The following is a 72,089-nucleotide window of genomic DNA, read 5'->3' as shown; positions in this document are numbered from 1 at the left end:
GACGGTTGTTTCCGTTCCCTCCCAACACACATAATGGGACAGGTTTTCCCTTTTGAGTTCTATCCTCATTAGGACGAGTCTTGATTCAAGTTCGCCTTTTTGGTTTGATCCTAAATTGGCCTTTTTTCAACTGTCTCTCGTGCTTCCCTGTGGTATAAATGAATAGTTGCTTACTAATCGGCACTCATTCATCTTATCCTCAGTGGAACTTTTGGCTTTCTGCCTACAAACCGGCAGTCGTAAGTCCTATCTGTGTGGTTTATTACCTACTAACCGGTAGTTATAAACCCTATTTTCTCTTCTAGTAGAGTTAACTTTGTTGTTCATCCCAATCGATGACAGTTACTCTTCTGTGGTTTTCTACCCAGTATTTGGTAGATGTAATCCCCTCTTTGTGGTTATCTTCATCCAGTATTCGATGTTGATTTTCCCTCTCTCTTCTGGGTAATTGCTCTGAGTAAGCAATTTTATCCCCAACGGGTCCTTTCACAGTTTTCCAGTGATTGTGTTCCTTGGATCATTGATTTTCATCAATGTATTCCCAGTGAGTCTTCTTTCATTTACCTCTTTGTTGGTAATGTCTATTGCTCCTTTGATCGGTCATCATTATATACCTAGTTTGGTATCCCGATGCCTTTCTTTTCGGATGATTTATCCTTTAACAACCTACAACCCGGGTATGGATAATCTTCCATGCGAGGTTATTATCTACGTTTTGACGACTATAGATAATATATCTCATGCACTCTTCGGTCGAAGCCTTTCGTGTTTCCCCAGTCGAGTAAGATTCGTTGTCCCTTTGTGGAACCGAATATTCACCCCTTCCTCCTGGATAACTGCCTTGTTCGCTTGCAATTTATCCTCATTCAGTCATCTTTCGTCTACCCTGTTGTTGTTGGTAACGATTGTTTCTCTTTTCGGATGATTTATCCTTTAACAACCTACAACCCGGTTATGGATAATCTTCCATGCGAGGTTATTATCTACGTTTTGACGGCTATAGATAATATATCTCATGCACTCTTTGGTCAACCTTTCGATTGTTTTCTCCAGCAGAGTAAGATTCGTATTCCTTGTGGAATCGAATGTCCATCCTATAAACAAGTCTGCTTTTCTAGCTTTCTTCAGGATGATGAGTGTTTTGGAACACAAACCAATTCACGATTTCAGTCGATTTTATCCTTTAACAACCTACAACCCGGTTATGGATAATCTTCCATGCGAGTATATTATCTACGTTTTGACGGCTATAGATGATATATCTCATGCACTCTTTGGTTGAATCTTTTGTTTGTTTCCCCAAATGAGTAAGATTCGCATTCTTTACAGAATCGAATATCCATCCTATAAACAAGTCTGCTTTTCTAGCTTTCTTCAGGATGATGAGTGTTTTGGAACACACACCAATTCACGCCTTGGTCGGTCACCTGTTATATGCCTACAACCCGGTATCCTTGGTGTTCCTTCCTGTCTGCTCCCTATTGCGACCTTGGTCCCCTGCGGAGTCAGATTTCCCTGAGTTGAGGTATACCTTTTTCAGGTTCTCCTCAGATGATTTGGTCGATTGATATCTCTCACCCGTACACAGGTCTTAGATATTCATTCTTCCCGAGCATGTTACTCACTAACCGGTAACATCCCATCCTTTGGCTTCCCCTGGAAAGTCTTTGTTAGATTTCCCCAGCGGAGTTGTGGTTATATTCGTGTTGCTGTATTGGCGTTTTCCCCAATACACGCATTCTTTGAGTCAGCTTGAGTCTTTCCAATGGGTGTGTCTTCCTTTGGAACTCTTTTCCCCCCAGTTTGAGTCCTTTACTCCCCGGTATGGTCTCCAGTTTCGAGTCGTGCCCTGCTCACGCAGTGTCAAATTCTTTTCCCTAATTCAGAGTCGTGTCCTGCTCACGCTTTTTTTTCTTATCCTCATGAGAGTCCTGTTAGAGTCTCTGTTCCTGGTGGGTGTATTACTCCGATGGATCGTCTTTTCTTCTTTGTGGACTCATATTCCCCACAGAGATAGTTTATTTTGCATTCATACATTTGCATCATGAGGTCTCTTAGGGACCAAAATTTGTCTCATTATTGTTATTTAAGCCCATTCTACCGCGTCGAGATGAAGATTTTAACCTTCACTTCTCCGGCTAGAATGACCTTAAATAGGGGCATCTGTAAGACCCCAATTTTGTCCCTAAGATCCCTCATGGCATCATATCATATCATTGCATTGCCTCAAGGATCATTGTGCACCTTGCTTCCTTCCCTGTGGGTGGGTTACTCTTTTGAGAGTGGTTCTTGATCACCAAGCATTCCTTGCATTTATATGTCATTGCTTTTCTTTTAATCACTAACCAAAAGTACAAAAATATGTCATCTAACCTTTGTCTTGCAGATGAAGCAATAACAGGTCAAGGCAATTAAAGGCATTCATTGAGCAATAGATGGTGGCCATTCTTGAGATTTGGACCCCACAATCATTCACAAGAGTTCATATGAGTTATGATGTCATTTTGAAACAAAATCCCAAGTGGTAGAGGCTTGAATCTCATCAGAACATTCTCAGGTCATCTGAAGACCTAGAAAGTCAACTGCAAAGTCAACTGTGGATTTGGAGGTGGGAAGTGATTGGAAATACTTCATTCATGTTCAAACAAGTCTCATTTGACATTTCAAACACTCACATTGAAGAATTTGAGGTCCAGTCAAAAATTTCCCAAAATAGAAAGTGACCCATAATTTGAACTTTCCAAAAATGGAAAGATTTTGGACCAACTTCAACTTAATCTAACATCATCAAGAAAACTTCAAATGAAATTTTGTCCAACATGAAAGTTTAATATCTTTCTCTCCAATTTCCAAAAAGTCCAAGATCATGGATTTATGATGTGTGGTTGAGGAGATATGATCAAATCATGGCAAAGTGTGCTTGAAAATTCAAATGGCCATATCTTTTGATCCAAGGCTCCAATTTTGGTGGTTCTTTCTTCATTTTGTTCATCATAACATGCACTTTCCAAACATCTCATTACATGGCATGAATTTCCTTTGCATAATCATATGCTCATTCATGAAGTTTTTGGAAGGAAAATTTCTAAAATCAATTTGGTTAATCATATGCATAAAATATCAATTCCAAAACTTGCATGGGCCTTGTTTAAGTGGTTTTGGATCAGCATTGTGCACTATTCACGCATGCATTTCATGCATGGGGGTGGACATCCATTTTGTACATACACCTCATAACTTGTTAATCCTAATTGGTTTTGGCTTAAACAGGTTTTTAGCATCATTAGCAAGTGATATATAAGGATAATCATAACTGCATTCATCATTAACCACAGTTTTCAGATCTAGATTCAAAATCAACCAAATTTTTCTCTCAAAATATTTTCCAAATTCTTCACACAAAAGCCATTTCTATTGATGGATTCATGATTAGGAAGTGTTCTTGAAGCAAATTGGACGCGGAATTGGAAGAAATCGTGCCAGTTTGGACCATACTCGAAGCTTGAAGGTTCAATGGAGATTTCAAAATCAACTGGATTCGTGCTTGTTTGAGCTGCAATCTCACCATCAATCATCTTCACAAGCATCATAGAGGAGCTTTGGACCATTACAAGCCTTGGATAGCACGATTTCAGATTGCTGTTCTTCAAGAGGTCATGATTCGAGCCTTTTAATTCTTGAATTCATCATGATATTTGTATAGATCTTTGATTGGTGATCATTCTGGTATAAAATTTGAGTGAAATGGTGCATTATTCATGAAGATACATGTGTTTGAAGTTTTGTGCACAAATCTTATTTCCTTCGATCTGAGCTTGTTATGATGATTCATGTTTAATTGTTGTTTGATCTTGCATGAGCATGAAATGATGAATCGTTTGGTGTTAATTTTTTTGATTTCTGGACAATTTTCTGGAAAAATCTGGAAATCGTATGAAGGTTCTTCAATCTTCATCTTCTTCCTCATGAAGTAGATGAAGTTCATCATTAGCTACGAACTGGCCACGAATTTGCTACGAAATGCATGATTAGCTACGAAATTCTGGATTTCCATGCGCGCTAGGGTTTTACAGCCAAAACGCTGTCGTTTTGAAACGCGCGCCACTTTTGAACTCATACCGGATTCGATTCCCAGCGAGAGACTTATTTCAAATGCTTCATCATTTTCTTGTTTTCCCTCCTATTTTCACATGCAATGTCCATTTCCATTTTTTATTTTTTCCTCAACTTAGAAAAATCATAACAAATTGAAAAATCATCCAATTTCATCCCAATTTTTTGCAAAATGCTCCTCATTCTGTCTAGTATTTTATGATCATGAATTTGCAAGTTGTGCCTGGCTGGAAAATTAATTTGTCCTAGGTTGATTGATCATATGTCTAATTGTGACCTTGCCTTGCTTATCTCATTGTGAAATGCTTGTTTTTAATCCAATGAACTTGAAATTTTGCATGCTGTCATACGGTGAACTGGACTTTTTGTGTTTTTTATCGCAATGTCGCGGTTAGCAAGAGTCGCCACCGACTTTTCTTTTATCCAATAAGGAAAGGTGGAAAAGAACAGGAAAGACCTTAATTTAGATTTTGGGTTCGGGAGGTACATTATACAAAGGGAAGGTGTTAGCACCCTTTGTATCCATGGTTATCCATGGGCTCTTAATTGCTCGATCACTTATATTATTTTTGTCTAAAAAAGTGTTTGTGAATTGTTTGGAAAATTGTTTTGAAAAGAGAATTTAACTTTGTAATGATTCTTGTATGAATGTATACAAAGTGGTTATCCCGTTTTAGTTTTGAAAATTGTTTAGAAAAATATAACTCGGTAATGATTCTAGTATGAATGTATACCAAGTGGTGATTTTCTAAAGGCATTTTGAAAGGTGTGAGGTGCAAAAAAAATGTTTTAAGTTGTGAGCCAGCAATTAAGAGTTATACCGACCCAAGGTCTTTACGGGCATTTCCTATCCTTATGAGGGTAAAACTGTCCTTATTATTGAGAAATAAGTAGTTTTATCCTTTGGATGTAAAAGGGTCATCGTAGGGTCATCGATTGGTCATTGAAGGCAACAGTTACGAGGATACCTTAGCATTCGAAGGGACTATCATCTTTTAACCGTAGGCAACATCGGAGGGTCATCGAGGGACAAAGTTGTATATTCGAAGGCAACATCCGAGGGACTATAATTTATTTTATGATGATTTAACCGAAGGGTCTTTGCTAAGGGTATCCCCACGTTCGCGGGACATGACCGTAATATCGTAATCGTAAGGCAACAAAGAGAGGTCCAAGATCACTTATTCAAAGGCAAAGTTTTACAATTAATTATATAATTAGGATGAAACTCCACATTAAAATTATTAAAAATAATATATTAAAAAATTAATACATTAGAAATTAATACATTAAAAAATTAATTTAGGGTGAAACTCCACAAGGGTATCCCACAAATAAAGTGGAATACCTAGCCAATAACCTTTTCCTGGGATATGTGAACCTTTACGAAACTCAAAAAAGAAACATGTCAGAACACCAAATCAGGGTGCAATCGAAGATTACACCGGAGAAATATCACAACAATAAATAGGATAGGATAAATAATGCATGGCTATGATAAAAACATAAAAAAAACAGACTAGAAGAATCAGGTACTGTCTCGTTCGCCTCTGCCTCGCCTAGCGAAGGCCACGGATTTTGAATTTGAAAACAGCCCCATGTTAGGAACTTTGAATTTTATGGCATTTTATCACAGGAATAACATGGTCAAACATTCAGGGTATTCAGGCATATTTAAATTCCCATACGAAAGCAAATTATATATCAACATTTAATCATGATGCATTATATATGTAGATATGGCCAATTAAAAGTATAAACAATAGAGATACGCAAACCTGTTTGCCAATTCAAGGTTGAAGGGATTGACCACTTGTAGTATCGGAATAAGTTAGGCAGCGGGAATTGGACGGCGATGGCTTCGGTGCAGATGGGCTGCCTTCAGGGTTTCTTTACTCTGAATTCTCCGGGTAGGCAGGGTTCCTATGCCAAAGTTTCTATCCGTCCTTCTCTGTTCTCTCTCTTTCTTTTTCCTCAAGGTTTTGTTCCAAGGAAACCTCAGAGTGTTTTGCTTCTCTTCCTTCTTTCTCCAGTAAATCTCCCAGTGTAAACTCCAAGTCTAACTCCCCTACTAAAACTTCAGTATTTATAGACTAATTTCGTGGGTAATGGGCTTGGAATGAGGGAGACCCAAGTCCAAAATAATTTGTTATATTTTATTTATTTATTTATTTTAATTATTTAATTAATTAATTAATTAATTAATTAATTAAATTTTTTTTCTTTTTTTTTTCGTTTTTTTTCGTTCGTTTTTTTTTTAGGAAAAATGATGGGTAATTTTTGGGGTATGACACATGCTGATTCTAGACACATTGCTTGACATTTTGGTTTTGATTTGACATTTTTCTCAATTACCATTTCTGTTTTATGCTTGTGTTAACTTGGTGTGACAATTTGTGTCACACCTTTGATTGTCCAACTTGTGCAACTTGATTTCTATGCCAAATGATCTCTGATTCTTCTGATTTTTTGTATGTTGATCATGTTAGATGTCTTGAATGTGCATGATATTTTCCAGATTTATTTGAATCATTTCTGTTTTGATTTGAATTTTTCATTCATGATGATCACATATGAGCTTTTAAATTGTCTTGAACTTCACTTGATCATGAAATGCTTTTGATGGATGATTTTGATGTGAGCCTTTTTAGGATATGTCAATATGTGTTTGAAGTTACTTTGTGTTAAATTTCAGCCCCTGTTTTGAATTTTTTCTCCATCTTTGACCCTAGGCTTTGACCTAGTGGTTTGTTGCTTACATTTGAGTTTTGATTTCAGGTTTAAGCATCCAAGTTCCATAGTTGATGATGCTTCATCATGTGAATATTAATGTTTACTTTTGATTGCTAACACTTGTGTGTTTTGTAGGTTGATGCTAAATCATTTGAGTTTGCCTTATGGCTTACACATTTTGTACATTGGGATTGTCTGTTGCTTATTGACTGTTGTCTGTTTGTCTGAGCATTGTACTGATTTGTTTAGTGTTTCCACAGGTACCTAAGTTGCTTTAAGTTCATTTGAACTTTGCTTTTTCTTGGTTGCTTAACCACTTAGGTATGATCCCTAATCTTCATGTAGTCTGGAAGACCTACTGTTATTGGTAGGCACCTGTCTGAAGCCCTCCTTAAGAGGCAATGCTTGTGGTTGTTTAATTTTGTGCCAAACAGGTAAAGTCCTCTTATGAGGCAATTGGCAGATAAAAGAGATGTGTAATCCATCTCCTTCTACTCAGTGTGTCATTCACTTTGCTCACACCATGTGTTGATGCATCGTGAATAAGAACCCAAGATCTTATAGAGTCAATCATTTGTGGAGAAGAGTTCCTACTTTCTGAACTCCCACACTTTCCATTGATCAAAGCTCTCCCTGACCAGGGATAAGAGCTATGAGGCACACCCCTCATCTCCTTTTCATCTGCTTCACCCTAACTCTCAATGTTAGGGTTAAGAGCTCAAAATACCCCATTCCAGTTGGCTGTAAAGCCTAACCTTGCTTGAGCCTAATTGATTGTGTATAGTGTGTGCTAATTGACTTGTTTGTTTGCTTACTTGATTCATCTGTGCATATTTGCTTGAGTGTGCCTTTGTGCATTTATCATCATTACTCGTATATCATTTCATAAATATTGTTCATCACTTTGTAATATTTTGTTTTGTCCATGGAGGAGGCAAGCATAAGTCCATTGATTGGCAGTTTGTTTCCTGTGATATGGTAGGAGACTAGTATAAGTCCATTGATTGGCATCTGGTATCCTTGTTTCTTTGCTTTGTGAGACTAGTATAAGTCCATTGATTGGCATCTGGTATCATTGTTTCTTTGTTTTGTGAGACTAGTATAAGTCCATTGATTGGCATCTGGTATCCATGTTTCTCTTTGTTTTAGGAGATTGGTATAAGTCCATTGATTGGCATCTGGTATCCATGTTTCTCTTTGTTTTAGGAGATTGGTATAAGTCCATTGATTGGCGTCCGGTATCCATTTTGTTTTGTGAGATTGGAATAAGTCCATTGATTGGCATCCGGTATCCATTTACCTTGTTCTATTTGCTTATTGCTTTGTGTTGCCTTTTCCAAAGGAATCACTTGAATCATCTACATATGATCTCAAGAGGTGAACATCTGAGAAGTTTTACTTCCTCACCCTCCCACTTTTTGTTGCTTTAAACCTCCATTTGCATGTTAACCCAAAACCTGAAAACTATTGTGCAAACATTTTCATCTGTTTTTTTTTAAATTAGAAACCTAGGCCTTAAGCCTATGATTTTCAAACTCCATCTTCACAATACTTCTTCTGAATTGAATTCTAATCATACTTTGACTTCATTTTTGTGAATACTCATAACCAGTTAATTTCACTCACTCAATTGCTTTTGTGGCCCAAGTCCACTTCTTAATCAAGTTTTCATACATTAGCCATAGATCTCAATTATCTTAGTGGTTGATGTTAATCTCGCCTCTTGTCCTTAGTGATCGAACTGTAAGACTTCCATACTGAAAACAGGGTTAACCCCTCTAGTATGTCGAAGCTATTCTCACATGGTGGACTTGTTGTTGATATAGGTTGAGTTTTCTCCCGCGGATAATGAAAGACCTTAGGGCTTTTGTTCAAAATCAATCAATTCACCTTTTGGAAATCTTTTAGCCGAACTACGGCGTTTTGATCCTTACCTTCCATGGAAAGGTACGTAGGCAATGGGTTCATCCGTTCAAACACAAAAACAATAAAAATTGCATATTCTTTCTCTCATCCCTTCAATCCATGTTTGCACAATAATTATTTCATAAACAAATAACATTTCATACAACAAGTTGTGAAAAGGGCTCCCTAGGAGTACCTAGGACGTTTTGGGTGCCTAACACCTCCCCATTGCGTAATTAACCCCTTACCCAGATCTCTGATCTTTTCATTAGTTTTCTATGTGTAAAACTTCTTAGGCTTTTGTTCGCTTTTTAGCCATTCTTTTGGATAAATAAAAGTGCGGTGGCGACTCGATTCTTTGTATGCTTTGCTTTTGATTTAGTCAATAAATCATAAAGTGATGAATACACCGCTACAACTGCCTCTGATTTATTGGATCTTGAAGCAGTTTTGTCTTCCTACTCCACATAGTCTTTAGAATTATGTCGTGGTGTGATCAAGATAAGTAACTTGCCCCTGCTCAACATAGGTCTCAGGAATTCTTCACTTTTGAGTCATTAAGTTCCTCAATTCATGTTCATTATGGAAGATTTCTGGATGTCAGATGCTTACTCACGAGTAAAACAAGTTCATTTTGGAAATGATAATGCGAATGTGATGTTTATGCTAGTTTTGAAATTCCATTTTGTTCACTGGGATTATGACATATAGGGAATGAATCACTAATGAGAATGTCATGTCGATACCAACACAAATGATAAGCAAATCGTTGAGGATTCAATTTTAACACAATTGTACTAACTATAGTATGCTTTCGAACTAAACCCTGCTTCAATTATGTCTTTTGAGGGTTGTAACGTGATCTGGTTCACGGTTTTTAGAAAAAAAGGATTTGTGGATCGAAACCTATTCTAACCCACCCACTCTTCGTGAAGTTCTCCATTCCTATGTTCATCTAGTTAGATACAAGCACTCATTTTCCAAAAGGGATTTGGGAGTGAAAATGAACCCACAAGGTTTTCAGAGTGGCAGTCATGCACCTTCTGTTTGGTATGTAGCCACGTGGTTTTATTATTATTGAGGATTTTCTTTTGACTCCTCTTTGTTGCTTTGTTCTTTCATTTCCCTATTTTTTCTGGATTAGTTCTGACTTGCAATCCACAGGGATTCACTAATTTTTGCCTAAGTCACTTGTTTTCAAGTTTTCGGCTTAGCGGGCTTTCATTTCTTTTAATTATATTTTGATGGAACAAATCGTGTGACATTTGTTCAATTGATTGGAAGGGGTGTGACTGCCTCGTGCCTTTATGGGTGAGGGATAACCAATGTGGACTTATTGTTGCCGACCTCTTGCGAGGGATAAGATATGGTTGGTCCTCGGATATGATACTCCTCTTTTGAAATTTGAACGCTTGGTCGAACTAACTGACGACTACCCTACCCCAGGTTAAGATTGAGGGTTTTTTATTCAAAAAGAAACTCCTACTCCTTGGCTCGAAGGGGTTAACTAGGGATTATCCTCTTTATAACTTTGGTGTTTAGGATTCGAAACAATGCCTTACATCATCAGCAAGGTTCTATTCAAAAGCGTACGCGCAGTGATATCGTGTTTTCAATTTCATCATTCTCCTTTTGATTTTGCTTAGCGAAAGTTTGATACCGATGAGAAATATGAGTGGACACAAATGGATTTATTCAAAACAATTCATATTCATTTCAATGTCATTATTATTAAAAAACAAGCGAGTTTATTATTGTCGCATCTCGGAAAATACGACTCCTCGCGATAGTCACGTAAAAAATTATGTTTGAACAGAGTCGCCATCAAACTTTATTTATCCCAATGAAGGAATAGGAAAATATCGATAAAACCTTTAAAACATAGAATAATGATCGTCGCAACCATATTCGGGTTCGGGAGTCGATTACGCAAGGGGAAGGTATTAGCACCCCTCACGTCCGTTGTACTCAACGAGAACCTTTTAGTTTAATTTGCGATTTGAATGTTAACTTATGTTGTTTGTTTTCTTTGAGTGATAAAAGGTTTGAAAAATAGAGATGGATGGAAACCTCAGAAGGGGGAAAAGGGAGGTTTTCTTATTAGTGTGCTCGCCAAGATCTCACAATCTCGTGCCTACGTATCCTTATGGTGCAATAAGGAAATCAAAGCATTTGTAGTTCGGGGAACTATGACTGGTTGGTGTCTTTTAGTGAACGACTGTTTAGATCGTGTTCTAAAGGCAAAATATTGGCTTGTCTACTCTCGGGGAGGCTTAAGCACTTAGTTTGTTGTGCGCATTAGAAGGGATTAAACAGTGTTCTTTTTGAAAAGAGTTTTGGTCACACGGGGTGACAAGTAGAGTTAATGTGTTTGATGTTTTGTTGGATTGGTTTCGATCGCACGGGGCAAGGACAGATATATTTGATGTGTTGAGATATTTTTGGTTGGATGACGATTACTCGGATAGTCGAGTAAGACAACTCGTATCCTAATAGTCGAGGAGAGGAATCAAATGCTCTAGACCATCTCCCTTTTCATCCTTAATTGTAAAAGGAGTTTGATAATAGTTAAGGTATTTTAAATGGATGATGATTACTTGGACAGTCGAGTAAGACAACTCGTATCCTAATAAACGGAAAAGGGAATAGAAGACTCTAGACCACTTTCTTTTTCATATGAGTGTTTATGAAAATAGGTTTATGTATGGTTGATATGTTTTAAGATAAACGACAAATATTCGAATGACTGAGTAAGAGAACTCATATCCAAATGTTTGAGGAGAAGAATCGAAAACTCTAGACCATCTCCCTTTCCGTATAGTTTATTATGAGAATGCTTGATTGAGTTATAAGTTTGTGGAAAAACGACAATTGTTCGGCTAACTGAGTAAGAGAACTCGTATTCAAACAATTGAGGAGAGAAGTTGAAGGCTCAAAGTCATCTCCCTTTTCATTTAACTTACTATAAGAATGTTTTGATTTAAGCTGGTTAGAGGTTTGTAAAGAAATAACGAGTGTCTAACTGACCGAGTAAGAAAACTCGTATTCAAACAATCGAGGAGAGGAGTTAAAGGCCTAAAACCATCCCCTTTTTCATTTTGTTATTATGAAAATAATTTGATTGTGTTTAGGCGGATAGAAATGACAATTATTTGACTCATCGAGTAAGAGAACTCGTATTCAAATAATCGAGGAGAGGAGTTGAAAACTCAAAACCATCCCCCTTTTCATTTCCAAATGAAATGGTATTTGATTGTGAATGGGTATTTTAATTATTTTGAATAAAAATACTCGATATGGGATCGAGGTTTTAAATTTGTGTTTTGTGAATAAGTTGGATTATTTTAGTGTATTGTTCATCTACTCGATTAATTAAAATCGAATAGGTCTCATTGTAAGAAAGCCCAAGAGTAAGCTATGTGAGGTTGATGGCGATGCTTAAAAAGCGATCGACTTACAAAGGTGTTTGAAAATAGGCTCGACTTTAAATCGAGAGTTATGTGGTTTTTTTTAAATGGTTTAATCATGGTTTTGTATTAATGATGAAATGGAATGAAAGAAGTCGATCAACATTTAATTATCAAAATTAATTAATTAAAGTTTGATTAAATTGATCAACTAAAATAATTAGGATTAATTATCAAAATTATTCAATTAAATCAAATAATAAAGTTAATTAAAATTAATTAATAGTAATTAACTAATTGGTCAAAATTTAATTAATTAGTTTATTATAATTAAAGAAAAATAATTAAGTGACGGTATCGATTTATTTAATTGAATCGGTGGGCTCAAACCGGTTTGTGCGAAATGACAACATGATTAATGTCATTCGCAAAATCATAACACGGTGAATTGTTCTATTGATGTATTGAAGACTTGGGTGGCATAACGACATAAAATTATCGGATCCACGGATCAAAGTCTAACTCACACAACACAAAGAAATGCACGAAAATATTACATTATTAGATTACATCGAAACCGAATAAAAATCATCCACAAGTTCACCATATGTATAAAATATAAAAGGTTAGCAACTCCAGGGGAGTGAAATAGAAAAACATGGGGGTATAGCTAAATGGGTTTTTTGATTGCCTTGAACCAAGCCCAAAAAACATTAATCCTGAATCCAATTTACTACTCATGAAAAAGGTAATAAATAACTTAATCAAATCTATATTTGAAAATTTAGAAAAAAAACATTAATATAAATGCTTATAATGTCTCTTTGTTTCTTGTTTAACCTTTATTAAAAAAGAAACAGTAAAACTTCCGTTGCTGACCTCCTCAAACATTACCAAACCAAAAGAATTTTTGCGAAAACCACCTGAGGTAAATGAATGATTTTGTGGTTATCATCATGGTGTTACCGGGTGCGTCCATGGAGAGAATATAAACCACGGCGGAGGCTCACGGAGGAGGTAAGGAAAGACAATAGGTGACTGTTGATGGACGCGGAGACGATGGTGAATGGAGGTCGAAGAAGATGGAACGTTCGTTGGAATTATAGAGGAAGGACGACGGTGGAGGGGTTTTCGCGGTGATTGGTTTGTGGTGAAGAGGAAGACGCGGATGGAAGTCGATGGGTGTGAATGTGGTGTCGTTTTGGGGGATGAGGTCCGACGGTTTTGTGGTGTAGTTCCGATAGAGTTGTTGTTTTAAACGTCGACGACGTAAGTGCATCGTCGTCAGAAAATTAAAGGAGATGGGGAGGTGGACGGTGAATGAGGAAAAGCGGAAGAGGAAGAGAGGCGCGGTAGTGGTGGGGAAGAAGGATGTTTCTAGCGGTGACAGTTGTTTGTCGTTCGCCGACGAAGACGAGGTTGTGGATTTTCGGTGTATGCGGAGAGGAAGGTTGAGTGAAGGAATGGAAGGAGTAAGGGAGTCACAGATCGAAAGTTTTTTCGGGTTGCTGGGGTTGTAAGAGTGGTGATGGATTTTCGGTAATAATGGAGGTTGTCTGATTGTCGGTGAAGATTTGTGGAGGAAGAGAAAGGATGTGGGTGGTGGTGTTTGAGAGATTCACGGCGGTGATTTTTAGATCCGGTGGTGGGTCTGTTATTATGTTTGGTTATTTTCTCCGACGGGTGATTTTAACGGTTCGAACGGAGTATCGAAGGTGACTGTAAGGATAATTTAAATAGAGGTAGGCGGTGATTGAGTGAGGACGTTGTCATACCCCGATTTTGGTCCTGAATTTTTTTTTTTTTATTTGGCATTTGGCCTAAAATTCATTTGCATACATTCATTCCCAAATCCATTTTTTTTATTAACAGACATTGGTCATTATCTAGCTTCTTGATCATGGTGTTTTTTTATTATAAAATGGATTTTAATTATTTGACTTTTTTTAATTTTCAATTTGATTTTAATTTCGAATTAAGTTTAATACCAAATTTCAATTTAATCTTAATTGTTTATTTTACTAATGATTCAAACTCTAATTGATTTTAATTTCCAAATGAATGTTAGAGTTGATATCAAAGTAATTTTAACGAATTATAGATTAATTTGATTTTTATTTGGTTTTTGCTGATTTGTTATTATTATTTAAATTGATATTTAGATCAGTCTTGGATTATTCCTAAAAATCCATATCCATTTTTTAACTCTATTTTTAAATCCATATCCAAAATCCATATCCATTTTCATTATCCATTTGGAACCAATTTAAACCATTTCACATCCAAATCCATTCAATCATAACAATTAACCAATTAACCCAAAGTTCATTAATCCAAAACAATTATTCAACAAAAAAAAACAAATCCCAATTCCAAAGAATTCCATAACAACAACCTGCATCCTTGTTAATTTCCCCAATTACAATTCGTAATCATACTCATTACAAATATGGATTTACAAAGTTTCAATAACTATTACAACAATCAAAACTTGGTAATTTTCTTCCGTGATTCTGGTCGAAACCCTTTGCAAGCAGCTTCAGTTGTTGAAGAATTAATCACTAAAGAAAAGTTGAAGTGATTATCGGTATGGCAAGAAGCAGCTCTTGTTGCTGAACTTGGAGCCAAGTTCCAAGTACCAATAATTTCATTTTTCTTCTCCACCGCCAGTCCCATCATCATTAGTGCAACTTCGTTGGCCTTTCTTGATTCAAATGTCACAAAATCTTTCTGCACAGTGAACAACTGCAGTTCAATATTAGAGCGCTCCAAAAAAACAAGGGATCGGATACCGTCACAAATGGAAGACAAATTGACTCAACCGGACAATACCACAGTCAATCTTCTTTGAATTTCATTTTACCGGTACAACACATCAAATCGTTTCTCCTCAGGATGTTTACTTGATTGCTTGAAAACATCTTCTGAACGTATCGCACTCGAGGTCGCCAGCCACGTTGAGACTGCATTTCGTGTATGGCGTACAAAATGTGCCTTGGAATGTCGCGAAACGTAAGGCGATGCCCTGTTGCAATGCAGTGGACCAATTAGATCATGAGCCCATACTAACAGTCAACATATGCTATGTGCATTGATTATAAACCTAAGGCTGCGGACAGTTGCAGAATGACAGAATTTTTTACCTGCTGCAGACATGTGCTGGACTTCACATCCATAAACACCAAGCAAACATCGAAAGGCCTGATGCAAGATAGCATGTTAGCAAATAGCAAGCCAAGGTGAGCCACAAACCAGGATTCAAGACAAGTGATACCAAGTAAGGTAGGACAGTCATGAGTTTCTATCAAGAGCATGAACAAGCTTACATACCATGAAGTACTAGAGCATAAGTTGTCGGTTTCGACCAAGTCTAGGTCGTGAAGCGTGATACTTGCTGCAAAGAAGCTGCAGCATGCTTGCAATCCTGCAATAACGTATGGAAAAATCAGCCTTCACAGTTTTGGTACTACAATAAACTTAACAGTGGGATAATAAACCAGGATATCAAAGAGTAAAAATATAGGATCTTGGATTTTGCCCATAGTGCAAGACAGCCCAACTGAGTCACTTTACAAGAACTCTTCATTTTTCAACCGCAACGCCATGGCAGCAACACCCGTTAGAGCACATGCCGATTACGATTACCTCATCAAGTTTCTTCTTATCGGCGGTAGTGGTGTGGGGAAGAGTTGTTTTGCTTTTGAGATTTTCTGATGGTTCCTTCACAACCAATTTTATCACCACCATGGGTATTGATTTCAAGATAATAACCATTGAACTTGATGGCAAGCGCATTAAGTTGCAAATCTGGGATACAGCTGGCCAGGAGAGATTCAGAACTATTACTACAACTTATTACCGTGGAGCCATGGGTATCTTGCTGGTTTGTGATGCTACTGATAAAGCATCTTTCAATATTATTAGGAATCGGATTCGCAATATTGAACAACATGCTTCTGACAATGTAAACGAGTTACTTGTGGGAAACAAGGTTGATATGGATGAAAGTAAAAGGGTTGTACCTACCTCCAAAGTTCAAGCTCTTGCTGATGAGTATGGTATCAAGTTCTTTAAAACTAGTACAAAAACAAACATGAATGGAGAGCTATGGTATCCATCCGAGAATGCTGGAAAACTCCCTGCAATAAAACATACCCAGAAAAAAAAAGCCATTCAGGTTTGATTAAAGAAAGGATACAAAGGTTTGATATCATGATTAGCAAGTATGAATTGGTACCAAACTCAGAGCATTACGCGATAACGGTTGATCTTCTTGGTCGAATGGGAGAGTTGAATACGGCTTTGGACGTAATTAACAACATGCCAATGCAAGCTGGGCCTGATATATGGGGAGCCTCACTCAGCGCTTGTCGCCAACATCGGAATATGAAGATGTAATATGCCTTAACCACTTCTTTAAGGAGTCCTGTGAAAATCAAACCATAACAGTCAGTACCCAAAGCAAAAAAACAAAATGCAGTGTAACTCAAGTCCTTGAAAGCAAGAAGAGAAAGGGCCCTGAGTTACAAGCATCCAGCCAAGTTGTACAGTCGGTTCTCAGGCCAGGTTCCTCTATATGCAATGTTGATGCTGAATATCACCAGGAGACTTTGGAAAATTTGAAGACTGCTATCAAATCTACTAAGAAGCTCTATGCTGTTATGTTGGACACAGTAGGTGCTGAAATGCAGGTTGTTAACAAAAAGGAGACGGCGATTTCGCTTCAGGCTGATAGTCAGGTTGTTCTAACTCCTGATCAGGGACAAGAAGTTTTCTTCAGAGATACTGCCTATCAATTTTGATGGACTGGCCAAGTCAGTCAAGGCGGGAGACACCATTTTCGTTGGTCAATACTTGTTCACAGGAAGTGAAACTACTTCTGTTTGGCTAGAGGCATGCTGAAGATGTTCGCCAGGCACGTGAGTTCCTTTCTACATTAGGTGATCTCAGCCAAACTCAAATTTTTGCAAAGATTGAAAATGTTGAGGGATTGACCCATTTTGATGAGATTCTACAAGAAGCAGATGGTATTATCCTTTCCCGTGGGAATTTGGGCATTTGATCTTCCACTAGAGAAGGTATTTTACTTCCAAAAGTCCGCCCTTTACAAGTGTAATATGGCTGGGAAGCCTGCTGTGCTCACAACATGTTAAGATGGCAACCTGAAAGAAGTTACAAGCAGATGAGCTTTGTTTCACGGACAAACGTGTTGTTTTCTACAAACCCTTCACTTTACAAATCAAGAAAAAACAGAAGATGACTATAGCAGTCAAGTGGGAAAAACCAGAAGTTATAAATGCAACTAGAAAATCAGAGGCTGAACACAATTTGAATGGTGATGGCAATGCTACCTCTTAAGTTCTATGTTAGCAAGAAATAAAGAAATGGAGTCAAGTTACTTAAGGATGCTTGGTAACATTGGTAGTGGACAACGCGACATTGCAATACAGACCGGTTGAAGCTCGATTGCTGATACCATTCAGAGAGAAAGTCTCACCCCTCATCCGCTACCTCAAGGTTACAGGAATCTCACTGCAGTAAACAAAATAATTACCAAGTTGTTAAATTTCAAAAATTCCCAAATTGGAATAGAGACGAAATTCAAGAAGAAAGTCAGATGCTCAGATTACCTGTTAACAAATTCTAGCATCAAAAAGGCAACTCCAATTTCCGAGCACAAAAGGAACTTCGCAGAGTAACTTCTTGTAACACCAAAGATACCTATTCAAACCCTAATCTGTGAGGATAAAAGGAAGAAAGCGATTCAGAGAGAGAGGACGAAAAAACCTAGAGAGGCGAAAAAATCTCAGAAAAGGAACCCTAACTTTCAAGGGACGGCGAGGAGAATACGAAGCGAAGGAAGGACAAGGAAATCGTACCTGTTCTTGGAAATTCGGTGAGTCATTTCTCGTTTCGATCTGAGGCTCGCCTCGGTTTTACGAACTTCCATGAATGATGTCGAAATAAATCCAAGAACACGAATCCATGAGCTAGTGATGAGCGCGATGCTCTGATATGAAGCGTGATGTTGTTATTGTAAACGCGAACCCATGATTTGTTTTCGCAGCTTATTTGCATAAGCGCTTTTCACCTTGATCTGTTTTCGTAGCTTATTTGCATAAGCGTTTTTCACCTTGATCTGTTTTCGTAGCTTATTTGCATAAGCGTTTTCGTAGCTTATTTGCATAAGCGTTTTTGGCATCGTACTATGAATACTAACTCATGGGGTTTAGGCTTGGTTTGGACTAAAGCCCAAACAGACTACTCCCTGCACCCTTGCAGATATGAGCCAGTACCCCCCTCCATTGCAAAAGCCCATGTTCTTTTTTTTTCTTTTGTCATTTAGCTTTTAATTGAAAATTTAGATTTTTTCTTAAGTATATAATAGGTTAATTAGGAATATTAGGTAATTAGTTTAGAATATTAATTAGGGATTTGGGTTAATTGGATGAGTTTTAGGATATAATTAGAAATTTAAAATTAGATTAGGTTTAGAGTAGAATAATATTAGTTTAGAATATTAGATTTTTTTTAGGATCATAATTAGGAGTTAATCTGATTAATTAGGATCTTTAATTTTGATTAGCTTGATTAGGTTTAATTAGGGTAGTCCAACAGTTTCCTTTTTATTAGTTTTTTATTCTAATTTTTTTTTATTTATCTTGGTTTATATATTTAAATTAGTATTAAAATAACAACTAATCATAAGTGGTCTAGTGGAGCGAGGGTATTTTCTATGGTCATTAGTGGAGTGGGTTCGATACCAATGTGTAGTTTTTTTTTAACGTTTTTTTATGTTTATGCTTTATTATATTTATAGTTTCATTATCATAACATAGATTCGTTTTCTTTTAATTGCATCATCCATTCAAAACCATTTTAAACTGTTAAAATCATACTTTTCTCTGTTTGTTCAAGACTATTCAGGTCATATCTGAACCTGCTGTTTGAGCTTTTATTCCGGTGTCAGGTCATACTTGAACCTGCTCTGAAGAGTTTTTCCAACTTTTGTTCAATACTATTCAGGTCATATCTGAACCTGCTGTTGAGCTTTTATTCCGGTGTCAGGTCATGCTTGAACCTGCTCTGAAGGGTTTTTCCAACTTTTGTTCAATACTATTCAGGTCATATCTGAACCTGCTGTTGAGCTTTTATTCCGGTGTCAGGTCATACTTGAACCTGCTCTGAAGGGTTTTTTCCAACTTTTGTTCAATACTATTCAGGTCATGTATGAACCTGTTGTTGAGCTTTATTCCGGTGTCAGGTCATACTTGAACCTGCTCTGAAGATTTTTTCTCTGTATGTTCAATATTATTCAGGTCATATATGAACCTGTTGTTGAGCTTTATTCCGGTGTCAGGTCATACTTGAACCTGTTCTGAAGATTCTTTGTTCAATACTATTCAGGTCATGTATGAACCTGTTGTTGAGCTTTATTCCGGTGTCAGGTCATATATGAACCTGTTCTGAAGAGTTTTCCCCATGATTATTCCCCAGCATTTGTCAGGTCATATATGAACCTGTTTGTTGTGTCTGAACCTGTTATGCATTTTCTTTCTTATTCGGGTCTAGTAAGTCATATGTGAACTTACTACCGAAATCTCTTGTACTCTGAATGTTATTTATCAACTTTCACTTTGAGTACTCCCCAGTGTGTGTCTGATGCTCCAGCAGGACTGTTTCCCCAGCAAGTTGTTTTTTTACCCCATTTGCCTGTCTCCCTGTGGATCATCAGTATTCCCCACATGTTGGTATGTCTAGTAGCATCTCCTGTCAAGGGTCCCCCATATCCTTAGCAGATAAAAAAAAATCATGCATCCATGCGTATCATATCATATCATATCATATCACATCATGTCATAGGGATTCAGGATCAAAACCCGGGTCTTCTTAGTATAAAACCATCTCCCACTATGATCATATGAAGAGTGTCCTGCTTCATATTCTCTAGTTGAAGATACTTAAATAGGGGCAACTGTCATACCCCGATTTTGATCCTGAAATTTTTCCATTTTTCTTTTATTTTGCACTTGGCCTAAAAATTCATTTGCATACATTCATTCCCAAATCCATATTTTTGTTACACATTGGTCATTGTCTATGCCTTTTTGATCATGGTGCTTTTGATTATAAAATGGATTTTAATATCTTATTTTTTTATTTTATTTTTATTTTTCAATTTGATTTTAATTTCGAATTAAGTTTAATTCCAATTGTCAATTTAATCTTAATTGTTTATTTTACTAATGATTCAAACTCTAATCGATTTTAATTTCCAAATGAATGTTAGAGTTGGTATCCAAGTAATTTTAAATGAATTATAGATTAATTTGTTTTTAATTTGGTTTTTGCTGATTTGTTATTATTAATTAAATTGATATTCAAACTAATATTGGATTATTCCTAAAAAATCCACATCCATTTTTATAATCAAATATCCAATAACCCAACTCTATTTTTAAATCCATTTTTGTTTCAAACTATACCCAAAATCCACATCCATTTTCATTATCCATTTGGAAACAAAATCCATTTCATATCCATTTCACATCCAAATCCATTCAATCATAAAAATTAACCAATTAACCCAAAATTCATTAACCCAAAACAATTATTCAAAAAAAAAACAAATCCCAATTCCAAAAGAGTTCCATAACAACAACCTGCATCCCTGTTAATTTTCACAATTACAATTCGTACTCATACTCATTACAAACATGGATTTACAAAGTTTCAATAAGGAAATCCCTAAAAAAGAGAAATGCAGAAGAGAGACCAAAGCAAAGTCGGTGGGGCCACCGGCGGTGGATCATCAACACAGCAGAGTGGCACAACAAAACCTCGCTTTTCAGAGTTGCGGTTTGATGAAGAGGGTCTATTTAACTTAGATGATGAAGGGCGAGCAGAAAAACAACAATGTGCTGTTGCTGCTTCAAATATCATTAGGAACTTCTCTTTCATGCCAGATAATGAAGTTATAATGGCCCAAAATCGTCATTGTATGGAAACAGCTTTCCAATGCATTGAAGATCATACAATAGAGAGAAACGTGCAGTTCAGGCCATCATGGGGATATTGAATTCTCCTGTCAAAGCCTGGCATTGCGCTGCAGCCTCAAGGAAGCTACGGATTTTCAAGGTTTTTGAATCCAATGGAGTCTTACATGAATCCGCGACAACAACCGCTACAGCATCAACACTGCTGATTGCCGATAACCTGCAATATCACAGCAGTCCCGGTTTCATTTACAAAAGCCACAACAGCAAATTGGAAAGAACATGACAGCATCGAAAAAACTCACCGTAACTGCCGATAATTGTTTGGTTCCCCACAGCAGAAGCTATAATGGAGTGTTAATTGTTATGCTTCGGTTGACGACAATGATGCATTGTTAGACAAACACATAGCCGATAATGCTTTCAGTGATCTAAAGCAACAAGGTCTGTGAAGTTCCTACAATGGTCTTCGTTGTTATCATCACGGAAGGGTGCTGCATTTATTATTGTTTCAATCATTGTCGTATATCTCTGGAAAACCAACAAGGTGGCGACTGTTAAACCGTAGGCTACCGGATTAAGTGGACAGCTTCAGAAGGCATTTGTGACAGGGGTGCCGAAGCTAAAGAGATCAGAGCTTGAAGCAGCGTGCGAAGATTTTGGTAATGTAATCGGTACTTCACCCGTTGGAAGCATTTACACAGTGTACAAAAGGACTCTATCTAGCGGTGTCGAAATAGCCGTGGTTTCTGTTACAGTGACATCGTTGAAAGATTGGTCAAAGACTTGCGAAGTCCAATTTCGTAAGAAGATAGATACATTACCAAAGATGAACCACGAGAATTCCGTAAATCTTCTTGGATTTTGCGAAGAAGACGAGCCATTCACCAGAATGGTGGTTTTCGAATACGCGCCAAATGGAACACTCTTCGAGCATTTACACGTAAAAGAAGCCGAACACTTGGATTGGGGAACAAGACTTAGAGTTGCAATTGGCACGGTTTACTGCCTTCAACATATGCACCAGCTAAACCCTCCGCTCGCCCATAGCAGCCTAAACACTTCATCTGTTCAACTCACTGACGACTACGCCGCCAAAATCTCGGACTTAAGTTTCTTGAAAGAAATAGCTTCACTCCTTCTCCTGGATTTCAAGTCAATTAAGCCAATTGGAATCACTCAAATTACCGTAAGTGACTGTCGGCATTGTCATTACAGCAAACATAACCATAACCTGCAAGGAACACACCAAACCATAACAGTCAATTTAGAACCTTCTGGTTACAACTTGACGGCATTGATATTTTCAATAAAAGGAAAGCTTGAAGATTGTTTCCTTCATCTCACAGTTATGATGTTTCCCATGTGATCCGCACCAGCTATCAGTTGATCGATACATCTGAAGTTGATTTTGAAGACAAAATCCAAATTATGCTGCTGACAAGATGGAGACCAAGAAAATATTAGCCCATTCTGTGGAGGCAGAGATAAACAAATTTCAGAAAGAACAAAGGGAAGAAAAGAAAAATAACTGAATGCAACAACATATGCACAAGCTACCCAAAACCGAGTACAAAACCGAAACTGATGTTCAAATTTTCACTGCAGTAAAAAGAACAAATTAATTAGTAAAAGATGCAGAAATCCAGAAAATCCCCAATTTGGAATTAAGACAAAATTCAAGGAGAAAGTTCATGCTCAGATTACCGTTCCGATTCTAGCATCAAAAAAGGCCACTCCAATTTCTGAGCACAAAAGGAGCTTCGCAGAGTAACTTTCTGTAACACCAAAGACAAAATTGTAAACCCTAATCAGGAGATATAAATAGGAAGAGAAGAAATCAAAGCAGGGGACGAAAATTAGCGGCGAAAACTGCAAAGCGAAAAAACCTAAACTAGTCCAAACAAAGAATCCGAACCACAAAAAACCCTAACCTTCAGGGAGCGGCGTGAAAAGCTTAGCGAAAGGAGGAGGATACGAACTCTTCATAGCTGTCGAATCACCGTTGTAGGTGAGCCTTCTTGTTTGATTCCCTTTGAAACCTTGGCTTTCGTGTTTAGAGTGAGGTTGAGGGTAGCGCATTGTAAGGCTAGTATGATTCGTTTAGAAAGGTGGGTGAAGGTTGAGGATGATTCGTTGAGAGCATTGTGAGATTGAGAGAGATTGAGAGAAGTGAGTGAAGCGCGAGATGGAGAGAGGAGGACGATTGAGTTCGTCTGCGTCCTCATTCCTTTTTCTTTTCTTTATTTTTTTATTCAATGCTTTATTCCCTTTTTTTTAAAAAACAGACTGTTAAATTCCATTAAGTGAATGTTTAGAGAGTTTTAAGTAGTCATTAAATGTGGTTTATTGTGATTTATTGGTTTAGGTTTTAGTTAAATGTTTTTTATATTCCCAATTCCTAACCTCTAAAATCCAACAGTCAGGCGGCTGGATTTTTTTTTGGGTAATCCAACAGTCTATTTTTATTATTATTATTATTTTGGTTTTATTTTCTTTAATTTTTTGATCCAATCTTTTCTTGATTTATAAAGCCTATTTGACATTGTAAATGATAACTAATGATAAATGGCCTGGTGGAGAGGGGTGGTTTCCATAGTCTTAAGTGGAGTGGGTTCGATACTCATATGTAGCCTTTTTTTTAGCATTTTATTTTCTTTTAGCATTTTATTTCTTTTAGTATTTGTATTTCTTTTAGTATTTCATTTCTTTTAGCATTTCATTTTATGTTTATGTTTTTACTATACTCATGGTTGATCTGTTTTTTTTATTAAGTTCATCATGCATGCAAAACCATTTTAAAACTGTAAAAATCATTTCTTTTCTCGATTTAATATCGAGCCCATTTCCACACCCTTGTAAGTCGATTGCTTTTTTAAGCATCGCCATCAACCTCACATGGCTTACTCTTGGGCCTTCTTACAATGAACTTAACTTTCAATAATTTCAAACCTCGGTACTTTATTTGTTTTAATTTAATATTCAAATCGTTTTCTAAATAAAACGTGAAGAAAAAGGTTACCTGGATGGAATGTCCAGTCGTAATCCCGAATATTAGGCTCAAGCTGTAAGAGCTTGTAAGTCGTTAATATTCGTCTTCTCTTTAATATTCAAATCATTTTCTAATTAAAACGTGAAGAAAAAGGTTACCTGGATGGAATGTCCAGTCGTAATCCCGAATATTAGGCTCAAGCTGTAAGAGCTTGCAAGTCGTTAATATTCGTCTTCTCTTTAATATTCAAATCATTTTCTAAATAAAGAGTGAAGAAAAAGATTACCTGGATGGAATGTCCAGTCGTAATCTCGGATATTAGGCTCAAGCTGTAAGAGCTTGCAAGCCGTTAATATTCGTCTTCTCTTTAACACTCAAATATTCAAATCATTTTCTTAATAAGGTTGGAAGAAAAAGATTACCTGGATGGAATGTCCAGTCGTAATCCCGAATATTAGGCTCAAGCTGTAAGAGCTTGCAAGCCATAAATATTCGTCTTCTCTCCAAAATAGTTATGAACATCTAAACCTCTTCTTAATAAAGTTGGAAGAAAAAGATTACCTGGAGGGAATATCCAGTCGTAATCCCGAATATTAGGCTCAAGCTGTAAGAGCTTGCAAGCCATAAATATTCGTCTTCCCTCCAAAATATTCATAAATATTCGAATCATTTTCTTAGCAATATTGAAAAGAAACAGACTGCCTGGGTGGAATGTCCAGACGTAGTCCCGAGTATTAGACCCAAGCTGTAAGAGCTTGTAGGTCACAAGTACTCGTCTTTCAAATTTCAAAATACCTAATTCCTACCTTAGTACTTTTTTTAATAAGATGGAAATGGAACATGGTGTATACCATGCACTCCTGAGGCTAGGATTCGAGATGTATATCTCGCTCATCCAAGTTCTCGCCATCATCCAAAATACATCCAACCAATCAAACTCTTTTTCGCCGCCGTGCGACTAATCAAAGAACCTTTTTCATAAACAAAAGATATATTGTCTTAAGTGATACAAAACAATGTTTCGGCCACGATTGTTGAGTAGAGATAAGTGACGCTTTTCCGAATGTAGATTTATAAATCTGTTCGATGTGTGGTATGCGTCCACTCCTCATCTGTTTTGGGTAAAACAATGTTTCCGTCGATTAATACAATATAGCTTTCGCTAAAATCGACCAACAAACAAACATTTTCTACCCAGAACTACGTAAGCCTTGATTTCTCTTTTGAGATACGTAGGAGCAGGATTTGTAAATCTTGTCAGGCCCACTAATAAAAAACTTAGGTTTAATCCTTCGTTAAAAATCCAAAAACATTCTCTTCTCATTCTTTCTTTCTTTCCCACCTAATAATTCGAAAAGCCTAACATTTCAAACTAACATTAACGCACACAACTGGCTTAATGGTTCCCGTTGAGTACAACGGACGTGAGGGGTGCTAATACCTTCCCCTTGCGTAATCGACTCCCGAACCCTGATATTGGTTGCGACGACCATAATCATTGTCGTTTTTGTATTGGGTTTTATCGATATTTCCCCTTTCCTTTTTAGGAATAAATAAAGTTCGGTGGCGACTCTGTTCAGTCCATCATTGCGAGCGTGCGATCGCGCTTCGCTTTGAAGTCGTATCCCCATTTTTTTTCGAGGTGCGACAGATGGCGACTCTGCTGGGGACAACACCCAATCCCTAAGCGAGTCAAGCCTAGTTAGGTCGTTTGTGTGCCTTTGTTTGTTTACCTATGTGGCTTTTCTTTATTGTTTTTACTATCTCTATTGTCATATTGATATGAATCTGTTGTATTGGTTCGATTGTGGTTTGGTACTTGGATATTCTGATTGCAAACCTTGTGGGAAAGACTTTTTACCCGAGTCTTGAGTAAAAACATAAGATAGGACGAGGTTGAGTAGTGCGGGTCCGCGAGATGTATTTCTCGTTGGGTCGGTACGAGAACCTCACTTAGAGTAGATTCTTGAGAGGATGTTGTCGCTCGGCAAGTAAGTTGCCGTAAGCTTCGATGTTTTCTTTAGGATCCATGACTCTGAGAACCATTTGTAGAACCTTAGTTCTTTACCCCACTAGGAAAGATGGTTGCGTAGTGTGGGTCTGCGAGATGTATTTCTCGTTAGATCGATGCGAGAACCTCACTTAGAGTAGATTCTTTAGATGGAGTTGATGCCCGGCAAGTAAGTTGCCGCAGGTAGCAAACAGTCTAATGGATCCATGACTCTAGGAACTTTTTCAAAAAAAAAACCTTAGACCATACATGGTGAGAACCATGTTCCATACAAAGCAATCAGACTTATCCATGCCTTAAGCCTATTGAACCTATACAAAAAAAATGCATTACATTCATTGCATCAACATCATAAAAAGCAAACTCTTAGTTACCTCTTATTTGTTTCAGGAATTGAGAACTTGAAAATGACAACTTCAGTGAGACACACTTTCACGCTTAAGTACAAGGAACCCAAGTTGGACAGTCTGAAGGGTTTGATCTCTGATTTGTCTCTCAGCAGACGTGATGAGTTTGGAAAAAGCTATGGGAAAATTTTGAGCCTTCTAAATAAGAAAGTTGACTATGGAATTATCGGCTCTCTGGCACAATATTATGATCCCCCTCTGCGTTGTTTCACATTCGCTGATTTCCAGCTAGCTCCTACTTTGGAAGAAGTTGAGAGGATTGTGGGACTCAAGTTGAAAGATTTTAATCCGTTTCCAAAGCTCAAAGAAGATATGGGCCCAAAGAAGATAGCTTCGGCCCTAAGCATCAATGTCCCGACTGTTCGAGACAATTGGGCTGAAAAAGGGGGTTGCAAAGGTTTTGCCGCGATGTTTTTGGAGGATTTAGCTCTAAAGTTCAAGAAAAGTGGAAATTGGAATGCATTCTATGCTGTGGTGGCTTTATTGATCCATGGGATTGTGTTATTCCCAAATGTTGAAAAATTTGTGGATCAAGTGGCCATAGAAGTTTTTCTCTCTGGCAATCCAGTACCATTTCTCTTAGCTGATATTTACTATGCCCTTCACTCTCGACATGAAAAGAGGGGTGGAATGTTATTGTGTTGTGCTCCTTTGCTTTACACTTGGTTCATGCAACACATGCCTGAAGAAGGTCCTTTTGTGGCAAAAGAACTTAAGTCTCCTCAGAAATTAGCTTCTCTCACCGCGAGTTCCATCAGATGGTATATCCGAGAGTGGGAAACCCCAGACATTATAGTCAGCTGTGGGGAATTTCCTAATGTACCGTTGTTGGGTACCAAGGGTTGCATCAACTATAACCCTATGTTATCTCGATTACAACACGGTTACTCCATGGATGGTCCTCCTGACGCAAAGGACTTACAGCCATTTGTGCTCTCCGACATCCAAGCAAGCAATCCTGATGTAAGAGCAGTACGAAAGGCTTGGTTAAAGGTTGTAAGAATGGGTAAAGAGTTTGGAAAGAGAAACATTCTTGCCAAAGAACCTTACACGCAATGGATGAAAGAAAGAGTTGAGAAAATCCAGTTGCCATATATCTTAAAGGCTCCAGCTCTTCCTAAAACTCCTGAGCCCGAGCCCATACTCCCTGAGGACATGGAGAAACTCGTTACTAAGGTTAAGGAGCTCGAAGTGGAGAATGCCGAATTACGAATTCAGATGAACCGAGTTATCTTGGAAAATCAGAATTTGAAAGAGGAACGTAAGGGAAAAGCCCAAGAACTTGAGGATAGCAACAAGAGAGCTAGGCTTTTAGAAGACCAGAAAGATGATCTTGATCATATCCTATTGGGTTCCACATCAGTGATCCGAACCAGGAAGGAGGAGCTCAAGAAAGCTGAGTATAGGATTTGTGAGTTAGGGAGGCTGTTGGATAAATCTCTCATGGATAAAAAAGAAATTAAGCTTGACTTTGAGGCACAAATCCGTGACTTGAGGGAAGCTCTGAAGAAATGCGAGGAAAAGTTGTCTCGCGAGATCCTCCAAAAGGAAGAAGCTGAAAGAAACTGTCACCATCTCAGGTACCAGTTGGAAGAAGCTACTAGGAGGTTTGCAGTTTTGGAGAGCCAAGAAGGTGATGCAGCCTACTTACTCCTAAAAAATGATTGCGTGTACTGGAAAAGGTTGTACAGAGAAGCTAGAGCAACCTTAGATGAAGATCAAAAGGTCATCAAGGAACTCCAAGAGCTCTATGTTGAATGGAATGGCAAGTTCCGCAACTTGGCTAGGTTTGTGAACCTCAACATGTTGGAACTCCCAGAAAAACTCCAGGAAGCGGACTGGTGTATGTGTCCAGAAAACACGCCTCCTCAAGTTTTCAACTTCGTCAAGTTTATCAAGAAGATGATGAATGAGCTCACCACAGATCTGGCTACGATCTTAAGAGCTGAGACAGAACTCAAGTTTACTTGTACTTGAATTTGAATTGTTGGTGTTTAAATTTTTTGTATTCGAATCGTGTGTACTTGAAGTTAAATCTCTTTGTATTCGAATCTGATTTTAATTAATGGAAGGTGTCATTTTAGTTCTCAATTATTACGTGTTATTCTCTAACGTTGCTTGAATAAATAATAAAGATAACTAAGAGTTTTGCAAACAAGATGCATCCATACATGCATTCATACATTTTCAAAGAAAAAAAACAGAGTCTTATTCTGTCCTTTCTTCCTCCAGTTTCACGCTGAATTTTCAACACCAGTATAATACTCGTGCCAGAGCTCGTCAAAGAATGGCAGATCAAGAGCATGAATTGGAGCGAGTGAGCTCAGAGCTCGAAGACCTACGTGGAAACATGGGTCAGGTCATGGAAATATTACAGGTCATCAGGGCAAAGTTGGACGCCCAAACAACAGTTGTTTCAGAAATCGCCGGTCCAACGATTGAGCCCCAACCTGCAAGGACGGTACCAACAACCTGGCCAACCTATGGTTTACCTCCCGGTTTCACGCCTACAGTTGAAGGTGCACCTGGTTTTGCACCATCCGCTCAGCAAACGGCCCCTCTACCGACCATCAATGAAAATCATCCTGTGGTTCACACGTTCGCACCTCCTCTCGTTCGTGCACATGTACAACCCTACTTTGAGGATCAACAACATGCTCCAGACTTTTCAGATGAAGATGAGGAAAGGCAGGAAGACCTAAGAGGGATGAAGGAGAATTACCAGCTGCTTGAGAAGAGATTGAGGGCTATGGAAGGCGACCAAGTTTTTGGTGCTACCGCTAAGGAGATGTGCTTAGTGTCCGGTCTCGTGATTCCTGCGAAGTTCAAGACCCCAGATTTCGATAAGTATGAGGGCCACTCGTGTCCTAAGAGTCACCTTATTATGTACTATCGAAAAATGGCTGCACATGTAGAGGATGACAAGCTTATGATACATTGCTTCCAGGACAGCTTGAGGGGTGCTCCCTCCAAGTGGTATTTAAGCCTTGATCAAAGTAGGATCCGTTGTTTCCAAGACTTATCTGATGCCTTCATCCAACATTACAAGTATAACATGGATATGGCCCCAGATAGGAGGCAGCTGCTCAGCATGTCCCAGAAAGACAAGGAGTCTTTTAAGGAATACGCGCAAAGATGGAGGGAAGTGGCCTCGCAAGTCGAACCACCTCTGGCTGAGAAGGAATTAGCGGATTGGTTCATGGATACAGTTAAACCTGTGTTTTATGAAAGAATGGTAAGTAGTGTATCTGCAAGTTTCTCTGACCTGGTCGCTGTAGGCATAAAGGTCGAACTTGGATTAAAGAATGGAAAGATGACGACTACCTCTGAAACATCTGGTAGTAATGCCAAAAAGTTTCCTGGAGGATTTCAAAGAAAGAAGGAGGGGGATACGAATGCAGTGTCAACCAGTCAAAGAAGGAGTCAGTCATGGAAGAAACAACACCAATTTTCTCAACAACAACCGATTTATCCAGTACAATATGTTCAACAACCATATGTGGCAGCAGTCACACCAAATTTTAACCAACCACAAGCTCATGTTTATCCACCCGCTCAACAAGCGCCAATATACCAGCAGGCACCAGCACCACCTGCTTATCAACAGCCGAGGGCACAGGCTCCTCGTCCACAAAATCCTCAAAATCAAAATAGGGTACAGAGAAGTAGACTTCCGTTTGCTTCAATCCCTATGACATACACTGAATTGTACCCATCATTGCTACAGAAAGGGTTAGTGACTCCCAGATCTTTGGGTCCTCCACCAAATCCTTTGCCTCCGTGGTACAATCCAGATGCCCATTGTCCTTTCCATGGGGATGCCCCTGGACATGATTTAGAAGGATGTTATGCTTTAAAGCATATTGTGCGAGACCTGGTTGAGAAGAAGATTCTTTCATTTCGAGACGTCGGACCCAATGTCAAGAACAACCCTTTACCAGCACATGGTGATGTTAATGCCGTTGAAGATGCTTCTGATGTGTGTGTAATCAAAAACGTGGAAGATGTTAAAACTCCGTTGCTAGCGCTTCATGCAGGATTGGTGAGGGCTAGATTGATTGACGCATGTCACGATAGCTGTGAGGAATGTGCCATTCATCCAAGAGGATGCAAAGTGGTGCAAAATGATATTCAGAACTTGATGGATCAGGGCGTTTTGCAAATTTGTGGTCCAACAACGAATGAGGAAGTTTCGGTCATTGAACCCGTTTTTAATATACCAGAACCGTTTGAGGTAACTTATCACAGAAGAGATGTTGTTCATCCATCACCCGTGGTAGTTTGCATGCCTACCCCATTTCCTTTTGAAAGTACCAAGGCAGTACCCTGGAAGTACGACATAACAGTGTTAGATGGAGTGGTGGATGGAAAGCCCAAAATTGCTGAAAGTAAGGAAGTTTTGGAGAATGTTGACACCGACATCACTAACATCGCAGGGACAAGCAGGATGACCCGCAGTGGTCGGATTTATACTCCCAATTTTGATGTGAACCCTCAAGAGCCAACAAGGGGAGCTACAAATGTAAATCCTACCCCAGAACGTGGAGGGGCACAGCCGGCTGCGCAAACAGATGAAGCAAGTGAGTTCCTAAGGATAATAAAGAAATCTGATTACAAGATAGTTGATCAATTACATCAAACACCATCAAAAATATCTATCTTGTCTTTGCTTCTGAATTCCGAAGCTCATAGGGAGGCTCTGCTGAAAGTGCTTGCTCAGGCTCATGTTACCCAAGATATAACGGTCGGCCAATTCGATGGAGTGGTCGCCAATATCACAGCCTGCAACACTCTAAGCTTCAGCAATGAAGAGCTGCCCAAAGAGGGGAAGAATCACAACCGCGCTCTGCACGTATCCATAAAGTGCCAAGAAGATGCTCTAGCCAGAGTTTTAGTTGACACTGGATCATCCCTCAATGTTCTACCAAAGAGGGCACTTTCTAAATTATCTTATCAAGGTTCAGAGTTGAAGCCTAGTGCGCTTGTGGTGAAAGCATTTGATGGTTCACGAAGGACGGTAGTTGGGGAGGTAGAGTTACCGATACAGATTGGACCGCATGTATTCCCCATCAATTTCCAAGTCATGGACATAAATCCAGCTTATAGCTGCCTTTTGGGACGCCCATGGATACATGCCGCTGGGGCAGTAACTTCTACTCTACATCAAAAAATGAAGTTCGTTGTCGATAACAAGCTCGTTATTGTCTCAGGTGAAGAGGATTTTATCATCAGTCAACTCTCCTCTTTCCGTTATATTGAGGCTGATGAGGATGCCTTAGAAACCTCTTTTCAAGCCCTTGAAATATCCAATGCCACACTTGAAGAAGTTAAGGATCCTGTTGAGAAAACCAGTTTGCCATTCGCCTCTTTGAAGAGCGCAAAATCAGCAGTTGAAAGTAGAGGCCCTGCAGGTTGGGGGCAAGTTATCAACGTCAATGAGAAAAATGACCGTTTTGGTTTGGGGTACAAGCCTTCTGCTAATGGAGGAGCCCTGGTCCCTGCAAAGGACCGTGTGCGGAGCATTCAAGAAGTTTTCCTGAGCAAAGGATTTATCCATGGAGAACAAGTTGGTGCAGTGGAAGATGACACTGAAGGTGGAGAAACATCAAATCTGATATACCGATGTGAAGCAGCCATGACAAATTGGGAAGCGGTTGAGATTCCAGAAGTTTTTCCTGTGTCAAAGTAATTGTTGTTTTCCTTTGTGTGTTTTTTTGAAAATCCTTAGCTCTGCCCAAGGCTAATGGATCATTTGTAGGGCCCCTTTTGAATTTCAAAAAATCATTATGACAAATAAAGAGCATTTTGTTCAAATTCTTGTCGTTCATTTATCTGTTGTTTTTCTTAAAATGGCAATCCTTTCAAAAACTACAAAAATATTTTTTTTACTTCTTTTGCATTTTATTTCCATTTTTCTAAAAAAAACCATCATTAAAAAACATGCAGAATAATCAATAAACCAGTTGAATTCGATGACCCCGCTACTTCCTATAATTTTGAACTCCCCATCTACCAAGCGAAAGAGGAGAGCGAGGAAGATTGTGATTTCCCAGAAGAACTGGAAAGGATGCTTGAGCACGAGTCAAAGGCCCTTCAGCCACATCAAGAACCAGTGGAAACGATCAACCTTGGCACTGAAGAAGATAAGAAAGAGGTCAAAGTCGGGACTACACTTAAGGCAAGCATCAAGGAAAGATTGATCAAGTTGCTACATGAATATGTAGATGTATTTGCTTGGTCATATCAGGATATGCCAGGTTTAGATACTGACATTGTCGTCCACAAGTTACCACTACAGCCAGATTGTCCGCCAGTGAAGCAGAAGCTCCGAAGAGCAAGACCCGACATGGCTCTGAAGATTTGTGACGAGGTGAAACGTCAATTTGATGCCGGTTTTCTAGCAGTTGCAAAGTACCCTCAATGGGTAGCCAACATAGTACCTGTACCCAAAAAGAATGGCAAGGTCAGGATGTGTGTTGATTATAGGGATCTAAACAAAGCTAGTCCAAAGGACGATTTCCCCCTGCCACATATTGACACTCTGGTAGACAACACTGCTAAGTTCGCAGTCTTCTCCTTTATGGACGGATTCTCGGGTTATAATCAAATCAAGATGGATCCAGAAGACATGGAAAAGACCACATTCATCACCCCTTGGGGAACATTTTGCTACAAGGTAATGCCATTCGGTCTCAAAAATGCTGGGGCAACTTACCAAAGAGCAATGGTCACTCTTTTCCATGACATGATGCATAAGGAAATTGAGGTTTATGTGGATGATATGATTGCAAAATCTCAAAGTGAAGAGGATCACATAGACCACTTGCAAAGGCTATTTGAGCGTCTTCGGAAATTTCGGCTACGACTGAATCCTACTAAATGCACCTTTGGTGTCCGGTCTGGAAAGTTGCTCGGTTTCATTGTTAGTCAAAGAGGAATTGAGGTGGATCCAGACAAGGTTAGGGCAATACAAGAGATGCCTGCTCCGCGTACAGAGAAAGAAGTTAGAGGATTCCTGGGACGTTTGAATTATATCTCAAGGTTTATCTCACATATGACGGCCACATGTGAGCCTATCTTCAAATTGCTTCGAAAAGATCAAGCAGTTGAATGGAATTCTGACTGCCAAATGGCTTTTGAGAGAATCGGACAGTACCTGCAAGAGCCCCCTATTCTAATTCCACCTGTTCAGGGGAGACCACTCTTTATGTACTTAACTGTGCTTGAAAAGTCAATGGGATGTGTGTTGGGACAACATGACGAAACCGGTTGAAAGGAACATGCTATCTATTATCTGAGTAAGAGGTTTACCGATTGTGAATCCCGATATTCACTCTTAGAGAAAACTTGTTGCGCTTTAGCATGGGCCGCTCGTCGTCTAAGACAATACATGATTTGCCACACTACTTTTTTGATTTCAAAAATGGATCCAATAAAGTATATTTTTGAAAAGCCTGCTTTAACTGGAAGACTCGCCCGTTGGCAGATGTTACTATCTGAGTATGACATCCAATATGTATCTCAGAAAGCCATTAAAGGAAGTGTGTTGTCTGATTACCTGGCAAACCAACCCGTTGAAGATTACCAGTCGTTGAAATTTGACTTCCCTGATGAAGACATTATGGTAGTAAAGGATTGTGAAATCCCAGGACCTGATGAAGGGCCTGAACCCGGATCTCGGTGGAAGCTCATGTTTGATGGTTCCTCCAATTACATGGGGCATGGCGTAGGAGCTGTTCTATTAAATCCGAATGGTGGATACACTCCTTTCACAGCAAGGTTGTGTTTTGACTGCACGAACAATATAGCAGAATACGAGGCGTGCATCCTAGGCCTTGAAGCAGCAATTGATCTCCGAATCAAAATCCTCGAAGTATGTGGAGACTCAGCCTTGGTGATATACCAAGTCAAGGGCGAATGGGAAACCCGTGATACCAAGCTGATCCCGTATCGTGCCTATGTCATGGAATTAATAAAGTACTTTGACGAAATCACTTTCCGTCATATTCCGAGAACTGAGAATCAAATCGCCGATGCTTTGGCTATGTTGGCTTCAATGTACCAAGTCAGATTCCATAATGAAGCACCTCTCATTCAGATCGAGCGGAAAATTGAGCCTGCCTACTGCCAGTCAGTTGAAGAAGAAGCCGATGGTAAACCCTGGTTTCACGACATCAAATGCTTTTTGCAAAATCAAGAATATCCAACAGATGCCACAACCCTTGACAAGAAAACATTGAGGAGGTTAGCATCCAAATTCTTCTTGAGCAATGGTGTGTTGTACAAGAGAAATCACGACATGATTCTGCTCAGATGCGTGGATGGACGTGAAGCGGATCTGTTGATCAAGGAGATTCATGAAGGATCCTTTGGAACTCATGCCAATGGGCATGCCATGGCCAAAAAGATTTTAAGGGTTGGTTATTACTGGTTGACCATGGAATCCGACTGTTTCAATTATGCTAGAAAATGTCATAAATGCCAAATCTATGCCGACAAGGTACATGTGCCTCCGACTCTACTAAATGTTTTGACGTCACCTTGGCCTTTCTCGATGTGGGGCATCGACATGATTGGCGCCATCGAGCCTAAAGCTTCCAATGGTCACCGCTTCATCCTGGTTGACATTGATTACTTTACCAAATGGGTAGAAGCCGCCTCTTACGCTAATGTGACAAAACAAGTGGTTGCACGGTTTCTCAAGAAAGAGATCATTTGCCGTTATGGAATTCCAAGCCGGATCATCACAGATAATGGGACGAATCTAAACAATAAGACCATGAAAGAATTATGCGAGAGCTTCAAGATTGAGCACCATAATTCTTCACCATATCGTCCAAAGATGAATGGCGCTGTTGAAGCCGCTAATAAAAACATCAAGAAGATCCTGCAGAAAATGGTAAAAACCTATAAGGATTGGCACGAAATGCTACCCTTTGCACTGCATGGATATGGGACTTCCGTCCGCACTTCAACAGGGGCAACCCCGTTCTCTTTGGTATATGGGATGGAAGTAGTTCTCCCAATTGAAGTAGAGATACCTTCAATGAGAATCTTGATGGAAACCAAGCTAGAAGAGGCTGAGTGGATTCAAAATAGATTTGATCAGTTGAACCTCATAGATGAGAAGCGATTGACTTCTTTGTGCCATGGACAATTATACCAGAAACGGCTTAAAAGGGCTTTTGACAAGAAAGTACGTGTTCGGGAATTCAGAGAAGGAGACCTCGTGCTTAAGAAGATCTTGCCAATACACAAGGATTCACGTGGGAAGTGGACTCCCAATTATGAAGGCCCATATGTTGTGAAGAAAGCTTTCTCCGGAGGTGCCTTGATTCTCACAACTATGGATGATGAAGAGCTCTTACACCCCGTGAACTCTGATGCAGTTAAAAAATACTATGCCTAATAAAAACCCGCTAAATCGAAAACCTGAAAGGGCGATTTAGGCAAAAAAAGGGTATCCCGGTGGACTGAAAACCCGAAAGGGCGGTCTAGGCAAAAGTTAGGGATGAATAAAAATGGTAGCTCGCTAAGTTGAAAACCTGAAAAGGCGACTTAGGCAAAAAAGAGCGCCCCGCTGGATTGAAAACCCGAAAGGGCGATCCAGGCAAAAGTTAGGGGCATAAAGGCATAAACTGCATCAGTTGTTACTGATTAATACCGAAGAATTTGAGGTAGAAGATTAATCCAGCCACTCCCCTTAGGAGCAAGGTTTTTGGGGGATCATATCTATTAAGGATGTTAGTGGTCACTGAATTCAATGTAAACCTTTCCTTATTGCCATTTTCAAAAAAAATTGTAACACTCTATGGAGCTACGCCATTTGTGTGCTACCATTCTTGAATAAAATACAAGTTTTCCCAATCATTGTTAATTTGTGTTCATCTATGCTTTTCTTTGTTATGCAAAATGTCATTTATTTGTTAATAATGAAATTTTGAAACTTGGAAAAAGAATTTGAAACTTAGAACGAATTTGCTTTGATACATGTGAAAATCGAAGGAAAATCATTTGTTTCCCCAAAAGCCTCAAGGTTGCATAAATGTTCCTAGAGCACCAACAAAAGTCCCCATGGAATATAACTCATTAATCCTTTATAAGGATGGACCTTTGGTTGTTTATAACTGTCAATCATGATAGTTTCTCCTCTGGATGCGCCTATTAATTGTACGAGTATGAGTTATTGGTGTTGAGGAATCAGAATCTCAGTCCCTACAAACTCCCAGTCTGCCCAGTGTCAGCATTCTCATAATCATGATCATTCATATATCATGCATAAAAGGAAATTCAAATCATGCATAGCCGAAATGTAATTCGCGCTCATTTTGCATTGACTCAGGTCTTGTTGTCGATCCTATGATCCTTTGACCTTTGATTCCAGTTTGTCTTTGGTATCCTTAAACCAACATCCGGTTTTCGCAGCCATTTTCAAGTCCAATTGTTGTTGGCAAAATCCGTTAAAAGCTGGTTGTGGTCCATTGCTTATGGTCAGAGTCCAATTGTTGTTATTCCAGTATCAGGTCATACATGAACCTGTTCAGAAGTTTTTCCTGTTATTCAATACTATTCAGGTCATGTATGAACCTGTTGTTGAACCCTCATTCCGGTATCAGGTCATACTTGAACCTGTACTGAAGATTTTTTCTCTGTTTGTTCAAGACTATTCAGGTCATATCTGAACCTGCTGTTTGAGCTTTTATTCCGGTGTCAGGTCATACTTGAACCTGCTCTGAAGAGTTTTTCCAACTTTTGTTCAATACTATTCAGGTCATATCTGAACCTGCTGTTGAGCTTTTATTCCGGTGTCAGGTCATGCTTGAACCTGCTCTGAAGGGTTTTTCCAACTTTTGTTCAATACTATTCAGGTCATATCTGAACCTGCTGTTGAGCTTTTATTCCGGTGTCAGGTCATACTTGAACCTGCTCTGAAGGGTTTTTTCCAACTTTTGTTCAATACTATTCAGGTCATGTATGAACCTGTTGTTGAGCTTTATTCCGGTGTCAGGTCATACTTGAACCTGCTCTGAAGATTTTTTCTCTGTATGTTCAATATTATTCAGGTCATATATGAACCTGTTGTTGAGCTTTATTCCGGTGTCAGGTCATACTTGAACCTGTTCTGAAGATTCTTTGTTCAATACTATTCAGGTCATGTATGAACCTGTTGTTGAGCTTTATTCCGGTGTCAGGTCATATATGAACCTGTTCTGAAGAGTTTTTCCCCATGATTATTCCCCAGCATTTGTCAGGTCATATATGAACCTGTTTGTTGTGTCTGAACCTGTTATGCATTTTCTTTCTTATTCGGGTCTAGTAAGTCATATGTGAACTTACTACCGAAATCTCTTGTACTCTGAATGTTATTTATCAACTTTCACTTTGAGTACTCCCCAGTGTGTGTCTGATTCTCCAGCAGGACTGTTTCCCCAGCAAGTTGTTTTTTTACCCCATTTGCCTGTCTCCCTGTGGATCATCAGTATTCCCCACATGTTGGTATGTCTAGTAGCATCTCCTGTCAAGGGTCCCCCATATCCTTAGCAGATAAAAAAAAATCATGCATCCATGCGTATCATATCATATCATATCATATCACATCATGTCATAGGGATTCAGGATCAAAACCCGGGTCTTCTTAGTATAAAACCATCTCCCACTATGATCATATGAAGAGTGTCCTGCTTCATATTCTCTAGTTGAAGATACTTAAATAGGGGCAACTGTCATACCCCGATTTTGATCCTGAAATTTTTCCATTTTTCTTTTATTTTGCACTTGGCCTAAAAATTCATTTGCATACATTCATTCCCAAATCCATATTTTTGTTACACATTGGTCATTGTCTATGCCTTTTTGATCATGGTGCTTTTGATTATAAAATGGATTTTAATATCTTATTTTTTTATTTTATTTTTATTTTTCAATTTGATTTTAATTTCGAATTAAGTTTAATTCCAATTGTCAATTTAATCTTAATTGTTTATTTTACTAATGATTCAAACTCTAATCGATTTTAATTTCCAAATGAATGTTAGAGTTGGTATCCAAGTAATTTTAAATGAATTATAGATTAATTTGTTTTTAATTTGGTTTTTGCTAATTTGTTATTATTAATTAAATTGATATTCAAACTAATATTGGATTATTCCTAAAAAATCCACATCCATTTTTATAATCAAATATCCAATAACCCAACTCTATTTTTAAATCCATTTTTGTTTCAAACTATACCCAAAATCCACATCCATTTTCATTATCCATTTGGAAACAAAATCCATTTCATATCCATTTCACATCCAAATCCATTCAATCATAAAAATTAACCAATTAACCCAAAATTCATTAACCCAAAACAATTATTCAAAAAAAAACAAATCCCAATTCCAAAAGAGTTCCATAACAACAACCTGCATCCCTATTAATTTTCACAATTACAATTCGTACTCATACTCATTACAAACATGGATTTACAAAGTTTCAATAAGGAAATCCCTAAAAAAGAGAAATGCAGAAGAGAGACCAAAGCAAAGTCGGTGGGGCCACCGGCGGTGGATCATCAACACAGCAGAATGGCACAACAAAACCTCGCTTTTCAGAGTTGCGGTTTGATGAAGAGGGTCTATTTAACTTAGATGATGAAGGGCGAGCAGAAAAACAACAATGTGCTGTTGCTGCTTCAAATATCATTAGGAACTTCTCTTTCATGCCAGATAATGAAGTTATAATGGCCCAAAATCGTCATTGTATGGAAACAGTTTTCCAATGCATTGAAGATCATACAATAGAGAGAAACGTGCAGTTCAGGCCATCATGGGGATATTGAATTCTCCTGTCAAAGCCTGGCATTGCGCTGCAGCCTCAAGGAAGCTACGGATTTTCAAGGTTTTTTGAATCCAATGGAGTCTTACATGAATCCGCGACAACAACCGCTACAGCATCAACACTGCTGATTGCCGATAACCTGCAATATCACAGCAGTCCCGGTTTCATTTACAAAAGCCACAACAGCAAATTGGAAAGAACATGACAGCATCGAAAAAACTCACCGTAACTGCCGATAATTGTTTGGTTCCCCACAGCAGAAGCTATAATGGAGTGTTAATTGTTATGCTTCGGTTGACGACAAGGATGCATTGTTAGACAAACACATAGCCGATAATGCTTTCAGTGATCTAAAGCAACAAGGTCTGTGAAGTTCCTACAATGGTCTTCGTTGTTATCATCACGGAAGGGTGCTGCATTTATTATTGTTTCAATCATTGTCGTATATCTCTGGAAAACCAACAAGGTGGCGACTGTTAAACCGTAGGCTACCGGATTAAGTGGACAGCTTCAGAAGGCATTTGTGACAGGGGTGCCGAAGCTAAAGAGATCAGAGCTTGAAGCAGCGTGCGAAGATTTTGGTAATGTAATCGGTACTTCACCCGTTGGAAGCATTTACACAGTGTACAAAAGGACTCTATCTAGCGGTGTCGAAATAGCCGTGGTTTCTGTTACAGTGTGTAACACCTCAAAATTTGCCCTCCTCTCTTGGGACTAACATTAACATATTTTGCATATAATTTTAGGGCATTAGGCATCTCATATTGCATAGCATGTGGTTACATAGTGCAAGCCATCTTCCCAAGTCTTGATCAGGAGATGAGGAAGTTCAAAGGTGCAAGACTAGGGTTTGTTGACTGATCATGGCCATCTGAGGATTGGGCTGTGAATTAGGGTTTCATGATTCTCAAGGGATATTGGTCTTCATATTGTTTGAATTGATACATCATCATCATCATGGTTGGATGTCATCAGGAGATTGAAGAATGTTCCTTGAGATTAGGGTTTTGACCACTGGTCAACCCTAATCAGTTGCATTGGGCCAATCAGGGCTGGATCAGGAGATGAGGTTTGTGATGGATATGAGGTTCATTTTGTGATTATGTTGTGCTTATTGAGGCTGGGGTTTCACCCTTGAGCCATTTCAGTTGAAGATTGGGGTTCAAATTGATCTATGCATTGCCAGATTCATCTGTCCGATGAAAAGTCAACTGTGGTCAACTGTACATGATCTGATGGATTTGGAGGTGAAAACAAGTTAGACACACTTCATTCATGTTGGAACAAGTGTTATATGTCATCTCAAAGCTTAAGAATGAAGAAAATCAAGTCAGGACAAAAACTGCCAAAAATAGCAGGTGACTTGTAACTGAAGTTTCCAAAAATGGAAAGTTTTTTGACCTCAAAAACAGATGTCCAAGGAAGCTTCAAATGAAAAATTGTTCAACATGACAGATGTAGATCTTGTTCTCACCTTTCCAAAAAGTCCAAGAACTTGAAAATCCAATGTGTGGTTTGCAAGATATGGCTCAGTGAATTTCAGAAAAGACCCGTAATCAGGAGGCCATAACTACCACATACTTTGTCCAAATTGCAAGTTCTTTATATGCACAAACTCCATTTAACATGTACTTTGAGGGTGCATCATTGGATTTTCCCAAAAGTGGCCAAGGCAAAAAGTCACTTTTCAACTGGACAGCTGAATTGGACCAGGGGCAAAATCGTCCAAATGTCAAAATAATTGGAATTTTTGAATGGGACTTTTTCCAACACCTCAGGAATGGCATTTAGAGTGTGTTTGAATATTCATTTCATGCATAGGCCTTTTAAATTGAGATTTGGCTTGAAGAATGAAAGTGCATAAATTGGACATTTTGCATACACATAGTGAATTTGAGAATGGAGCAACCAATGGACATGAAACAAGTTTCTACAGTTCACATATGATATTTAGAAGGTGTATGTGCTGTCAAAACAGGTGGCACTAGCTGTCATGGTGAAATTCCAATTTTACCCCTCCTTTGAAAATTGCCATTTACACTAACAATGCTTTTGGTTAATTAAGTGGATTAGTGGAAGATTAAGGTATCATATATAATCTAAATCTCCTTCTAATCATAACAGAAAATCACTTTTACCAAGATTGGATCTCAAACTTTCCAAATTCTCAAGTTTTCTCTCAAAATCTCAAGAACACCATAAACACAAAACTTCATAAAACTTCATCAAATCTTAACCGATTCTCGAATTTCTTCTTGATTTGAACTCCTCTCATCATCATCTCAAACTGTTTTTGGTCATTGGAGCACAAGGAGTGGTAATTCATAGCTGTCCAAAAGTGCATCATTCATGGTGAATCTTGAATTCGAGCATTAGAAGCCATTACATTCGAATCCAACTCTTCTACTCACCTTCTACTAGTGTATACTTCACCTGTTTGGAGCTTATTTGCAGAAAGAACGGCACGAAATACACTGCCATTTCAGGTTTGGAGTTTTTTCGAATTTCAAGATTCAATGAATTGTTGTATGCTTTGTGTAGAGCATTGATCGTAGAGTACTGTGATGCTTTCGGTTTTGCGAATGATGTACCGTAGGCTGCGCAATCTCGATTTGAAGTTATGATCCAAAACCCTAACCTCATCGATTCGTATGATTTAGGAATGGTTAGACAAAATTAGGTTCGTATTTGGATTCTAGGTTAGAAGACCTTTCCAACCATATGCGGATTGTTAATTTTCGTTAAGATTTGGTGTTCTTCATGTTCGCACTTTTTCTGGAAACGCGTGAGGAAGAGAGAGATTTTCTGATTTTTTTTGAGTGTTTGATCCAATTTTTGGTTTGAAAATTTGAATATGAAGTTTCCCTCCCGCGCCAAATATATTTACAGTTCTGCCATTATGTAATTCCATTAAATTCATAATAATTATTAAAAATGTTTAATGACTTTAAAAAATTCATAAAAAATAGTAAAAAATTCCTAAAAATATGGAGGTTTTTTCCTTGACTTTGTTGACTTGTGTAGGATTTTTTTGACCTATTGGTCAAAGTTGTGCTTGGCAAATATCTTGTTTGACTTAGACTTGTTTCACATGTGTCCATTTTTGATACATTTTGGCAATTTGATCATGAAATACTCATATCATAAAATAAATGGCTGAAAATTTTTGTGGTGGTTCTTGACTCATTGAGGATTATTTATATGTAAATTTCATGAATTTTTGATACCTGGTTAGAGAGCAGCAAATTCTGGAACTTAGGTGTGACAATTGGTGTCACACCTCTTGATGTCAACTTGTTGAATTTAATTGGATGACCTATGCATGTTGGAATTGGCTGAAATTTTGCATGATGACTTGTTGATATGTTAGGATGTTGTATGAATTTTTGTAGAATTTTTCATTGCATTTTCAATTTAATCATGATTTTTCATTTCTGGTGATTGAAATTGCAAGCTCATGTGATACATGTTGGTAGATTGATTGGGAAATCCTCATATTGTATTGTATGGCCATGAAATTTGATATGCATGAACTAGACACGTTGTGTGACCTCCCTGTTTTGGTCTCATCCATTTCTTTTCTGTTTTCATTGAGTTATGAATTTTTGAAGTGGATGTATGCATTGATGTTGTGAATTGAAGCATGTAACTGTGTCTATTTTTGTTGATTTTCATTAACATGGTTCCATTTGCCCAATTAAGCTCAAATTTGACATGGTAGACCTTGATTGACCCCTGTTTAGGTGTAATTAATTTGAGAATTTTTGGATGTGTTTTGGTATGGATTTGAATGCAATAATTCTGTTTGTATGCTTGGTGCTTCATTTGAACCAATGTGCCTTGTTTTGTGCATGAATTGAACATAATGGATGATATAAACATGAGACCAATGATGTTTGCTTGTGTTTGATGATAATTTGATGTTGGATGATGAATACCTTGCTGTTTTGAGTTTTTTCTTGCTTTTGGACCCTAGGCTTGGCCTAGTGGTCTAGTTACTAATATTTGCTTGGTTTTTCAGGATCAAAAGCATAATGTACATGGAGAATGATACAAGTTGATTTTAATTGATGTTGTGGATGTTTGTACACTAACATAACATTGTTTTGTAGGTGTTGGAGTTTGGGCTTAAGCCTTGAGCTTGCTTTGTGTTGTATTGTTTAAACTGTTTGATTGTTTGCTGTACAATTTGTCTGATTGAATACTGACTGTGTTGGATTATTTCCAGGTACTTTAGTTGCTCAGTTCCTTGTGAACTTTTGCTTTGCGTTGCTTAAGCAACTTGCATTGAGGTAAGTCCTCTTGACTTCATGTAGTCTGGAGACCCGGCTGTTACCGGGCCGGGCAAATTGTCTGAAGTCCTCCTTAAGAGGCAATGCTTGTGTATGTTTATTTTTAAGCCAAGCAGGAAAAGCCCTTCAAGTAAGGCAATTGGTGGAAGGTAGGGACAAGCAACCTGTCCCCCACTATTCAGTTGAGTCTTCTCCTTGCTCCCATTACATGGTTGTAGCATTGAGATCAAAAGCCCAAGATCCCGTGCAGTGCACATTGAGTCAGAGTTATCGAGTATAGAAGGGTTCCCCTATTCTGGACCCATGCTCATTTGTCAGCTCTCCCTGGTTAGGGATAAGAGCTGTGAGGTCTGATCCTCACTTCATCCCATCATCTGCTTCACCTTAGCCTCGTAATGGCAAGGTTAAGAGCAAACACAGTCTGTACAGACGATTGCTTAGGCAGTCAAACCTGATTGATTGAGCCCCTTGTTTGGCTATAGTGCGTGTTATGTGGATATCTGATTGACATGCTTGGTTGAGATACCTGTTCTCATTTGATGATATATGATTGTATGCTTGTGTGCTAGCTTCTTTCCTGGTTAGGTTAGTTTGCTTATGCAAGTAGGATAGAAAACCGAACTTAGGGTTAACGATGCATGACAACATTAGGCTCGAGTCTCAGCTCCCTAGTTGTGTATTTTTCCCCGGTTTCTGGTTAGCAATTTAGTCCCTTTCAGGGGAACTACATCGCCCTGATCCTCGTGCCAGACGAGGTATGTAGGCAGGTGGTCGTGCGAGACCACTCCGGGCAACCTTTTTCTTTTTTGCGTGTGTTTACTTGTTATCCGATTATATGTTTGGGTTCGGATGCCGACGTAAGCCCAGTAATTGGCTGTCGGGCTCCACGTTTGCCCTTTTGAGTGTGTTTTGGTTCGGATGCCGACGTAATTCCATCCAGTGGTTGTCGGGCTCCATGTTTGCCACCCTTGCTTGTTTGTATGTTTTGTATTGTTTGGCGTGCGTAAGCCGAACTACAGTGGCTCTGATTCTTGTAGCAGACAAGATATGTAGGCATAAGGTGCGATACCTTATCGAGCTCCCTTCTCTTAACCCCACCTGCGTTCCCCGTGTGTGTGTGTGATGTTTAGCAACCTTTTCTTTATTCTAGGACGTGGATCCCGTCGAGTACGACGGACGTGAGGGGTGCTAATACCTTCCCCTTGCGTAACCGACTCCCGAACCTTTTCTCTCTGGTCGCGAGACCACGTCTTTCCAGGTTTCTCTGAGCGTTTCCTTTCCCTATCTTGGGATAAATAACGTTTAGTGGCGGCTCTGTGTGTTTTTATTTTTAGGCTCGCCGGTTGATTTTTCGCGGGATGCGACACAGTGACATCGTTGAAAGATTGGTCAAAGACTTGCGAAGTCCAATTTCGTAAGAAGATAGATACATTACCAAAGATGAACCACGAGAATTCCGTAAATCTTCTTGGATTTTGCGAAGAAGACGAGCCATTCACCAGAATGGTGGTTTTCGAATACGCGCCAAATGGAACACTCTTCGAGCATTTACACGTAAAAGAAGCCGAACACTTGGATTGGGGAACAAGACTTAGAGTTGCAATTGGCACGGTTTACTGCCTTCAACATATGCACCAGCTAAACCCTCCGCTCGCCCATAGCAGCCTAAACACTTCATCTGTTCAACTCACTGACGACTACGCCGCCAAAATCTCGGACTTAAGTTTCTTGAAAGAAATAGCTTCACTCCTTCTCCTGGATTTCAAGTCAATTAAGCCAATTGGAATCACTCAAATTACCGTAAGTGAATGTAGGCATTGTCATTACAGCAAACATAACCATAACCTGCAAGGAACACACCAAACCATAACAGTCAATTTAGAACCTTCTGGTTACAACTTGACGGCATTGATATTTTCAATAAAAGGAAAGCTTGAAGATTGTTTCCTTCATCTCACAGTTATGATGTTTCCCATGTGATCCGCACCAGCTATCAGTTGATCGATACATCTGAAGTTGATTTTGAAGACAAAATCCAAATTATGCTGCTGACAAGATGGAGACCAAGAAAATATTAGCCCATTCTGTGGAGGCAGAGATAAACAAATTTCAGAAAGAACAAAGGGAAGAAAAGAAAAATAACTGAATGCAACAACATATGCACAAGCTACCCAAAACCGAGTACAAAACCGAAACCGATGTTCAAATTTTCACTGCAGTAAAAAGAACAAATTAATTAGTAAAAGATGCAGAAATCCAGAAAATCCCCAATTTGGAATTAAGACAAAATTCAAGGAGAAAGTTCATGCTCAGATTACCGTTCCGATTCTAGCATCAAAAAAGGCCACTCCAATTTCTGAGCACAAAAGGAGCTTCGCAGAGTAACTTTCTGTAACACCAAAGACAAAATTGTAAACCCTAATCAGGAGATATAAATAGGAAGAGAAGAAATCAAAGCAGGGGACGAAAATTAGCGACGAAAACTGCAAAGCGAAAAAACCTAAACTAGTCCAAACAAAGAATCCGAACCACAAAAAACCCTAACCTTCAGGGAGCGGCGTGAAAAGCTTAGCGAAAGGAGGAGGATACGAACTCTTCATAGCTGTCGAATCACCGCTGTAGGTGAGCCTTCTTGTTTGATTCCCTTTGAAACCTTGGCTTTCGTGTTTAGAGTGAGGTTGAGGGTAGCGCATTGTAAGGCTAGTATGATTCGTTTAGAGAGGTGGGTGAAGGTTGAGGATGATTCATTGAGAGCATTGTGAGATTGAGAGAAGTGAGTGAAGCGCGAGATGGAGAGAGGAGGACGATTGAGTTCGTCTGCGTCCTCATTCCTTTTTCTTTTCTTTATTTTTTTATTCAATGCTTTATTCCCTTTTTTAAAAAAAACAGACTGTTAAATTCCATTAAGTGAATGTTTAGAGAGTTTTAAGTAGTCATTAAATGTGGTTTATTGTGATTTATTGGTTTAGGTTTTAGTTAAATGTTTTTTATATTCCCAATTCCTAACCTCTAAAATCCAACAGTCAGGCGGCTGGATTTTTTTTTGGGTAATCCAACAGTCTATTTTTATTATTATTATTATTTTGGTTTTATTTTCTTTAATTTTTTGATCCAATATTTTCTTGATTTATAAAGCCTATTTGACATTGTAAATGATAACTAATGATAAATGGCCTGGTGGAGAGGGGTGGTTTCCATAGTCTTAAGTGGAATGGGTTCAATACTCATATGTAGCCTTTTTTTTAGCATTTTATTTTCTTTTAGCATTTTATTTCTTTTAGTATTTGTATTTCTTTTAGTATTTCATTTCTTTTAGCATTTCATTTTATGTTTATGTTTTTATTATACTCATGGTTGATCTGTTTTTTTTTATTAAGTTCATCATGCATGCAAAACCATTTTAAAACTGTAAAAATCATTTCTTTTCTCGATTTAATATCGAGCCCATTTCCACACCCTTGTAAGTCGATTGCTTTTTTAAGCATCGCCATCAACCTCACATGGCTTACTCTTGGGCCTTCTTACAATGAACTTAACTTTCAATAATTTCAAACCTCGGTACTTTATTTGTTTTAATTTAATATTCAAATCGTTTTCTAAATAAAACGTGAAGAAAAAGGTTACCTGGATGGAATGTCCAGTCGTAATCCCGAATATTAGGCTCAAGCTGTAAGAGCTTGTAAGTCGTTAATATTCGTCTTCTCTTTAATATTCAAATCATTTTCTAATTAAAACGTGAAGAAAAAGGTTACCTGGATGGAATGTCCAATCGTAATCCCGAATATTAGGCTCAAGCTGTAAGAGCTTGCAAGTCGTTAATACTCGTCTTCTCTTTAATATTCAAATCATTTTCTAAATAAAGCGTGAAGAAAAAGATTACCTGGATGGAATGTCCAGTCGTAATCTCGGAGATTAGGCTCAAGCTGTAAGAGCTTGCAAGCCGTTAATATTCGTCTTCTCTTTAACACTCAAATATTCAAATCATTTTCTTAATAAGGTTGGAAGAAAAAGATTACCTGGATGGAATGTCCAGTCGTAATCCCGAATATTAGGCTCAAGCTGTAAGAGCTTGCAAGCCATAAATATTCGTCTTCTCTCCAAAATAGTTATGAACATCTAAACCTCTTCTTAATAAAGTTGGAAGAAAAAGATTACCTGGAGGGAATATCCAGTCGTAATCCCGAATATTAGGCTCAAGCTGTAAGAGCTTGCAAGCCATAAATATTCGTCTTCCCTCCAAAATATTCATAAATATTCGAATCATTTTCTTAGCAATATTGGAAAGAAACAGTCTGCCTGGGTGGAATGTCCAGACGTAGTCCCGAGTATTAGACCCAAGTTGTAAGAGCTTGTAGGTCACAAGTACTCGTCTTTCAAATTTCAAAATACCTAATTCCTACCTTAGTACTTTTTTTAATAAGATGGAAATGGAACATGGTGTATACCATGCACTCCTGAGGCTATGTCATACCCCAAAATTTGCCCATTAATATTTCAAGACATTTTTCAGGGCACTCCGACTCATTTTTATGACACTGATCTTAAAGGAACAAAGGCCCAGCTCACGAGTGGCCCAATCCAGAAAATGGCCCAAACTGGCCTGCTCGCTAGGCGAGCAAATCCTTCGCCTAGCGAACGTTCGCTGCACGCTCGCCTAGCGAACGTTCGCTACACGCTCGCCTAGCGAAGCTGACAGATAACAGAAAATTCTGGGCTGCACTCTGAGCCCATTAGGTCATGAAAAAAAGGCATTATAAATACCACAACTCCAGTCAGAAAAAGGGAGGACGAAAAACAGAGGGAAGACGGACGGAAACCCTGGCACAGAAACCCTGGAGGCTACTTTAGAGAGTTCCGAGTGAAGAAACCCTGAAGGCCGCTCCTCCGCTCCGAAGCTACCGCCGCCCAACTCCATCCGATACCAAAAGCGATCAGTCTCTTCAACATAGCAGCTTAGTTGCAAGCAGGTTTGCGCATCACTATTGTTTTATGCTTTTAATCGGTAATCTCTATATACATAAAGCATCATGATTGAAGTTTCGAATATGTAATTTGATTTCACATGCGAATTTAAATATGCTTGAATATCATGAATGTTTGTCCATGCTATTCCTGTAATCAAGTGCCATACAAGTTCAGGTTTTCGGAGGTCATGCTGCTGTAAAACTCCAAACCCGTGGCCGCTCGCTAGCACATCGCTAAGCGAGCCTGTAGCGAGCATTCGCTGAGCCTTCGCCAGGCGAAGCAGAGGCGAACGGGACAGTGGCTGCTTTGTTTCTTTTCTATTATGCATTATGTCTATCTAACCAAGACTTATTATAATTCTGCATCATTTGGCCTGAGATTATGACTGTGGTGTTGTAGTGAAATTGTCAATTGTACTTTACTTTGATGCTCTAACCCGTGTGTTGAATTGTGCAAAGGTTTACATATTCCCGAGGAAACGGCCGGCTAGGTATCCCACTTTATGTGTGGGAGATCCTTATGGAGATTCACCCTGAATTACTCAATTGATTTTAATGTATTCATTTCATGGCGAAGATCCACCCTAATGGCTTAATTGATCTTAATGTATTGATTTTAATATGGACCTAATTACCTAATTGATTACGGCTATCTAAGTAATTACAACACATTGCCTTTAAATAAGTGATCTTGGACCTCTCTTTTTTACCCCACGATTTCGGTATTACGGTCATGTCCCGCGAATATGAGGATACACTTAGCAAAGACCCTTCGGTTAAATCATCATAGTCCCTCGAATGTTGCCTTTGTCCCTCGATGACCCTTCGGTATAGCCTACGATTAAATGATGATAGTCCCTTCGAATGCTAAGGTATCCTCACAACTGTTGCCTTCAATGACCAATCGATGACCCTACGATGACCCTCTTACATCCAAAGGATAAAACTACTTACTTCTCAATAGTAAGGACAGTTTTACCCTCATAAGGATAGGAAATGCCCGTAAAGACCTGGGATAGGTATAACTCTTAATTGCTTATTCATAACCTAAAATACTCTTCACACCTCACACATTTCAAAACATCCTTTTTTAGAAAATCACCACTTGGCATACATTCGTACTAGGATCATTGCCGAGTTATATTTTTCTAAACGGCTCTCAAAACTAAACGAGATAACCACTTTGTATACATTCATACGAGAATCATTACCAAGTTAAATTCTCCATTTTCAAAACATTTCCTACACATTTCTCAAACACTTTTTCAAACTAGAAAAACATAAATGATTGAGCAATTAAGAGCCCATGGATAACCATGGATACAAAGGGTGCTAACACCTTCCCTTTGTATAATGTACCTCCCGAACCTAAGAATCTAAATTAAGGTCTTTCCTGTTCTTTTCCACCTTTCCTTATTGGATAAAAGAAAAGTCGGTGGCGACTCTTGCTAACCGCGACATTGCGATTAAAAACACATAAAGTCAGTTCACCGTATGACAGGCTAGGATTCGAGATGTATATCTCGCTCATCCAAGTTCTCGCCATCATCCAAAATACATCCAACCAATCAAACTCTTTTTCGCCGCCGTGCGACTAATCAAAGAACCTTTTTCATAAACAAAAGATATATTGTCTTAAGTGATACAAAACAATGTTTCGGCCACGATTGTTGAGTAGAGATAAGTGACGCTTTTCCGAATGTAGATTTATAAATCTGTTCGATGTGTGGTATGCGTCCACTCCTCATCTGTTTTGGGTAAAACAATGTTTCCGTCGATTAATACAATATAGCTTTCGCTAAAATCGACCAACAAACAAACATTTTCTACCCAGAACTACGTAAGCCTTGATTTCTCTTTTGAGATACTTAGGAGCAGGATTTGTAAATCTTGTCAGGCCCACTAATAAAAAACTTAGGTTTAATCCTTCGTTAAAAAATCCAAAAATATTCTCTTCTCATTCTTTCTTTCTTTCCCACCTAATAATTCGAAAAGCCTAACATTTCAAACTAACATTAACGCACACAACTGGCCTAATGGTTCCCGTTGAGTACAACGGACGTGAGGGGTGCTAATACCTTCCCCTTGCGTAATCGACTCCCGAACCCTGATATTGGTTGCGACGACCATAATCATTGTCGTTTTTGTATTGGGTTTTATCGATATTTCCCCTTTCCTTTTTAGGAATAAATAAAGTTCGGTGGCGACTCTGTTCAGTCCATCATTGCGAGCGTGCGATCGCGCTTCGCTTTGAAGTCGTATCCCCATTTTTTTTCGAGGTGCGACAGACGTGAAGAGGGTGACGATGGATGATAGGTTAACGGGTGAGGAGATTTCACTGATGAGTGTTGTGGATGTGTTTTCAAGAAGATGAACAATGGTTCATCTTTTCTTTTCCATTTCGTTTTTTTTTTCTTTTCTTTATTTCGGAGAGAGTGAGTTGAAATGAGACGATATTGGTCTTGAGATATGAGGAGCAGAGGTTAGTTTTCTAATTGCAGGAGGGAGGATATGGTGACATGTCGCATGGTAAAAGGAAGAAGAAAAGGTCCTTCTTGGATTTGTGCCTTGGCCTCTCCTGAAAGAAGAAAAAACTTCTTCTTTTATTTCCCCTGCTCTTTGACCGTTAGAGCCAACTGTTAGAGAGGTTTCTCTTTTTTTGTCTCTATTCATTCCCCTATAACCAAAAGCCACGCGTCACCTTTTTTCTTTTCAAATATTACATTTATTCTATTAATAAATGAGGTGTCACGTTATAATTGGTGGGGAGAGATATGTTTGTTTATTTTTTCAGATTTTCTTTAATAATATTATTAATTAAATCCTAACTTTTGATTGGATAAATGGAATAAGTGTGGATTGCTAATAATGGCCACTGATTAATTTGAATCGATGGTCTGGATTGAATCAAAGAAGCACACCAAGAAACACACACTATTTAAATAAATCAAAATGCATATAATGCCCTTTTTAGATGACTTAATCGGTTTAAAACAATTTTAATCAATTGAATCAAATAAAATTCATAACTTTATAAATAATCATGATAAAATTAAAATAATAACATGGAAAAATCTATTTATTTAATCTGACTATTTTGGCGAAAGAACAAAATTAAAACGACTAAAAATGAATAAAAGTCGGGCAAAAATTTACTCGAAAAATTAAATCGGATGCATGAAAATGATCAGTGTGAAATATACTTATTGAAAAAATACACAGTTTCTTTAAATTTTGAAATAAATTTTCATCGGTTAAAAGGCTCAAACGGATTAAAATGCAGCTGAAAAAGTCGTCGAAAAATATAACGAGCACACCAGGTTGAACTATGTGGACCGTAGATTAATAATACTGGCGTCTGCAAGTTTAATTTCGAAACTTTTTACCCGTTGATTTTGCATGTACTTGAGAAATACTTAACCAATTTGTCTGTATATTCAAGAATTTATTCTGACTGCTATTTTATGTATTATTCATGATGAAATGCATGTTATGCTGTACAACTGATGCGAATAAAAAATGAAATCAAATTTATGAAAATTTTAAAAGGCCCAGACAAAATTGGGGTATGACAGATGCCCCTATTTAATTGTCTTGAACCATAAAGTATGAATGATAGCAGTCTTCGTACATTCATGATGGAAGATAATTAAATACGAAAAGAACCAAATTTTGTCCTTTGGAAATGCAAGGAAGAAATGCAGAAAGAAGACGTAGTGAGAAATACGGTAAGAAAAGGTTATCAGAAGGTAAGATGAACCAATCAAGATTCTCTAGGAATCGTCAGAACAGTATCTTGGATGTCACCATCGAGATATTCCAACAACGGAATGATACCTCAACTGAGTCTAAGACTTTCTGAAAATCAGCAGAACAATGTCTTGAACTGAACACACGGTATTCTCTAGGGATCAACGAAGCAGTGTCTTACATGATATAATTGAGATATTCCATCAAGGGAATGATACCTCAATTGTATCTAAGATTCTTTGAGGATACTAGAGCAGTACCTCTCAAAATGAATGAGACTCTTCATATTGATGAAGCAGCATCTCAAACAACAAAAATGAGATTCTCTGTATTGAATCGAAGAAGCACCTTATATGATAGAATTAAGATATTCCGAACAAGGGAATGATACATTAATTGAATCTAAGATTCTTCGAGGATACTAGAGCAATATCTCAAAGAAATTTGGAATGACACTCTTCATATTGATGAAGTAGCATCTCAGACAGCAAAAATGAGATTCTCTGTATCGAATCGAAGCAGCATCTTATATGATAGAATTAAGATATTCTGAACAAGCGAATGATACCTTAATTGAATCTAAGACTCTTCAAGGATACTAGAGCAGTATCTCAAATAGCGAATAGGAATGAGACTCTTCATATTGATGAAACAACATCTCAAACAGCAAAAATGAGATTCTCTGTATCGAATCGAAACATCATCTTATACGATAGAATTAAGATATTCCGACCAAGGGAATGATACCTTAATTGAATCTAAGACTCTACGAGGGTACTAGAGCAGTATCCCAGAAAAAAATAGGAATGAGACTCTTCAGGCTGATGAAGCAGCATCTCAAACAGCAAAAATGAGATTCTCTGTATCGAATTGAAGCAGCATCTTATATGATAGAATTAAGATATTCCGATCAAGGGAATGATACCTTAATTGAATCTAAGACTCTTCAAGGATACTAGAGTAGTATCTCTAAAAATGAATGAGACTCTTCATATTGATGAAGCAACATCTCAAACAGATAAATGAGATTCTTCAAATGAATGAAGCAACGCCTCAAACAAATAAATGAAGCAGTGTCTCAAATGTTCGTCTGTTGGGGGAAATATTTTAGAAAAGACTCCCTTTGGAGGAAATTTACTAGAAATGCTCTGCCGGGGAAAAGCTCATAAGAGACTTTTTAACATAACCTCTACTTGGGGATCATTGGTAGCAAGGATGCTGGGGGGAACATCATTATTAACCATAAAGTTGAAGAATGGCTTGCTGGGAAATAATTCCATGAGCACATGCAGGGTAATGATTTTATTTTAGAAATAAGGAATGTCCAAGATATACATGAATGGCTCTGGATCTTGATATTTTGTGTTTGATTTTTATATGTTGTTTCCACTTTGGGTGGTACTGCCATGCACGGGATGATGCATGAGAGGTATGCAAGTATGCAATTGCTGGGGATGTTTAGGATGTGCATGTAGGAATGTGAATGATTTTTTTTATTTTGTATAAGGTTGTGCATAAGTATGCTGATGATTGATATGATTGTGTTTTATGAAATTCCTGTTTGGCAGGAATATTATACATGAACTGATGCATGTGATGTATGTGGGAACACAACCGGGTACTTGGATTTTTTTGTAGGATTTTGAGATTATTAGGGAATATCATAATCAAAGGGTTGATGGAAGAGATGGTCATCATCAGAAGGCTGATGGAAAGGTAATTGTCATCGTCAAAGGGTTGACGGAAAGGATTGTCATCATCAGAGGGCTGGAGGAAAAGACTTGTCGTCGTCAAAGGGTTGACGGAACAGAAACTTCACTAGGGAATGGCATCATCAAAGGGTTGATGGAAAGATCTTATGCATGTAGTATCATCATCAAAGGGTTGACGAAAAGAAATTTCACTATGGAGTGGCTAAAGGAGAAGAGCGATCCAAAACACAGCGGAATTTAAAATTTCTCCTTTAGTGATCCTTACGAATGGGCATGATCAGTGATAGAATAGTTACCTCTTGTGGCGATTGTGACCTTTGATGCAGATCTACGGAGTGATCACGAACGTTAAATCACGTATTTAACATAATAAACAGTGAGCGGTATCTAGCAACACATCACTGCTACCCAAGACACAAAAATGTCATGTGATCTGACAAATCCTTTTGTGATAATACTTATGTGTACAATTACCCTTTTACCCTTATGTCTATATTGAACACAAGGCATAAACTGTGTCATCCTTGTCCAGTTCAATATTGGGCCCATAGACATTTATCCTGTTACACAGGATGGGAAAATTCCATCTAGGTCACTCATGTCCCTTAGCATGCTTCGTGGAGTACCCATCAACTGCCTTTATGGTCATCTAGTTACGGACAATGTTTGATCAACAATAAGGCACTCGACTCTACATCTAGGGTCCATAGTGGTTTCAGGTCGAAGGGTGGTATACACCATTATCACCATGAGAATAACTTATGACACTTTGCATAACATTCTATATAGTATTCTCATAGCAGGTCAATCCAGTATAAATATTACTCTTAATATTCATACCTATGTTTAAGACTTGATAACTCCTTATCCATGATCCATAAGATGTGATCATCAGTCTATATACATAATAGTCTTAATGCTTTAATGTTATCTCACTTCACAATAAAGCTCGACTATGGATACTTTAAGAATAGTGTTCTTATGTTTAATGTGATCTCATGATTAAGTCACACTTGATACATTAAACGAACTATCTATTCTAGGGACTTTATTAGACAAACATAATAAAGAAAAAGCCTTTTATTATTAATAAATAATTCAATACGAGTATCAAAAGTATTGGCCTCTAGGGCTTACACCAACAATCTCCCACTGGCACTAGAGCCAATCAGGCATACCCCTAATGCCCATAGATCTATTATGTCCATCATGCTTCTGCTACGCAAGAGGCTTTTTCAGTGGGTCAGCAATATTGTCAAGTGTAGGTACTCTGCATATTTTCACATCTCCTCTATCTATTATCTCTCGAATGAGGTGATAACGCCTAAGTATGTGTTGGGATCCACAATGCTAGGAACTATGCCAAGTTCACTAACGAACTTTTTAATCCAAACAGCTTCCTTTGCTGCACTTGAGGTAGCAATATACTCGGCCTCGATTGTAGAATCAGCAATTGTATCTTGCTTTGAACTTTTCCAGCTCACAACGCCACCGTTTAAGCAAAAAACATAACCAGATTGCGATCTAAATTCATCCTTATCTGTCTGGAAGCTAGCATCGGTGTATCCAATTACAACCAGCTCTTCCTGACCTCCATATATCAAGAATGAGTCCTTAGTCCTTCTCAAATACTTAAGGATATTCTTGACAGCTACCCAATGAGCATCACCAGGATCAGATTGGTACCTACTCGTTGCACTTAAAGCATACGAGACATCTAGTCGAGTACATAACATGGCATACATGATAGATCCTATTGCAGATGCATATGGAATCTTACTCATGCAATCCCTTTCTTCCTTAGCTGAAGGGGATTGTGTTTTTGATAGACATGGGCCATGTTGCATAGGTATGAATCCTTTCTTGGAATCATGCATATTAAAGCGTCTCAGCACTTTGTCTATGTACGTACTCTGACTTAGGCCAAGCAGTTTTTGTGATCTATCTCTATAGATTCTGATTCCTAATATATAGGCTGCTTCACCTAGGTCCTTCATAGAAAAACATTTCCCCAACCAAGACTTTACTTATTGCAGGGTAGGGACATCGTTTCCAATGAGTAATATGCCATCTACATATAATACCAGGAAAACGATCATGCTCCCACTAACCTTCTTGTAGGCACAAGGCTCATCTTCTTTCTTGATGAATCCATATTGTTTTACTGTTTCATCAAAACGAAGATTCCAGCTTTTGGAAGCTTGCTTGAATCCATAGATTAATCTTTGTAACTTATATATCTTTTTGGCTTCTTCTGGTATGTTAAATCCTTCATGTTATGTCATGTACATATCCTCAAGAAGATTCCCATTAAGGAAAGCAGTTTTGACATCCATCTACCATATTTCATAATCATGATATGCAGCGATAGCAAGTAAAATCCGAACAGATTTAAGCATTGCAACTGGTGAAAAGGTTTCATCATAGTCAACCCCATGAATTTGTTTATATCCTTTTGCAAACATTCTTGCCTTATAGGTATGTACCTTACCATCCATGTCAGTCTTCTTTTTGAAGACCCACTTGCATCCTTACAGGAGGCTCTACCAAGGTCCAAACATGGTTTGTGTACATGGAATCCATTTCAGATTTCATGGCTTCTAGCACTTCTCAGACTCGGGACCAGTTATGGCCTCTTGGTAGGTCACAGGCTCATCTTGATCCATGAGTAATACATCACCTTGATCAGTTATGAGATATTCATATCTCTCAGGTAGGTGACGTATCCTGCTTGACCTACGTTGGTCTTGTTCTACTTGAGCAGGTTGCTCTTCCACAACTACTTGTGTTTCCTGCTCTAATTCCTCCATAGGTGTATCAATGCTTTGTGATTCTTGAATTTCTTCAAGATCTACTTTCCTCCCACTGATTCCTTTGAAAATAAAATCTTTTTCTAGGAAAACTCCAGTTCGAGTGACAAACACTTTTCCCTCATAAGGATTGTAGAAGTAATACCCTCTTGTTTCTTTAGGATACCCCACAAATAAGCATTTGTCAGATTTGGGCTCAAGCTTAGTTAAAATTTGTCGTTTCAAATAAACTTCGCAACCCCAAATCTTCATGTAAGACATATGTGGTTTCTTACCACTCCATATCTCATATGGTGTCTTCTCAACCTTTTTGGATGGAACACGATTAAGTGTGTAAGCTGTTGTCAATTGGGCATGTCCCCAAAAGGATTTTGGAAGATCGGCGTGACTCATCATGGATCGGACCATGTCTAATAGGGTTCGATTTCTTCTCTCAGATACACCATTCCATTGGGGTGTTCCAGGAGGAGTAAGTTGGGATAGGATCCCACGCTCTTTCAGATGGCCATCAAACTCTAGGCTTAAATACTCACCACCTCGATCTGATCGAAGAGTTTTAATATTCTTACTTAGTTGGTTTTGTACTTCATTCTTGAATTCCTTGAACTTTTCAAAGGACTCTGATTTGTGTTTCATTAAATACACATAACCATATCTACTGAAATCATCAGTAAATGTGATGAAGTACTGAAAACCTCCTCTGGCTGGTATGTTCAGTGATCCACATACATTAGTATGTATGAGGGCCAAAAGATCATTAGCTCTTTCACCTTTTCCTGTGAATGGAGACTTTGTCATCTTTCCAATTAAACAAGATCTGCATGTCTCATATGATTCATAATCAAAAGAGTCCAAGAGTCCATCTTTATGGAGTTTGGAAATACGTTTCTCATTTATGTGGCCTAATCGACAATGCCAAAGGTAAGTTGGATTTAACTCATTAGGTTTCATCCTTTTAGTATTAATGTTATAAATAGGCATTTCAAGATCAAGGACATATAGTCCATTGTTCATTTGTGCAGTAGCATAGAATATATCATTCAAATAAATTGAGCAACAATTGTTCTTTATTATAAATGAAAAACCAAATTTGTCCAAACAAGAAACGGAAATAATATTCCTGCTAATTGCAGGTACATAATAACAGTTCTCTAACTGAATTATTAAATCACTAGGTAAAGTCAATACATAAGTTCCTACGGCTAAAGCAGCAACCTTTGCTCCATTGCCAACTCGTAGGTCAACTTCACTGTTTGCCAAATCTCTACTCCTTTTTAGCCCCTGCATATTGGTACAAATGTGAGAACCGCATCCAGTATCTAATACCCATGATGAAGAAGTAGATAAATTAATTTCAATAACAAAAATACCTGAAGTTGAAGTCTCTACTCCATTCTTTTTATCTTCCAGGTACTTTGGGCAATTTCTCTTCCAGTGTCCGGTCTTACCGCAATGGAAGCAGGTGCCTTCCTTTGCTATGCCTCCACTAGGCTTCAAATTAGCAACAGTGGGTTTGTTTTTGGTAACTTCCTTGCCTTTCCCTTTCTCACCCTGCTTGGTGGGTCTTTTTTTCTGTCTCTTTCCATTTCCGATCATCAGAATGGACTTCCCTTTTGACTTCAGATTCTGCTCAGCAGTTCTTAACATGGCTAGCAGTTCAGGAAGAGATTTGTCCATATCATTCATTTTGAAATTTAGGACAAATTGACTGAATCTATCTGGCAACGATTGCAAGATCAAATCAATCGCAAGTTCCTTTCTGAGGGGAAAACCCAACCTCTCAAGGTTTTCCACATACCTAATCATCTTGAGCACACGGGGACCTACAGGGGCTCCCTCAGCTAACTTGCCTTGAAAAAGGGCTTTTGAAACTTCAAACCTTTCATGCCTTGCTTGCTCTTGATAAAGCATCTTCAGGTGTTCGATCATATCGAACACTGCCATGTTCTCATGTTGCTTTTGCAACTCTGAGTTCATGGTAGCTAGCATGAGACAAGCAGTTTCATTGGAATCATTGACATGCTTCTTATAAGCATCTCTTTCTGCCTTAGGTGTAAAACTAGGAGGTTCCTCTTCAGGAACAGGTTTCTCCAAGACATACAGTTTTCTATCATGTTTGAGGACAATCCTCAAATTTTGGTGTCAATCCAAAAAAATTATCCCAGACAATTTTTCCTTGTCAAGGATTGATCGCAAAATGTTATTAGAGGTGTTTGTTATCATGGTAATCTACATGAAAATAATGAAAATATAAGTATCAATAACATATTTAATTAGGCCTTTAATTAAATGTGCTCCCACTATTTTACTCAAAACAAATGACCCTCACCATTTGATTCGGAAAATCCCGTTGGAAGATTTTCTAGTGGGTCGAGATCCACATTTCACTTTGTTTTAAGTCCTCGTAGGCGGATTACACAAAACTAGGTTATTTAGGTAGGAACTCCTTCCAATTGTATCTAATATAACTCTCGAATATTTTTGTTGGGTGAATAACTCCTTATTCCAATCCATCACATGGATCATTTCCAACTCTTGCTTCTAAACATATATAATCTTATTATAAATTGTTTAGTTAAGTTTGACCCATTATTTTAGCAATTGGATATTACAATTATCCCATCGCACCTTACTAATATAGAACATGCACCTCGCGTAGGCGAAACCTACATTATCCGATACTAGTCTTAATGAGTGTTAAAACTTGGAAAGCATAAACTTAATATTTAATTTGAGGGAATTTGCAATTATTCTGATCTCACCGGCTTATTTATCATATAAATATTCTCTCACATGCATCAATATACATTCACATGCATCAACATACATAATGAAACAGTTATGGCCCCTAGCGCAATTGTTCTCCCAAGCCAATGAGAGAACCTAAGCTAACCTAATAACGATCTAAGCTTCTCCAAGCAAGATCTTCAAGGTTGTCCTCCTTTGATATTGAATTCTTCTCTTTCTTCACAACATTACATTACATAAAAGAAACTCGTTTACGAGGGAGTGAGATGAGAAAAGAAGTTACATTAAGAGATTAAAAGAGAGGCACGACATGCAGGTCGTATTTTAAAAACCCAAAATAAAATAAAGGAAAACTAAGGCCATAACCGATCACCACAAGACAATAATAATAAACACATTATTATTATTATTAATTTTAATTCTTTTAATTAATTAAAACCAAATTAAATTTCGACGACCGATCACACTACGCAGAGTTAGCTGGGGGTCCGCTGCCCGGTCAGCGGACGGGGGTTCAAATGGATTAAAATGCAGCTGAAAAAGTCGTCGAAAATATAAAGAGCACACCAGGCTGAACTATGCAGACCGTAGATTAATAATACTGGCGTCTACAAGTTTAATTTTGAAACTTTTTACCCACTAATTTTGCATGTACTTGAGAAATAACTTAACCAATTTGTCTGTATATTCAAGAATTTATTCTGACTGATATTTTAGGTATTATTCATGATGAAATGCATGTTATACTGTACAACTGATGCGAATAAAAAATGAAATCAAATTTATGAAAATTTTAAAAGGCCCGGACAAAATTTGGGTATGACAATTACAAGTGAATATCTACAAATGTCAAACAAGAAAAATTACACATGAAAAATTATTGAACAAACTAGTGGTTGCTGGAGTGATCAGCCTTACTCTTCCCACAACTTGGGGTCTTGGTTCTTGCAGAAGATGATGAAGTAGTCATGTAGATGGGACCTCTTCAAATCTACCAATGCTCTGACTGCGGCATTACAGATGTACTTTCCTACACGGGGTTGTTCATCATAGTTGGCGTGAATGATATAGCTTTCGAGTCAATTAAGTCTTAGACCTTATGCTTCAAAGCTCTACAGTTCTCGACGGTATGCCAAAGTTCCCCAGAATGGAATTGACACCTAGCATTAACATCATAACCTTGAGGAAGAGGTGTTCGGGGAGGTCTCAACTCTCTATATTGCACCAAGGAGTCTCGAAACAAGTGAGCAAGCAGTTGACTGTATGACATAGGGATCGGATCTATCCTTTTCTCTGGGTTCCTCAGCTTCTGGTGCCCCTACTGATAGTAGTTCTGCTGCGGATTTAGATATGGATTTGGCGTTGTAGACATACTTGTCTGTGAAGTCTTGGGGGCGCGTACTATATTCAGGCCCTGCAGTGTGAGCATAATAACCCTCGAATCAATCATATCTTGTACCTTGTACTTGAGACTCTGACAGTCTTTGGTTGAGTGCCCAGGTGCCCCAGAATGGAATACACACCCGACATTCGCATCATTGTCTGGAGGAAGAGGCGTTGGAGGGGCCTTAGCTTCCCTTAGCTTTACCAATGATTGCATAAGCAAGAGGAGGAGAAGCCTACTGTATGACATAGGAGCATGATCTATATGCCTCTCTACCTTCTTAGTCTTTCTCTGACCTTGTCGAGCATAATTCCCTTGCTGATTGGGATATTGATTATACCTTGGGTTGCTCTGCCTGGGTCGAGGAATAAGAGATGATTGCTGACGTGGAACCTTTGAAGATCCAGGTTGGGGATGACGTCCATAAGGTAACTTCTGATATAGAATAAAGTCAGGCATGTTCGCATGAGCGATCATTTCTGGTACAACAACTGGCCTATGATAGCACAACAGTACATTCATGAGATCCGAAGCATGGCCGAACTGACTCTTTAGTTCGTGAGTTCCAAGCTCAAATCTTCACGACTTTCCAATAATTCGTCCATGGTAACTCGAGACATACTTCTGGCTTGAACGGATGTCGGGTAATCAGTTAGCTGTACAAAAATGAGAGGTGTTGTGAGACTTCGTTTAAAGCAGGTGTATGAATATATGATTGATGTGTGATGTATGATGTATGTATTTTTGTTTTTATTCTCATAGAAACCTTATATGATTCATAATGTGACAGTAAAACATTATAAAATGGCAAATGAAGTAGGAATACCAGATTCCAGATAAGTCTAGCAATTTACTCATGAATTTGATATTATAATTACAAAGAGATATAGTAAATGAAATCAAAACAATAAACCCGTGGTCAGATGGCATGATATGCTTTCCACTCCTTTATCTCTTTTAATTCAGATTTGAACCTTTTCATCATTCGATCACAAAGGTAGATGAATTGGAGTATAGAGTGGAGAGTAGTTTTCTCATCAGCATCTTCTAGAGCATCTTCTAATTTCCAAGGAACTTCCTGGGTTAACCAACTGCATAACCTCACTAAGCAGTCATACTTGGCTCGGTACAAAGTGGCAGTAGGTTACAACAAGTTGATAGATCCAGCATAAGTATCAAAAAGATTATTTATCTAAGCTTTCTTATTGAGCTAGCCCAAACTCTCATTATTCAAGGCAGAAAAAATGATATCTTCAATGTCCGGCACTCGAGATGGCAAGTTCAGCTTTATGACACTTCTCTCTCCATACTTGAGGGGTGATGTAGGAAACCCTGATTGCTTCCTCTTTAAGATAACGTTCCACCTCTACCTTGGCATTGGCCTCGCGGGGGGAAAGCTTAAGATTCTGAATCTCCAGGTCGGATTCATGTCTCAATGCCTTCTTCTCTTTGACTGCCAGCTTGAACCAACGGTGGTTGTCACCTCGCTCCTTTTCTGTCTGCTTTAACTATTTTCGGAGAGAACTTAGCCCCATATCTGCTTGAGCTAAACCATCTTGGTATTTCTCTTTGAGGTTCTCCTCAATTCTCTCCTTTTCTACTTTCTGATAAGAGCTCGATATCTTTTTCACTCTTTCTTTTCAACTAAGCATGATCTCTATCTAATGCATGAAGCTTCGATCCTACTCCTCAATGGTATGAGCCAAATGAAAGTCTTTGAATGTAAAACATCTAAGCGGTGGATCATAATACTAGGATAAGGCACCAAAGCTGAGATGTCTACAGGGATGGTAAGAAGATCCATGATCCGCCCATATCTGCAGTTGAAGTTCTTCTTCTTACAAGGATTTATCTTACTGCTGAGAGCTACCAGGGTATCCACTCTTGGAAGCTTGAACTTGAGTGGAAGGGTGTTCTTTCTTTATGAGCCCATCTTGGAATGTTCACTGCACAATCACAAACCTTTAGGGTTCTCCGAGAATAAGGCATGAGTATGTATGCAAATGCAATATGTTATGAAAGCATATGCCATAAGAGGACAGGATCACTGTAGATTCAAGGTGTGTTGGAGGTTAATTTTCCCTACAAGAAACCCATATACCCTCACGGGGTGAGTACTAAGACTTCTGAAGATGCTTAGATTCATGGATCATGAGGCAAAAGTGTCGTCGTCGACACAAAATACTTGTGGGCCAACAACACTTTCAGGATGACCTCCTCTAAGTGAAGTTTGCTTCAACCTCAAAAGCCAAGGATTATCTAAAGGTCCTCGGAGTCATGGACCCTCTTTGGAAGAATGGCTGTTAGCGCGAACGTGACTCACGTTCCAGCAAAACTCCAATAAGAATCTACTCCAAGCGGGATCTTCGTATCTTCCCCTCAAGACAACTGCGGCCGATAGGTCAATACGAAGAGTCCTCATATCTTAGGTGAACTCTCTAAGCCTATGTATTGGGATTTTCACTTATGAATGGATAAATAAAGCGAACGATAACAGAAGTAAACATCCAAGGAAAAGGATACAAGCAAGCTAGGCTTGACTCGCTTATGGGAACTCCATTTCCCCAACAGAGTCGCCAGCTGAAGCGCCACCAGATTTTATTTATTCCAAAGGAAAGGGAAAATAGAGATAAAATCCCAAATGAGAGAAATGGTCTCGCAACCAATAGCGGATTCGGAAGTCGGTTATACAAGGGGAATGTATTAGAACCCCTCACACCCATGGTACTCCATGGGAACCACTTGCTCGTATCAAATGTGTATGGATGTTGTTTTATCTGTATGTTGCTTTCTATCGGGAATGAGATAAGAGAATAATATGGGAGAGAAAATAAGCTTTAAGTTAGTGTGCTCGCCAAGGATTTGGACCCTTGTGCCTACATATCCTCATATGTGCAATAAGGAAGTCAGAGCTTCGTAGTTCGGCTCACAAATGGAACATTTGTTGGTTGTTTTTATTGAACAGTTTTGATGTTCGCGTGCTACTGTTCACTTGCTTGTATACTCTATTTGCTTGTTTGCAATAAACTGGATACGTTTGGTTCGCACTTGTAATACCCCAAAATTTACCCTTCATTTTTCCTGGAAGCATGGGATTATTTTTTACACTTCATTAGCATCATATTAGGTCATACTCATTGGATACTGCATTAGTGACATGGAGATCAGGTTTTGATCGATCACTCCTTAACAGAAGGAGCCCACACAAAGCAAGATTGAGAATTGGACTTCATTTTCTAAGTATACAAGTCTCAAGGGTCTCAGGGGGGTCCAAGTATCTTATTATGGTCCTCAGTTCATCAGTGAAGGATTCAAAGCTATCAGAGTGTTCATCTGGATTTAATCAGAAATTAGGGTTTCATGGCTACCTACAACAGGCAATGTTTGGTTAGAAGTAGAGGAGCTCATCCATGTCATGATTAGAGAGGCATCTTGGCCTAGGAAGATTCATAATTATCTCAGAAAGATCCATTGGCAATCAGTGCAATCAGTTCCTGATCATTTTGCCCTAAAACTAGAGTTTGGTATAAAATCAGTTTATTTCTGATTATTTGGGTGAAACTCTTTTCCATGGCCCTCCATATGTCCACAAGGGTCTACATACAAAAAAATCAGCTCTTTATTTGAGCTAGAAGTGCTTCAATTGATCAATGGAATCGGGAATCAGACAGTTTGGGAAAAGTTAACTATGGGGCCAGAAAAGTCAACTCCTGACATTTTGAGAGTGGAATCTCAAAATCCATGCCTAGGGGATCCTACATGTGAAATTTGATCAAGGTTGGATCATTGATTCATCATTTAATCAGGAATTGGAAAAGTTACTTAATTTGGAAATGGTTGACTTTCCATTTAGGGCAAGTTTTCATGATCGTTGCACTCACTTTAAGCCCATTTTGCATCAAGATAAAAGCTCCATTTGAAAATTTCTCCAACATGAAAGTTGTTCCTCTTGTTCAAAGCTTTCTAGAGATATAAAGTTTTCTCCATTTGGATTAGAATTGAGAAAGTTATACTTAGTCAAAGTGAGACATTTTTTTAGGACACTTAGAAAAATTTCTAAGTCCAAAATCTTCAAAATTTGTCAAGACTTCTTGGTCAGTTTTCTTGCACTTCAAGGCATTATTTGAAAATACTTTCTTCACAACAATTGTACCTTGCCATGTCCTCTTTCACATCCTTTTGGAATCATCTCATTTGGATCCATGGTTTGAGAGATACATTCATTTAAAGTGGGCACCATGACTTGATTTTCTAGGCAGATTTTGGGCCTGGCTGGCCCAATCAAATTTTCTAAGCATGCTGCATAAACCAATCATGTTTTTACCTCTTTTGGCCATGCATTGGACATCCATTCACTTAAGTTTGGCCCAAAATAACAACATTTTACACCTCACTTCACATTTTTATTCTTATGGATAAATCACTTATTAAAAAGCCCATGAGAATACCTAATCCACCCTATTTAAGAAGTTGAAACCCTAACCCTAAAGGAGCATTAGAATTTCGTGGCAAGGAGGAAAAGCTTCATCACATATCATATTCCATTCCACTTCTATTTTCCATTAGGTAATCATCTCTTCCATGACCATGTTTTGATATATCTACGCTTGCTCACCATGTTCATCACCATTAATCCTTCCGTTTTCATATTTCTTTTTCTTATTTAAAATATTTTCTTCGTCCATAAAATTACCCAAAAATATTTTTCACTTTTCTTAATGTTTTATTTAATCTTATATAATTTTTATTTTCGTATTTATTTAATATTAATATTTTATTTTAATTATTTATTCTAAATGGTCCATTTTAACACACTTTTTTTATTGATTTTATTTTTATGACTTAAAACTATTGTTAGCATTTGATTTTTGGGATGAAGGTTGACCACTGTCTCATGGTCAACCTGACCTTTTATTGGAATTTTATTTCACATTTGCAATTTATTTTGGATTTATTTTTGACCCAGTTTGGTTGGTTGACTTTTAATTTGACTTCTGTTTTATTTTAATAAATTCACGTACCAATTTTCACTATTTTAAAAATATTTTTGGGGGATGATGATGTCCTAACCCTACCTTATTTAGTTTAATTTTTTATAATTTTCTTGATTAACTTACTATTTATTCTTGATTTATTTCTAGCCTAGTCTTATTAATTGACTTTTGGTTTGACCTATGTTTTTTTTAATTAATTCACGTGCCAATTTTCATTATTTTTAAAATATTTTTGGGGGATGATGATGTCCTGACTCCACCTTATTTAGTTTAATTTTTCATAATTTTCTTGATTAATTTGCTATTTATTTGTTATTTTTTAAGTTGACTTGAATTTTCAGTTGACTTCTTTATGACCGATGTTTGACTTAGGGATTGCTTATGGAAATTGAAGAGATCTTTTGATCCTCCCTTGTTCATGTCATATGCCATGTATTAGAGGCTTTTTACCTTGATTTTATTTGGTCCTTACCTCATTTCCTGATTAAATTATTCAGTGGACCCTTCGTGTGTATATTTTCATCTGTTTGATTCATTTGTTATCTTTTATACTTGTTTCTCTCATTCATGCTTTCTATTGCTTGATTATTTAACATGTTAATACTCCCATTCATTGTTTAAATGCTCCATTATTTGATTCTTTGGTTTGATTATATATTGTTTATTTATCCGATCTGATTGATAACTGTTGCCTACTTGTATGATGTATGAGGCATATATTCTTATTGTTTGTTTGCCATGAACAATCCCCATTCATAACAAATGTACCCCTCTCCCATAAAGTGTATAATATTTATTTATTTATTTCTTTAGTCACCTTTTAATACAAGATCAAAAGCTCGATCCAACGTCGAGTAATCATTTTCAAAACTTAACAGAACCAGCACGCATTCATCCATCCTCTTGCAAGTCGATTGCCTCAGGCATCGCCATCTACCCTTATCCGTAACTCCTCTCCGCACTCCATCCGTCGACTCTTGTTCCGTTTAGGTAACACCCATTAGGTAGAACCCTTTGTATGATAACATAGGTAGAATTCCCCTATTCTTTGCATGCTAACATTAGGTAGATGTTCCCCTTTGTAAATCCTAACACATAGGTCCATATTGCATGACAACTCTAGAGCAGAGCCTCCCCACTTTTAGACCTTCCGTGCATCTCCGATCTTGTGGCATGTCAGTCCGTTCTATTGCAAAGAGGTAACTGCCTAAGACTCGATTCAGCGAGCTGCGACACCTACTGCTAGGACGTTGAACACACTGCCCACCCTCCTTTGACACAGCTGGTGTCCTCTTTTGTAAGTCCATGTTCAGATGGCAATCCTTAACCCCTAGTTAGCCGAACTACGTTTTTCTCTGATTCTCATTCCAGATGAGATACGTAGGCATAAGACGCGACGTCTTACCGAGCACACTTATCTTTAACCCATAGGTAGCCGAGCTACGAAGACTCTAATTCTCATGCTCAGATGAGATACGTAGGTAGTGGATGTGACATATTTGCGAGTCATTTTCATTTTCTTTTGACCTTCTTTTAGTAAATAGTACTTTAGATATACCTACACCCTTTAGACTAGAACAACACTTATGAAAAGGGCTCCCTAGGAGTACCTAGGATGTTTTGGGTGCTTAAAACCTTCCCATTGCATAACCAACCCCCTTACCCAGATCTCTGACATTTTTACTAGTTTTTGATCCGATAAAAATTTTAGGTTTTTGTTCGCTTTCTAACCATTCCTTTGGATAAAAAGAAGTGCGGTGGCGACTCGACTTGTATGGTTTACCTTGGATTTAATCAATATCTCTAATGGTAACGAATACCCCGTTACAGAAAAGTGGTGACTCTGCTGGGGAATATCATTTGCCTAGTGGGTTTTGCCTATTTTTCATATTTGTTGTATTGTATGGTATATTGCTTTGTGACATATTTTGTGCAATTTGGGATTACTGTATTGTATGTAATGATTGAATTGTTTGAATATTAATTCCTTGTATGCTTGGTGATCTTTGTGAGATGAGTTCTATACCCGAACTCGAGTGCACTTAGGATAGGAGAATGGCATAGTCTTGTTGACTTGTGTGGAGTTATTCCTTAGCAAGTTGACTTGCAAGCCCATTCACTTGGTGGAGGTTATGTTGGAATCAATAATGTCACACGAGTAGTCGTGGTTAGGCATTACTCTTTCCAATATATGCCTTAGAAGCCATGGACCTTAGTTTACCACGCCCATCTTGGCCTATTTTTAGGACGTAGTGCAAAGATCGTTCAAGTGTAAGATTTGATACGATTGTTACGCGATACTACACTCATAAGAGTCTCTCTTGAGAATATTTTTGGAATACGAGTAGTCATTTATCCGATAATATCCGAAAGATGGGATGATGACTATGGGAACCTCTTGTAGAACATGATTGTCAGGTTTAACCATAGTACACTCCCTTTGGGTGGTTCTTAACCAAGACTCCATGCTCGTGACTCACAACAAACCCTTGATTCGTGGTTGATCCGTTCTTGTGTATCCTTAATATCAATGGAACTTGGGTGTTGATAAGGTGTAAACCATAATCCACCTAAATGGATGATTGATATTAAGGATAACTTGATCCATCCCATGACCTTTGTGTGGTGTGATTTGCTTGATCCTTGAGTGTGATTGTTGCATCCATGCATTCATGCATTCATACACATCCATATCATCAACAATGAGAAAACTTTCAAGGAACTTAAGAGGTCTATTTGCAAATTTTCAGACATGGATAAGCAAAGAAGGAATACGAAGAAGTATAGTTTCAGACAACCCGACTTGAAAGAGTTAAGGAGTTTGACATCCTATGTATTAGATCCCTTGGAATTCAAGGCTCGTCATGGGAAGCTTCTGTCTATTCTGGCTACTCAAGTGGATGAAGGTCTAATGAGTGTGTTGGTGCAGTTCTATGATCCCTTGTACTGTTGCTTCACTTTTCCGGATTTCCAGCTTTTGCCCACGCTTGAGGAGTATGCCTATCTTGTGGGCATACCTATCCTAGACCAGTTGCCGTTCAGTGACTTGGAGAGAGTTCCTTCTTCTCAAGAGATTGCTGATCTGTTGCGTATAGATGAATCTATTATTGGTGCTCATATAACTACCAAAGGTGGAATTCAAGGTCTCCCGTCTGATTTCCTCATTGATCAAGCTACTATGTTTGGGAAGGCCATGGGTGAGGACGCCTTTGAAGTCATATTTGTACTTCTCGTCTATGGGCTAGTGTTATTCCCCAACATCGACAAGTTTGTGGATGTGAACGCCATTAGGATTTTCTCTACTCTTAATCTCGTTCCTACTTTGTTGGGTGACACTTATTTCTCTTTGCATATGAGGAATGCAAAGGGCGGTGGTACCATTGTGTGTTGTTTGCCTCTGTTGTACAAGTGGTTTATTTCGCACTTGCCTCAGACGCTCGCCTTCAAGGAGAACAAAGGATGTCTACGGTGGTCCACGATACTTATGTCTCTCACTAATGATGATATCTTTTGGTACAACCGTATATATGATGGTGTGCAGATTATCGACTCTTGTGGTGAATTCTCCAATGTACCTCTTCTTGGTACATGCGGTGGAATTAACTACAACCCTATTTTGGCACGTCGTCAGCTTGGGTTCCCCCTAAAGGATAAACCCAATAACATTCTATTAGAGGGTGTTTTCTTTCAGGAGGGTAAAGATCCCCAAGGCTTAAAGGGCAGAATGTTCTGCGCTTGGCGCAAGATCCATAAGAAAGGAAGGAAGGAGCTGGGTCCGAAGAACTGTATCACTTTGGAACCCTATACCTCTTGGGTTAGGAGGAGAGCTTTCGAGTACCTCACGCCTTATGAGTATCCAAGACCCACACCTTTGGTTATGGCTGGGCCTTCAACCCTCCCTAGCCAAGGAGTAGAGGAGTTGAGAGAAGAAGACCGTTCGCGTGCTTAGATCTGTGAACGAGAGGAGTTGCTTCAGTAGATCAGAGAGAAGGATGCTTTGATAGAGTTCCTTGAGCACCAGGTTATTGATGATCCTGATGACGTATTGACTTCTCTACTTCCTCAGTCTTCCAAGTTTTGGAAGAGGAAGTATGATCGACTCGCCAAAGAGAAGGCAGATATGGAGGCAGCCTATGAGAGGGAGGTGAAGAGGCTTCGTGCAGCTTATCTTTCGGTCTCGAGGGCTTTGGACGATTGCTTCTAGGGATCCATAGGATGTTCATTTTCCTTCTCTCTTGTATTGTATTTGGTTACCAAGAATGTACTTCTTTGGCGTAAAAACATTTCCAAATATTAATTGACGTGATATTTCCGTATGTGATAAACGTTTAATATTTCCAAAATTTGCAAATAAGACTCTAAAGTTCCTCTGATATAAAAATTAAATCATAAGCATTGCATGCATCATGTTTATCTATTCCTAGGGGTTTATATCTTCTTCTTGATTCTAGTTGAGGTTTTCTTACACTGTTTATCTAATGTGAGACTGGAATCAAGGGGTAGAATACCCTTTGAAATTGATAAACATGTCATTGCATTTGCATATTCATTAGCATGTCTTGCATAACAGGTACCGTCGCCGTGTTCTCATCTTGTTTGGTGTTCCATTATTAGGATAGCTGACTCAGGCATTCACCGATACGGTACCCGAAGGAATCAACAGAGAGAAATGGAAGGTTTACAAGCAGAGCTCGCTGAGATGAGGATTCGCATGAATCATTTCATGGAAGTGGTCCAAGGAGTAGCTCAGGGACAGCAGGAGATTAGATTGTTGGTACAGGGGAATCCCCCTACTACTCAACCGGAGGTTGTGGCTGATCCTCCCGCTGGAGAGGCTAATGGACCCAATGGACCGGGGTCTATCCCAATCCCACATGGCAACCTTGGTCAACAACCCACCCATGATGATCAGGAGGATCAATTCCCCCTGCTTCAGGAGGACTTTGGCATGGGCCATGGTATGGACCCTATGTTACGGAGACTGGAAGAGGGGTTGAAAGCTGTGGAAGGGCAGAATGCTCTTGGTGTGGATGTTGCTGACTTGGGGCTGGTCCCAGGCGTGAGAGTTCCGCCAAAATTTAAAGTCCCCGTGTTTGATAAGTACAATGGAAACTCTTGCCCGAAGACTCATGTACAAGCTTACTTCCGCAAGATGATCGCGTATTCTGATGATGAGAAGTTGCTCATGTACTTCTTCCAAGACAGCCTAGCTGGGGCATCCTTGGAGTGGTATATGTGGCTGGACAGAGCCCATATTCGCTGCTGCACAATCTCAGGTCCGAGTACAACACTCTCACCTGATTCATACCAACACAATGGAGTTCTACACCTCCTACCATACAATGCTTCATATGGAGCCATACCGATACTAGCATGAAAACTATTATTATAAGTAAACTCCACCAACGACAAATAACTATCCCAAGAACCACTCTGCTCCAACACACAAGCTCTCAACAAATCCTCCAAGGATTGGATAGTTCTTTTGTAACACCCCAAATAAAGTAAAAGAATTATTTAATTAAGTTGATAATATATTTATTAATTTAATTAAATAAAATTGAATTATTGGATTATTATTATTATTAATAATAATTATTGGAAAAATATATAAGTTGGAATAAGGAAAGGGTTTCATTTTTGGAAAAGGTTTCACGTGAGAAACAGAGAAGCTGCAGAGAAGAGGAAGAAGGGCAAAGAGCCGAAAAGCACGGTTGAGGAACGGAGAAGCTAAAGCTTAGAGATTTGCCGGATTGTTAAGGTAAGGGGGGTTTATCGTCGTTCAACGGGTATTATCGATTAACATGTAATGGGTAGTGATAAGCTGTTAATTTGACCGAATTGAGACTATGGATGCTGAAATATTATGATGAATAAATTGAATTTAAGCTGAAATTAGATTGGTAGCTGTGTGAGTTGTGAGATTCTGAACGTATCGCTTTTTACGGATTTGGAATCGGAGGTCCGGAAGTCCTCCAACGGCGGAAAATGCGGAAATTCTGCATTCTGCCTTGTGTTAGCGCAGGAACTGCTGTTTCGCCTGCGTTAA

The 72,089-nt window shown here is 38.5% G+C and overlaps 1 protein-coding gene and 1 pseudogene across 1 annotated transcript; both read left to right on the top strand.

The window, feature by feature from the left end:
• Positions 1-15,761: 15,761 nt before the first annotated feature.
• On the top strand, positions 15,762-16,341 carry LOC127094692 (ras-related protein RAB1BV-like; annotated as a pseudogene).
• Positions 16,342-28,851: 12,510 nt separating this feature from the next.
• LOC127094691 (inactive receptor-like serine/threonine-protein kinase At2g40270) lies at positions 28,852-45,658 on the top strand. Its single transcript, XM_051033492.1, has 3 exons — positions 28,852-29,190; positions 39,874-40,066; positions 45,048-45,658. The coding sequence occupies exons 1-3, from the start codon at positions 28,852-28,854 to the stop codon at positions 45,656-45,658; spliced, it is 1,143 nt and encodes a 380-aa protein (XP_050889449.1).
• Positions 45,659-72,089: the final 26,431 nt, after the last annotated feature.

Source organism: Lathyrus oleraceus, chromosome 6, assembly GCF_024323335.1.
Source record: "Lathyrus oleraceus cultivar Zhongwan6 chromosome 6, CAAS_Psat_ZW6_1.0, whole genome shotgun sequence".
NCBI classification, from domain to species: Eukaryota; Viridiplantae; Streptophyta; class Magnoliopsida; order Fabales; family Fabaceae; genus Lathyrus; species Lathyrus oleraceus.
Note: the sequence above shows the minus strand (reverse complement) of the source record. Positions and strands in the feature narration are given on the sequence as shown.

What these genes read in the sequence shown, in the direction of transcription:
- LOC127094691 (XM_051033492.1), top strand. Translation starts at nt 28,852, where the DNA reads ATGGCAGATCAAGAGCATGAATTGGAGCGAGTGAGCTCAGAGCTCGAA. An exon ending in CTCCTCTCGTTCGTGCACAT is followed by an intron (nt 29,191 to 39,873) that starts GTACAACCCTAC and finishes GTTAAACCGTAG; the next exon opens with GCTACCGGATTAAGTGGACA. An exon ending in CGTGGTTTCTGTTACAGTGT is followed by an intron (nt 40,067 to 45,047) that starts GTAACACCTCAA and finishes GATGCGACACAG; the next exon opens with TGACATCGTTGAAAGATTGG.